General features: G+C 38.2%; 4 protein-coding genes, 2 long non-coding RNA genes and 1 pseudogene across 7 annotated transcripts; all 7 read left to right on the top strand.

The window, feature by feature from the left end:
- Nucleotides 1-5306: 5306 nt before the first annotated feature.
- Nucleotides 5307-7753, top strand: LOC126628389 (phenylacetaldehyde reductase-like). 2 transcript variants are annotated; one of them, XM_050298061.1, is made up of 5 exons: nt 5311-5515; nt 6316-6485; nt 6625-6816; nt 7037-7199; nt 7334-7753. In XM_050298061.1, exons 1-5 carry the CDS (start codon nt 5395-5397, stop codon nt 7651-7653), a joined length of 966 nt encoding a protein of 321 aa, XP_050154018.1. In that variant the 5' UTR covers nt 5311-5394; the 3' UTR covers nt 7654-7753. The 2 variants fall into 2 exon arrangements, with proteins under 2 accessions (XP_050154019.1, XP_050154018.1); XM_050298062.1 differs by lacking the exon at nt 6625-6816 and having other exon boundaries at nt 5307-5515.
- A 1-nt stretch (nt 7754) lies between these two features.
- On the top strand, nt 7755-34600 carry LOC126628891 (phenylacetaldehyde reductase-like; annotated as a pseudogene).
- On the top strand, nt 12006-15526 carry LOC126628399 (uncharacterized). Its single transcript, XR_007625410.1, has 3 exons — nt 12006-14420; nt 14498-14773; nt 14864-15526. It is a non-coding gene; the product is annotated as an uncharacterized LOC126628399 (long non-coding RNA).
- Nucleotides 24436-31015, top strand: LOC126628395 (serine/threonine-protein kinase BLUS1-like). The gene is made up of 2 exons (XM_050298067.1): nt 24436-24939; nt 30262-31015. The coding sequence occupies exons 1-2, from the start codon at nt 24472-24474 to the stop codon at nt 30784-30786; spliced, it is 993 nt and encodes a 330-aa protein (XP_050154024.1). The 5' UTR covers nt 24436-24471; the 3' UTR covers nt 30787-31015.
- Nucleotides 34601-34984: 384 nt separating the features above from the next.
- LOC126628383 (serine/threonine-protein kinase BLUS1-like) lies at nt 34985-36496 on the top strand. Its single transcript, XM_050298055.1, has one exon. The coding sequence runs from the start codon at nt 35305-35307 to the stop codon at nt 36352-36354; it is 1050 nt and encodes a 349-aa protein (XP_050154012.1). The 5' UTR covers nt 34985-35304; the 3' UTR covers nt 36355-36496.
- A 963-nt stretch (nt 36497-37459) lies between these two features.
- LOC126628401 (uncharacterized) lies at nt 37460-38608 on the top strand. Its single transcript, XR_007625412.1, has 4 exons — nt 37460-37645; nt 37822-37882; nt 37978-38159; nt 38461-38608. It is a non-coding gene; the product is annotated as an uncharacterized LOC126628401 (long non-coding RNA).
- A 1615-nt stretch (nt 38609-40223) lies between these two features.
- LOC126628386 (phenylacetaldehyde reductase-like) lies at nt 40224-42222 on the top strand. The gene is made up of 5 exons (XM_050298058.1): nt 40224-40480; nt 40798-40967; nt 41103-41294; nt 41408-41570; nt 41656-42222. The coding sequence occupies exons 1-5, from the start codon at nt 40360-40362 to the stop codon at nt 41973-41975; spliced, it is 966 nt and encodes a 321-aa protein (XP_050154015.1). The 5' UTR covers nt 40224-40359; the 3' UTR covers nt 41976-42222.
- Nucleotides 42223-60948: the final 18726 nt, after the last annotated feature.

The following is a 60948-nucleotide window of genomic DNA, read 5'->3' as shown; positions in this document are numbered from 1 at the left end:
TACTCTAAGTCTTTTCTTAGGGTCTCTTCCAAAGTTTTCCTAGGTCTTCCTCTACCCCTTCGGCCCTGAACATCTGTCCCGTAGTCACATCTTCAAACCGGAGCGTCAGTAGGCCTTCTTTGCACATGTCCAAACCACCGGAATCGATTTTCTCTCATCTTTCCTTCAATTTCGGCTACTCCTACTTTACCTCGGATATCCTCATTCCCAATCTTATCCTTTCTCGTGTGCCCACACATCCCACGAAGCATCCTCATCTCCGCTACACCCATTTTGTGTACGTGTTGATGCTTCACCGCCCAACATTTTGTGCCATACAACATCACTGGCCTTATTGCCGTCCTATAAAATTTTCCCTTGAGCTTCAGTGGCCTACGACGGTCACACAACACGCCGGATGCACTCTTACAGTTCAGGACCTTCAACCATCGCAAAAAATTGAACACTAGATCCAAACTAGGCAAATACACCTCTGGTTTACTCTTTTGATAATCTGTATAGTATGATTACCAGTTGACGCATTTTCCCAACTGAGTATCATCATTCTGGTGGAAAACCACACATCTTAACCCGTTACCCATATCTCTAGCTCGATATGACAGATTTCTTGTCTGAGATGCCTCTATCTTGCCTTTTGTCCTGTGTTCATTCACTTTTCACGTGTACGTATCTTCATATACAACATTTGTATTTGCTCATACTTACTTTTCAGTTGCTAAGTTTACACTTTTTTCTCGTGATTAATGGAATGATTAAAACCAGTTTTTATTCGTTCCCTTCTCTTGTCTTGGGCAAACATATTTCTAACAATCTCAAAAGGTACAGAGAGCTACCAATTTACTGATGCCCCAAAAGGAGGGGAGTCCCTTGTACTCAGAGGTTCCTGCCAAAGCCAATGGGAGGCCAGGAGAAGTTCCAAGTTGTGTTGTTGGAACTTGGAATGTTAGGTGTACCAAACAGAAAATATATGTAAACTTAAAATGAAACAAATTTAAACTGTTTGCACCAATCGTTATTGAACTTCTAATCAAGAAATGGTGCAATGAGTGGGGTACTAGGCTACTAGCTAAGTCTTGATTCTTTTCCATGCCTTCAACGCTAAGGACTTGGATATTTCTTAGTGAAAGTCAAGATTTTAAGTATTAATTGAATAAAAATTAGTTTTAATCAATTTATATTAAACTGCGCCTTGATTAGAGGCTTAAGAAACTAACAGATTGCTTACAAATGAAATAAAAAATACTTGGAGATTGCTTTCCTGTTACCTCAAATGAATGGTGGAGGATGAGAGCATGGATAGATTTTTCAATGCGTCTGGGACACAGGTGTTAAGAGTATAATCTCACACAGCAGCAATGCATCCCAACCTCCACCAGATTAGATTCTTTCACTAGGTTGTTATGCTTGGAATGTTTGTGATTAGTTATATACTTTATGCTGAGCTGACACATATATTGGGATAGGATATTTATGTATAAATACCATGTGTATTATTCAATTGATTAATGAGAATTACAATTACATTTTTCACTCTCTCTCTACATCTCTCTTTCTCTCTCTAAATGAATTTCCCTCTCTGAGTTCTTAACTTCAACATGGTATCATCACCATCGTCTAACCGACTCCGATCCGGCGCTTCCCTCTTCTAGCAATTTTCTTGCTGTTCTTGCATTTTCCGATCTTCCAAACAGATCCCTACTTCTCTGATCTCTTCTTTTTCCTTCTCAATTTAGCCCCTCTTGCTATGTCGGCGGCAGCATCCTCTTCGGATTCTCCTTCTCCACCTCCTGCAAACCCTAATTCTCCAGCAAATCTTCCTCAGAGTGCCCTCTCCAACCCTCCGATCATGACGCTTGGCACGCAGCAGCAATGCATCCCAACCTCCACCAGATTAGATTCTTTCACTAGGTTGTTATGCTTGGAATGTTTGTGATTAGTTATATACTTTATGCTGAGCTGGCACATATATTGGGATAGGATATTTATGTATAAATACCATGTGTATTATTCAATTGATTAATGAGAATTACAATTACATTTTTCACTCTCTCTCTACATCTCTCTTTCTCTCTCTAAATGAATTTCCCTCTCTGAGTTCTTAACTTCAACAACAGGCACATACGTCATATATTATTATACAAATGCAGGGACACTTGAAAAAGAAAAAAAAAAAATTCCCTGCACCTAACTTCTACTTGTATTGTTGTAAATTGAAAATAATAAGGAACGAAGTTACCTGAGAAAATGTAAAAGCCTTTGAGTGGTGAATAATTCTTGGGATGAGTCGCGGACTAAGTCGCTCTCTTTAAGACGTTTCGCGGCTCTGCCCAAAGTGTGCAAGAAGTTCACAAATATCACGTCGTCCCCAGGATAAAACAGCCCAGAACCTTTCTTCTGATAAAGTTCTTCCTTGCACACCGAAAGAACCTTCGAACTTACACATTTTCGATATGTTGCTTTTTAAATCAATATATTAAAAAAAATTCTTCATCTACTTTCTGCTTTACCATCGCCTAACATACATCACTATAATATATATATATGTATCTGTCAAGAGACGTACTAGACTTATATATATATATATATATATTATAAATAAAGAAACGTTGAGGGAGTAATTGGGTTTCAAAACCGTAGCAAATCAAAACGGCAAAACAGACAAAACTGTTTGAATATGCTTAATAACATGATCATCTTCTCTATATAGAAAAGGAATCTCACATTTTATATTTAAGAGGAGATAACTCCTTATCTAATTGATAAGGCCAAAATAAATTGGCTGTTTTAAATATATTTAAATATTTAAATAAAAACATATTTGTTCCAACAATCCCCCACTTGTTTTTATTTAAAAAACTATATATCAAGCAACATATCATAAAGCTATGCATAAGTAAAGGTGTTTCTCAACTTGAACCTGTACATAGTGTTAGTGATCCAGATTATACTAGAGTAACTTATAGTTTTGAACTCTATCTCTGACAACACCACACACATAACTTTATTAAGGTGAAGTTCAAAAAGCCAGCACATTACGGCCATGTGCTTGTATCCCAGTATAGTGAACGCTCTAGAAACTTGCCCAAGATTTCATAGGAAGCGGCCTCACTTCCACATTCACATAGGTAAGACTATCAAGGATATTCCTGTAGCTTGATATCTCACTCAACATAGAGTATAGACCTTATTAAGAGAAAAAATCTCAACCTAAAAACGCTTCAGGATGTCATGCTTCTTAGGGATGGACATGGAATAATATTCCAAATTAAAATTAGCAAGACTTCACTCATATCACTTGTGACTTGTTATTACCCTTTGAACCTATTTCTTGGGATCTCCAGTCTATAGGTTGGGTTGCTATCTCAAATGACTCAATTTTCTACAGGCTTTAGTCCCATCCCTTTCGAGGTTTTCCAAACTTTTTCTCATGTTAGTCCTTTCGTCAAAGGATTTTTCCAAACTTTTTCTCATGTTAGTCCTTTCGTGAAAGGATCAACTAAATTTTCTTCAGACCGTATACGACTGGAATCGTTTTCTCCCATAAAGGGGTATCTGACAGTAGGTTTTTCAACCATCTTGCTTCTTCTCCCATAAAGGGGTATCTCAACCATCCTGCTTCTTCTCCCATCAAGGGGTATCTGACAGTAGGTTCATAAATTTTAGAAGAATTAGAACCCCCACTATTTCGAAGATTAAAAGGAAATTTATTCTCATAAAAATCAGCATCAAGATTTTTACACACAAATGGAAATCAATTGAAAATTAAGATAATAGGTATCTAAAAAAAACTAATCTTTATATTCAATTCCAAGAATCAAATAAAGAATCAGAAAGAAAAACCTTGATCTTGAAGAGGGTTTGGGTACATCTATCCACTGAGGGTGGATAAAAAAAACACATAAAAGCACTTTCCCCAAACCAAAAAAAATAGCCCTCAACCAGAAATCAGAGCTAGAACCAAGCAAGATAAAAGAATGAATAAAAACTTGTACCAAAAAAAAAATAAAGAGGAAAGAGGAGAGAAAATAAAAATCTGATATTTATAACTTATTCCTTAACCATCCAAAAGCCATAATTGACCTGAGCATCACATCAAGTGACTCAATTATGACATTTTATCAACATTCAATTTAAACATTCCATTAGTAGCATATCCCCATGAATAAATATGATATGCCAGAAACAATTCGGTTAGTAGAAGGCATGATTTACAGATCAATTTCAAATAAAGCTCAGATCAACTCGGTTACCACAAATATCTGTTCATTCTAGAACCGAAAACAAATCGCCATTTTTCATGTTTTTTTTTTTTTTTTTTTTTTTTGAATTGTAAACATGAGAACTTTGACATATGATTACATCAAAGAATAAGCTTACAATGGTACACAAAACAGATTTAAACAAATCACAGCAGCCACCTAGTCATCTCCATCAAAAGACTACTGATAATATCAACACACATTGCAAAAAGATCACAAATAGATTCATTCACCATGTCAATTCACTCGTCCTACAGCGAATGCACCTAGGCAGCTCAAAAAGCATTCACAGTTGACATACTAGTAACTTGATATTAGATTATATAATCACAATGATTTGCCACATATCTAAAACAAAGTTCTTAAAGAGTAACCCTAACAGCAATACAAATATTTTTCAGATTCCATGGCAGATTGATTCGTCTTAAAATTGTTGTAAACTGAAAATAATAAGGAACGAAGTTACCTGAGAAAATGTAAAAGCCTTTGAGTGGTGAATGATTCTTGGGATGAGTCGCGGACTAAGTCGCTCTCTTTAAGACGTTTCGCGGCTCTGCCCAAAGTGTGCAAGCAGTTCACAAACACCACGTCGTCCCCAGGATAAAACAGCCCAGAACCTTTCTTCTGATAAAGTTCTTCCTTGCACACCGAAAGAACCTTCGAACTTACACATTTTCGATAGGTTGCTTTTTAAATCAATATATATTAAAAAAAATTCTTCATCTACTTTCTACTTTACCATCGCCTAACTTACATCACTATAATATATATATATATATTATAAATAAAGAAACGTTGAGGGAGTAATTGGGTTTCAAAACCGTAGCAAATCAAAACGGCAAAACGGACAAAACTGTTTGAATATGCTTAATAACATGATCATCTTCTCTATATAGAAAAGGAATCTCACGTTTTATATTTAAGAGGAGATAACTCCTTATCTAATTGATAAGGCCAAAATAAATTGGCTGTTTTAAATATATTTAAATATTTAAATAAAAACATATTTGTTCCAACATGTATAATGACATATGACGTACCGTATTCACTAAAAAATCTCGAGAGATGAGTCAGCCTCCACCAAAGCTTATTGTGAGCTCTTGAGATTGCCAGAGGCCCAGAGAGAGAGAGAGAGATGAGTACTGGACAAGGGAAGACTGTATGTGTAACAGGAGCGTCTGGTTACATAGCATCATGGCTGGTGAAGCTCTTACTGCAGAAGGGTTATACTGTCAAAGCCACTGTTCGTGATCCAAGTCAGTATTTTTTAACTTGCTGATATCATCTAAATCGTCAGTTTCAAACACTTCATTAAATATTGTTCGTTTTCGAATTCCGAGTTTTGTTTTCCGGAAGAAAATTTCAGGATCTAGGTTTGTCATATTATGATTCATCTTTCATCAAGTGTGGTTCTTGGAATCCAGTTAACGGCAAGGCTTTAGCTGTTTTTGTAAACATTTATCCAAAAAGACGAAATTACCTGTGGTTTTGTTTGAATTCCAGTTAGGTGCCGTTTGATAATCATTTCATTTCCGGTTCTCACTAATTCTAAAAGCTTAAAACTAAAATTAGTTACCGAACAAGTGTTCAGTATTAAAAAAAGTGAAAATTGAAAAATAAAAACTGAAATGGTTATTATTATTAAACGTACTCTTAGCATTTCTTAAAAAAATAATCCTAACTAGAAAGAAAACTAACCATTTTTGTCCTAACTAGTTTGAATTAAGGCATGAACTGAGTGGAAATTATGATATATTGCTGGTGCTGTTGGGCTAGCGATCGCCACAGTAAGTTATACTAGTACCATGCAACATTGCAGAAGTAGTATCTCATGCTGTTCATATTTCGCCTCACGATTAAACTAGTTGATTACTAATTTGGGAGGTTTTCTTGAAATGGTAGTACCGGTACCAAAGGACATATTAATCTATGTTTTGGCAACTTAATTGCCCATTTCAGCCTCAGCCAGAGCAGTCAATCCTTTATCATATGTCCCAATAATGTCTGCTTATTGTATGCTTAAATTTAATCAGTTCTGTTTTGTATATGCATGCAGATGATCCAAAGAAAACAGAACACTTGCGCTCACTAGACGGGGCAAAAGAAAGACTTCATTTGTTCAAAGCAGACTTATTAGAAGAAGGAGCTTTCGATGCTGCCGTCGATGGATGCCAAGGTGTTTTTCATACAGCATCCCCTGTACTGATTTCAGTTACTGACCCTCAGGTTTGGCCATTTACTTCATGATTTGCAGAGTCCAGAAAATTAGATTCATTCTGCGGGATCATTGTATGTATAGAAAGTCAACATACTTTCAAGACTTTTGATGTCAAAAGTCCGGAATGATACATTCTTCATATTTCAGGCCGAATTAATTGACCCTGCAGTGAAGGGAACACTTAATGTTCTACAATCCTGCGCAAAATTTCGCAGTGTCATGAGAGTGGTTTTAACATCTTCAATTGCTACAGTCATGATGAGTGGAACACCTCTGACTTCTGATGTGGTTTTGGATGAAACATGGTATTCGGATAAACTTTTTTGTGAGGAGCACAAGGCATGTATTAATGTTCCCGTATTAACTTTCTCCAAGTCTCACATTTTGTTAGCTGTTAATTTGTTATATTTTAATGTCAGTTGGAACAAAATCTAATCTTGTTAGGTTAGATAGGTATCAGGTTGCAATTCTATAATAAATATATAATTCTATAAGAAGAACATCTTGGAATCATGAACAGCAACCTCATATATATGGAATTCCTTGTTCATTTTTTCAGATATGGTATGTGCTCTCAAAAATATTAGCCGAGGAGGCTGGCTGGAAATTTGCTGAAGGAAATGGAATCGATATGGTGTCAATGAATCCTGGGTTGTGTATTGGTCCACTCTTAAATCCAACTCTTATGACCTCCGTTGAGCAGCTTCTGAATGTCATGAGTGGTATATTTCAGCAACTTAATTACTGTTGGGTTGATAGCCAGTAGAACATCTTCAACCGGCCCCTCTGTGTTTAAACAGTTGTCCTTGACTTGTGATGCAAGCAATTGATTGCGATGTTTCTCCTTTGTGCTCAGGTACCCCAACACCGTTTCTAAATTACCCATTTGTAGACGTTAGAGATGTTGCCTCTGCTCATATTCAAGCATTTGAAGTTCCTTCAGCTAGTGGCAGATATTGTTTAGTTGGCCACGTTGTTGACGGATTCGATACCCTAAAGATTTTACGACAACTCTACCCTACTTTGACCCTTGCTGAGGCTGTCAATCCGTCAGACTCAAAGTATCAAGTGTCCCAGGAGAAAGCAAAAGGTTTGGGAATCACTTTCCTTCCTCTGGAAACAAGTCTTAGGGACACTATTGAAAGCCTCAAGGAGAAGGGCTTCATCAAGATTTGACTGCCTCAATCTTCCTGCTACATGTTAGTCATATGTAATTTGTAAATTTTAAAATCGCACTAAATAAAAAATTACAATCTTTATATAAAGATTGAACACATATGCAACCTCTAGTGATGCTTGCAAGTATGAGCAACAGAACGTAACGTAGTCTTTAGTTTGGCGACAATTTAAACTCGTTAGTTTTATTATGAAAAGTATGTTAAACCAATGAATTGGTGTCTTGAAGAGCCTTCTCGACTTTGACTCTCGCACTCCAGTTGCTTTTCTTCTTGTTACTAGGTCTCTAAATATTTTGGTCGTGTTTAATCTTTTTCGCTTATAATAAATGCAGGTGACTAGAACTCTAGTCATGTTTCACGGGCTTTCTAAACACAAATAGAATGTATGTTAACGCAGTAAATAAATTAAAGTACTATAGTCGCGAGAAATGACTGCAAATAGCACAGGACTAACACACTCATCGGTTACGAGGGAGCTGTAGTCAAATGCATTTGCTGCAAATTATGAGCACTCCACAAGCGACAATCAAACCTCATTTGCTCGAAACTATTTGGTTAACATCGCCATCATAATATTTGACTGCAGAAATTTCTCCCTTTTGATCTTTGGACTGCACCTAAGTGTTTGACGAAAGACCAATTCAGAATTTTCTTCTTTTTTCTCCCTTTGAAATTTACATGGACTTGTTTTCCAAAATATATTAATAAAGACATAAAATTTAGTTGAACATTCATAGCACACAGTAAATATCCATAACATAATTATTCAGAGCTGAAGAAGAATGAAGTTGCCTTCATTGACCCTTACGTCCAGATGAGTTTTCACCATAAAAAACACAAACTGAACCAAACCAAAGCTTATTAATTCTGAGCTTTTGGGGGCGAGAGAGAGAGAGAGAGAGAGAGAGAGCGAATAAGTAGTGGAGAAACAAAGATTCTGTAACAGGAGCATCTGGTTACATAGCATCATGGCTCGTGAAGCTCTTAATTACTGCAGAAGGGATATACTGTCAAAGGCACTGTTCGTGAACCAAGTCAGTATTTTCAACTTTGCTTATATCATATAATATAAAACTGCCATCCTATTTACATTGCACTCCCTGCTCTTTTTCTAAACATTAGGGGAAGTGCAGGACGACTATTTGGAGTGCAAATAACAGCTCCTTTGCATCCAATTATTATTGTTATTTTAGGTGCTACGCTCGGCCTAGCTGAACTGCCAATTGAAACCTCCTCAATAATTCTGTTTCTGCAGAACACAGATGATCGAAAGAAAACAGAAGACTTACACTCACTAGATGGAGCAAAAGAAAGGCTTTATTTGTTGAAAGTGGATTTGTTAGAAGGAGCTTTCGATACTGTAGATGATGGATGTGTAGGTGTTTTTCATACAGCATTGTCTGCACAATTCTCAGCCACTGACCCACAGGTTTGTCCCTTCACTTCATACTTTAAATATTTTATCATGTCACTTGTGCACGCCTAGAAAACCAACACAGTTCTCTCCATATTGCAGGCAGAAATAGTTGAGCCTGCAGTGAAAGGAACACTCAATGTTCTTAAATCGTGTGCAAAGTTCCCCTCTGTCAAGAGAGTGGTTTTAACATCATCTATTGCTTCAGTAATGGGGACTGGAACCCCTCTGGCATCTGATGTGGTTTTGGATGAAACTTGGTACTCGGATCCACTTTTTTGTTAGAAGAACAAGGCATGTATATTCCCAACTTCCCATACTACTGAAAAATATTGGACATAGCGGTAAGCTTAACACAATACGAAGCAGTACATGATGATGAACTACAAACTCATATGCACTTCCTTCTTCATTTGTTCAGCGATGGTATCCTCACTCAAAAACTTTAGCTGAGGAGGCTGCCTGAAAATTTGCTGAAGGAAATGGGATTGACTTGGCGTCAATGAATCCAGGGATTGCGATTGGTCCACTCTTATAGCCAACTGAACTCTTAATCTCCCTGTCGAGCTTCTTCGTAATCTCATAAGTGGTACACTTCACCCCTTTGTGTTTAAATAATATTCCTTGGGATGCAAGCAGTTGATTTTGTTTCTGCATTGTGGTCAGGGATCCAACATCTTTTGTAATTACTTTCCTTGTAGAGCTAAGTCTTGTACCTATATATTGTAAACCCTAGAGGATGAATAAAGTAACGAAATATTCAAGATATTTCTTCTAAAAGTTTGAAGGAGAAGAACTTCAAACCATGGAACTCGCAGTCGTTCGGCTAGTCAGCAAAATCGTCGACATTCATGAGATATCTACTTGTATATTCTCTCATGCCAATCTGCTCATAAGTGAACATCATGGGGTGATTTGAATAATACTTCAGAGCTTGTGAAATAAAATGCAAAGTAGTCTTTGGTCTTGAGGACGTGCTAGCCATTGTTATTCAGGAAACACTAAAACTCATCTTAATGTGAAAATTATGTTAAGCCAATTAATTGGTGACTTGAAGAGCCGTCTTTTCAGCTCAGACCTCTCCCATTTCAGTTGTCGCTTTTCTTTTTGTTCCTAGCATTCCTTTGACACTTCCCCGAGGAGGTCTCCAAATATTTTGCTCGTGTTCTTTGCTTGTACCAACACTGACTTCCCACTGTTTTACAAAACATTTTTGTCAATAATGGAGAAATGCTCATATGCGACTAAGATTTAATCTTGATAGCATCACCATCCAATAAATGCAATAAAGAGTCATGTGTTTAAAAAGTGCACTACTCGTCTAATAGATGATTGACAGGTGATGGATTAGTGATACGAGAAAATCTCTCCCAATAATGACATTTGACAAAAGCACGGGCCCTGTTTGCTTTTTACACACAAATAGGGAGGGTGCACGTTGGAGTAAATACCTCTCTTGTTCTTTTGAAATTCTGAATGCACCTGAAGTGTTTGGTAAAAGGCCAATTCAACAAATTACTTCTTTTTCTCCCTTTGAACAATTTAGTCAGACTTTTCCAAAAAAATAAAAATAAAAAAATAAAAAAATAAAGAATAAATTTTCTGTCAAGACTTTCTTAGTTTCATAGATTGATATGCAGACAGCCACAACAATATGTCTTCATAAACTTTCTAGTTCCTTCAGCGAGCGGAAGATATTGTTTAGTTGGTCAAGTTGCTGACCGTCTCTGTTCGCGTTAGGAATTTCCGTCAGGGATGTTTCCTGGCCGACGAGCGCACAGCTCCCTGGGAGGTTGGCGCCGGTTGAGGGCTGTTGTCGGGCTTCTGCTTCACTGTCGGGCTTTGTCGGGCAAGACTTATCGGGCAAGACTCGTCGGGCAAGGCTGGAAGAGAAGGACAACGTTAACTTTGAGAGGTGCCTTTGTGGGGCCTTAGGTGTAGGCCTTGAGGCTCACAATCAAGATTAACTTCTAAGTACTCAGGCGTGCCACTGCCATCTTTAGCATGGCAGATGTAAAATGGATGTCGAGTTTTAGTTGTATACATATATATGCCCGAGAAACCGTGTTAGTTATGACAGGTGCCTTTGTGGGGCCTTAGGTGTAGGCCTTGAGGCTTCCCATCAATAACTCAACCAGTGCTCGAACACATAATATTTGTTCTATTGATTGCAGGAGTCTTACAACTATTATACTTCTGATTACCCGAATCCGAGATATAGAACGAACCCAAATAAGTGTCTTTGTAGGGCCTTAGGTGTAGGCCTTGAGGCTTCCCATCAGAATTCGTTCTTTATACTCAAACGTTCTAGACCGCGGAACGGAATGAATCCAAATAGGTGCCTTTGTGGGGCCTTAGGTGTAGGCCTTGAGGCTTCTTATCAGAATCCATTCCATGCTTAAGCGTTCTATGATAATCATAATATAATAGAAATAAAACTAAGGGGGTAGGTCGATTACTTGCGCCCCAAGGGTCTGAGAGCTTTAGAGAGAGGTAAGGAGAGAAGTTTACAAGGAGAAATCGATACTACAGCAAGGTTGAACAGGGTAGCAGAGCTATTACAAAGGTTTGAGTGAAGGCTTGTCCCGAGAGGGATGAAGGCTTGGGCTGACTACAGCTTCGTTTTGAAGGCAAATATGGCTTTGAGCAGAGTTTGTGCTTGCATTTGTTTGTTTGATTGAGTGTCTTTATTCCTGATTTTTCTTTCTTATTTTATAGACAATCTTGGCCTCTTGTAGCAGCAGCCTTGCCCGAATGCAACTTGAGGGGCAGTGACTCATCAGCTATTTTACTTGTTCTGCCATTATAAAGTACTTTATGGGTTGTATAGCTGGTCAGTCTATACCATTTGGCCTTTGGGTAGGTGAGCAAGTGGTCTTCATGAGCTGCACCAAGTCAGAAAAGCCCATTTTCTGCTTGCTGGGTTTTTGCTGGGCTTCGGCCGGCTCTTCCTTTAGGCATCCTTTTGGGCCAGCCCCTTTCCTGAGCCCAAAGTTCAAGTTTTGATCCAAACAGTGCCCCCTTCAATTGATATTTAGCCTGGAATTCCAGGCGCCAATATTGATTGAAAAGCTCCTTATTAAAACCCACGAATCCCTTGCATTCGAACCCTCCAATCCCCTGTGTTCACGGCAAGAAATCCCTCCGTAATTTGAAAATTTCCTAATTCTCCCAGCTATTTCTCTTCTCTTAAATCTTTCAGATTCTCTTTCACTTTTTTGCTCGATATCTTTCACCCTCGTCATCTTCTTTGGTATCCCCCTTTCAAACTTCATCAAATGGCTTCGAGATTTAGCCAAACCCAACCATCCTACGAGTCTGGCGAAGGAATCGCCACTCTGCGACGTCTACTCAACGCTGCATCGCCCTCGGGCAGGTTTGCATTCCGAGCTCTTCTTTGAGGTGCATGGGGCACAATCATTGGGTCCCGCATGGATCTCCCGGGTCCCTTCAGTGGTAGAAAGCAACATGCCCAGGGATAATTGGTTTTCCCCAAATCCCTTTTTGGCTAGGTCGGGCATCTCTTCAACCAAATGGTCGTTATACCGTCGAGGCTTTCCTCTGATGAACGATCCTGCTTGGGCTCAGTGGAATGATGAATTAGAGCCCACCTTTAAGAAGAAATGGATGAGTAATGGTATTTATGAATTAATCATGCTCTCGAAAATTTCCATTACTCCCAAGCCCGAATTGCTTGCTTCTGCCCTTATTTTCTGGAATTCGGGCACGAATACTTTCGACTTCCGCATGGGCCCCATGTCTCCAACCATTCTTGACATGGCCCAGGTCTTCGGGTTAAGGCCATCGGGCAGGATAGTGGACGTCACTCAAGACTGGGTTCATTCCACTACCATTGGGAGCTCAGGTTCATCCACTACTTTCCTTTCTTTGAACTATAACTCTGCAACTTTCAAGAGCTATGAGACCTCCTTCAAAGGCTTCATTTTTTTCGTAAAGGCGAATTTTGGGGCAAGCTCTTCTCGGGTTGATAAAGATCAAGAGCACATGTATTTCCTCTTATACTGGCTCAACAAACATATCTTCCCCAACAAGTCTAAAGGGGTGAGGGTTGAATGGATCCCCTTAGTATAAGTTCTTCATAATTTCAATGATGTAGCTACAAGCCCATTCTTCCTTTCTCATCTTTATCATCTTCTCTTCGAAATGACTCAAGGCGAGCCATTTAAGACCAACCTGAATGGGCTTATCTGGATGATACAAACCTGGCTTCAATGGTACTTCCCAGAGTTTCGGGCTGCCAATTTGGAGTTCCCGGAGGGTGTGGCCCCTGCCCGAATCCTGGTTGAAGCTGCCCCTATAGATCACTCCACCTTTGCCTGCTTCTACTTCTTCAGAGTTTGTAAGACTCGATCAGATTTAGAATGGGGTGCGTCGATCTTGAGGAGATACCCTTGGTTTTCTGACCAAGTCTTTCAAGATGCTCCTAGTGAAGATGCTACCCCCTATTGTAGGGAGAAATTCATTAGCTGCATTCAACCGAGAGACCTGGCCTGGGGAGTTCGGGGTAATAGATATGACCGAGGTTTGGAGGTGTACCATCCTAACTTTTGCAGCAGGCAGTTAGGATTCAGGCAGGCCATTCCCGTCCTGTTCTTCGATTCTATCTATTGTGGCACTTCATTTCGATTACCAACTCCCTCTGAGGTGATCTTCCGAGCTGCCCGACGCAGTCTTGACGTAATGAGTCAGGTTGCCTGAAAGTCCATCATCATCAACTTTGAATGTACTTCGCTCTTCTCTTCTTGGTGGGAAGACAGATGGACCAAGAAGTATGGAGGAGATTTGAAAGAGACTCATGATCGTCTTTTCAGTTAACTTTCTCTTAAGTCATACCCTAACTCGGGCGAGCTTGAAAATTGGAAGAAGATGATCCAAGAGAAGAATTGGTCACTTCTGATAGGTACTTCTCTTTTTAACCTGATTCTGCTTCCCTTCTGAAGTCCTTCTAACCTTACTCTTGCTTGACCCTGCAGCCCTAGTGGATGTTGAATCAGAAGCCATTGAGTCCGAGGATGACTCAGCTGATGCTGCAGTTCTCCATGGAGCTGCAGCAGAGGATGAAAGACGAGAAGCTGGGGAAGGTGTGGATGTTTCGGAATCCTTTCGAGATTCAGGAGCTGAAGAAACACCCGAGGCAATTATTAAAGCACCCAAGCGAAAGAAAACGGTTGTGATCGAGGCTTCAGATCCTGATCCTACACTTCTACCCAAAACCCCACGACCAACTCTTACTAGAAAGAGTAAGAGAGCAAGAACTGTCGCTCCTCCTAAGTCATCAGCCCCATCTGCTCCAGTCCCCGAGGCAGGCAGAAAGAAGCAACAATCTTCAAGTAAGTTTCTGTTCTTCTTTACCAAACTGCTACCTTTCTCCTATATCTAATTGCTTCTTGTTTTCCTCGAAAAACAGGACCTCAAGCATCTAAGAGACTAATCATTGCTTCTAAGGAGGAACCATTAAGAGCTGCCATGCACAAAAAGGCTGAAGAATTGCAAAATACCGCCATCACAGAACTCGAGGTATGATTTATATTTTTTATCTGTACACCCCTTCTTGCTTTCACATAACTATAAATCTGATTATTTGAATCATGCCGCAAGAGAGGAAAAGCTTCTTCCGCCCAAGGCCTCCCCACCACTTGCCCGAGAAACCAGCCTTTCTCCTCCCCAGGTTAACCCTTCGGAGGTACCTTTCCTTCCTTTTTCAACCCTTAGGTAACTCTATAGTTTCTGGACTTAATGCCTGAATCTTTCTTCTTCTTCTATCTGTACTTAGGCTGGGGCATCTGCCTCCTTGCCTAGTCATGGCCCTCCTCTGAAGTTTGTGATTTCTTCTCCTGCCCTGGATGCAACTCCTTCCTCTCAGTTTGACCCTTCTACAGGAGTTATGTTGCACTTCGTGGATGAGGGCAGTAACTTGATGAGCCATTATTCCCAAATTGAATTCTGGTACATTGCTTCCAAATTAACTCATACTCACGTTTTCTGCAGCCTTCTCCGGTATATGAGCCACCCCCTCTATCGGTGGTATCAGATAATGAACCCATAGTCTCTGAGATTCCTGTAACCTCAGAGGTAATAATCTCATGGGTGCCTGCTTGCCCGACAGTTGATATTGATGAACCTCCTTCTTCTCCTCAAGATCAAACTCAGGTATGGGAGTATTTTCTTCTTGTTTTTTTTTCTTACAATCTGTTTACTAACAATTGCTGCTACCTCGGGATATCTTTAGGGCACTGGTGCAGGCTTAAGTGTAGCTCATTCTTCTCTTGCTGGTGGTGGAAAGTCTTCCCCTCAACGAGGATTTAGTACTCTTCCTGGTGAAACCCCAGGGCTAAGTCAGGTACATTTCTTCTCTCCAAAGCCTTTTTTTGCCTCAAACTGTATTCTTGTTTTGACCTGGTCTTTTTGGCTTTTCGCAGCAAGTCTTGAAAGAGACTTCCCCCCTCGTTTGGTCCGTAATTCAAAGTGCTCCCGTCCTCATTTATCTTCTGGAGGTACTAAGATTCCCCCTTCTGGAATTGAGAAGAGCAGGCAGACAGAGATTGCCCCCCAGTGGGCATTGCTCCATTAGAGGGAGTTGCAGTGCAGGATCCTCCTCCTTTTCCATCCTCAAACCCTGCTAAGTTGCCCAAACTTTTTGAAGCACTCGGGCGGCTTAAGACGAGGTTGAAATCTTCAAGACATTCTTCAGCAACCTCCAGTTCTTCAGAGCAACAACAAGTCTTCCAAGAATGGGCAATGAAGGACTTCACTACTTCATTCAGCCCCAAGGCTCTTTGTGACTTAGAAAAGGTCACAATTGAGTCTTTCAAAACTGGTCGGCTATCAAAACCCCAGCACGATTCCTTTCTCTCTTTCTTTAAGAATTTAAGGGCTCTTAGGGAGTAATACCAGAGAGCTGACAGACAAGCTAATCAGGCAAAATGCTTTATGGAGAAAGAGTCAAGCACCTCCGCTCAAGTTGATCGGTTGATGGATGAAAGCTTGCAGACAAAAAAAAGGGTTAGAGTTGTTACTTCTGAAATCCAAAAGCTGGAGGAACAACTGGTTGTTCTTAAAGCTGAACAAGCAACTCTTCTGGATACCCTTGAAAACCAAATTGAGGGGGTAGAGAAGTCAAACTCAGAGTTAGAGCATATTAGGTCCCAACTTGTAAATAGCCATACTGTTTTGGCCGAACCTAGTAGGATAATTGCCATTATGCAGACATATCATTCTCGAATAGTTACCCTGAGTGAAGATGTTAGATTTTTAGAATAGGATGATTTGTAACCCTTTTCTTATTGGAATGAACATGTGGTTTGTCCCATGCTCTGCTCTTGGTACTGTTTGACTTGACTTCGGGCAACTCTTTGCCCCCTTATTTACTTTCTTCTTTCTTCTACTTCCCTCGTCAGCACCAATCTTAGGGCCTGATCTTGATTCCTTGGTCCCCTTCATGGTACTTTTATTCATGCAGGGGTGTTGGGACAACCCGGGATCTTTTCTTTCCTCTGCTGTACCAACTGGTGACCCTGGCTCTTCTTTTTAAATGAGGTTGATCATATGGATAGGAGCCTCCGGGAAAGGGTTTGTATCCACCATCATACTGGCTTGGGGCTTGTCAAGTAATAGTTTTCCCTTCACTATCAGGTCTTGTATCCAATCTCTAAACTGGACACAATTGACTATGGAGTGGTTGAAGGTATAGTGTAGCTTACAATACTTCTTCCTTCTGAGTTCTTCTGGTTTGGGCATCTTTTTGGTACCGTCGGGAAAAATTACTCTTGCCCGCACCAGTTCTTCATAGATCTCAGGTGCATTGGTCAGATCGAACGAATAACTCTGGTACTTGAGTGGTTTCATGGGGACGAAACCACCATCGTTCATTACGATCTTCTGATTTTTGACACGTTGGACTAGCCCTTTTAACGTCAGTGGTTTGAAAGGTGTGGTCATTTCAGCGGCACACACGTCAATGCCATCTTCGTCATGGCCACCCTCATGTTCTGGCCTGGTTTCTCCTACTTCCACACGATGAATTGCAACTTTGTTTTTGTAGAAGGGAGGAACATTGGAAGTGTGTTTCACTTGTTGCTCTTCTTGCAACAGCCTCTCATACTTAGTGGCAGCAATTACCAATTCTTGCAGCTCGTTGAATTGTGTATCATAAAATCTCTTCCTCAAAGGTAATTTCAGAGCCCTTTGAGCAATTGATATGAGCTGCGCTTGGTTGACGGGGAATTGGCATCTCATCCTTGTTTTCCTGAACCTCATCATGAAGTCCTCAGTAGATTCATGATCGTATTGTTTGACTTCAACAAGGTCATTGATAGTCAATTCCGGCTCTATTCTGTAAAATTGTTTGTGGAAAGCCATCTCCATTTGCCCCCAGTTGGCAATAGAGTTATGGGGTAATAGAGAGTACCACTGAGATGCTAAACCGGCCAATGAATTCCCAAACAACCTCAATTTGTAATTTGGGTTGTCCTCATATGCCACACAATGATTGGAGAATTTGAAAATGTGGTCTCTGGAGGACACGCTACTGTCTTCACCTGTGAACGTTGGGAATGCAGGCATCTTGAAGTTGAGAGGGAATGGATTTAGCTCGTCAATATATTCAGGATAAGGCTTTTGGTAAGTGACCCTGAACACTGGGCGAGCCCGCGGTTGAGCATTTTGAGCCACTGTCTTTCTTAGCTCAGCCAATTCTTCCCTCAGCTGCTGAGTAGTTGAATTATCATTATGACCGATGAGAGCAGATTCAATCTTTGGGCTCCGGTCGTTGCCCGCACCTGCTTCTCTCCTTGGTTTGGGCTTCCTCCAGTTAGGACCTCCTCCCTTATTAGCCAACGGGGGTGGCCTGTAAGGTGGAGGTTTATCTGAAGTAATGGTGCCTTCCATTCCGCTAGTCTCCCCCATCATTACAGGCATTCCGTACTTTGTTCTCTCTTGCTCGCTTTGCCTCCTATTATTAAATGATAATAATGGGAAGCTGGGAAGCTCTTTCTCCAGGACTGGCTCAATCACAGGTTGACTCCCTTTAGGAACTACCTTATTCTTTCCCTTATCCTTTTCTTCTTCTAATAGTGGGAATAAGGGAATGATTGGTTCACTTCTCATGGTAACTTGGCTCATCCCACTTCCCTGAGCCCCTTTTGGAGTAGAAAACTCCAGATCAAGTCTTCTCTGTAGATTCCCTGTTAATGTACAGAGTCTACTCACTTCTCCCTTGGTTTCCAAGGAGATTCTTTCCATGCTTTTGAGTACTTGGATCATAGTAGCTTGTAGTTCTTCACTAGTTCCCTTTCTTTTCGATCTCTCAGATGAAATTGGGCTTTCTAGGACCACTCGTCCTGATGGGGAAGAAGGATTTCCTGATTGATCTGCCATTTGTAGAAGAAAAGGTTGAGAGAAACCCTTATTCGGATTCTTTTTTCCAATTTTGTGGCTTTTCTTTTTGGACAAGTAAGATCAAAAGGTATATGATCCCACCGGGCGTACCAAAACTATGTTCGCGTCAGGAATTTCCGTCGGGGATGTTTCCTAGCCGACGAGCGCACAGCTCCCCGGGAGGTTGACGCCGGTTGAGGGCTGCTGTCGGGCTTCTGCTTCACTGTCGGGCTTCGTCGGGCAAGGCTCGTCGGCAAGACTTATCGGGCAAGACTCGTCGGGCAAGGCTTATCGGGCAAGACTCGTCGGGCAAGGCTTGTCCGGCAAGGCTGGAAGAGAAGGACAAAGTTAACTTTGAGAGGTGCCTTTGTGGGGCCTTAGGTGTAGGTCTTGAGGCTCACAATCAAGATTAACTTCTAAGTACTCAGGCGTGCCACTGCCAGCTTTAGCATGACAGATGTAAAATGGATGTCGAGTTTAAGTTGTATACATATATATGCCCGAGAAACCGTGTTAGTTATGACATGTGACTTTGTGGGGCCTTAGGTGTAGGCCTTGAGGCTTCCCATCAATAACTAAACCAGTGCTCGAACATATAATATTTGTTCCATTGATTGCAGGAGTCTTACAACTATTATACTTCTGATTACCCGAATCCGAGAGATAGAACGAACCCAAATATGTACCTTTGTGGGGCCTTAGGTGTAGGCCTTGAGGCTTCCCATCAGAATTTGTTCTTTATACTCAAACGTTCTAGACCGCGGAACGGAATAAATCCAAATAGGTGCATTTGTGGGGCCTTAGGTGTAGGCCTTGAGGCTTCCTATCAGAATCCATTCCATGCTTAAGCGTTCTATGATAATCATAATATAATAGAAATAAAACTAAGGGGGCAGGTCGATTACTTGCGCCCCAAGTAACTTCGGACTTCTTGTTTATCAAGGACTATTGTGGATGGGTTAAGTCCACATAAGGTTCTTTTTTATGCCTTGAGGCCAAGGACTTTCAACTGATCAAATTTATATGCCCGAGGGCTTAGAACTTAGATCTGGTTTGAACAATGAAGATATATTCAAATCGGATCCAAGTACTGAGAGATTCTTTTAATAGTCATCTTACTAGAAATAACTTGAATACAACTAGAAGTATACAACATATTGCTAGGCTAATGAATGAAAAGACAAAAACAAAGAAGGTTGGGCAAGCCTGATCGTTTTGCAGGTCCCTATCTTTGTGGCTTATCAAGGGTCTGAGAGCTTTAGAGAGAGGTAAGGAGAGGAGTTTACAAGGAGAAATCGATACTACAACAAGGTTGAACAGGGTAGCAGAGCTATTACAAAGGTTTGAGTGAAGGCTTGTCCCGAGAATGATGAAGGCTTGGGCTGACTACAGCTTCGTTTTGAAGGTAAATCTGGCTTTGAGCAGAGTTTGTGCTTGCATTTGTTTGTTTGATTGAGTGTCTTTATTCCTGATTTTTCTTTCTTATTTTATAGACAACTCAGCTTGGCCTATTGTAGCAGCAGCCTTGCCCGAATGCAACTTGAAGGGCAGTGACTCATCAACTATTTTACTTGTTCTGCCATTATAAAGTACTTTATGGGCTGTATAGCTGGTCAGTCTATACCACTTGGCCTTTGGGTAGGTGAGCAAGTGGTCTTCATGAGCTGCACCAAGTCAGAAAAGCCCATTTTCTGCTTGCCGGGTTTTGGCTGGGCTTCGGCCGACTCTTCCTTTAGGCATCCTTTTGGGCCAGCCCCTTTCCTGAGCCCAAAGTTCAAGTTTTGATCCAAACAGTCTCGATACTCTGAAGATTTTACAAGAGCTTTACCCCACATTGAGCCTTCCTGAGCTTGGCAATCTTTCTGACTCAAAGTTTCAAGTGTCCAGGGAGAGAGCAAAAGGTTTGGGAATCACTTTCTTTCCTCTGGAAACGAGTCTCAAGGACACTGTTGAAACGCTCAAGGAGAAGGGCTTCCTCAAGTTTTGAATTCTGCAACCTGCAGCAATTTGTTAATTTAGTGCACGAGGTGATCGAATAATTGGGAAATTAAGTTTGTGTTGGAAAATATAAAGAAAATTATTTTAGGGTTTGATTTAATTAGTGATTTTATATGATTTAATTAGGATTTTGATATTATTTGATTTGGTCTAGGTTTCCTTGTCTTGTTGACAAATGATTGTTTTGATTATTTCCTAATATTGCTCTTTTTTAATCCTATAAATGCCTCCTTATGGCGAAGAATAAAGTATTGAAGTAGTATTTGATAATTGTGACATTGTAGAGAATTCTTATATTTGTCATAAACCCTTTTTTTTCAACTTGGTATCAGAGCAGAGTTCGATTCTTGGTTAAACTTTGTTGTTAGCGCCTTCATGTGGGCGCATAAAGCTAATTTTTTTGGTGCACCCACACGCTATGAACCTAAGGGTGAACATTGTCTACATTTGTTACAAGAAGATAAATTCCGCTGCCATGAAGAAAAAAGAAGAAAGAAAAAGGTTGTGGTTTTCGCTGCCTTGGAGAAGAGATTAGAAGAAGAAAATAGTTTTATCAAGGTAGGATTATTTTCCTATCATGAAGGTTGTTGGGTTTTGTTTTATTTTTATTTTTAATTTAGTTTGATTTTGAGTTTGAAGAAGAGAAAAAAAGGAGGATCAAAAAAAAAAAGATAAGGAAAAAATATATAAAAAAAAGAGGAGGGGTTTGGTGGTTGGGGCTTCCAAATAAAGACGTTAATTTCAGTTGAGCCTTCAAATAGATTAGCATTTGTTTCAACTGGATTTTCGAAAAGAGACGTTGGCTCCAACATATCAAGAGATTATTTATTGGGCTTTCGGAAAAGACGTTAGTTCCAATTAGGCTTTCGAAAAGAGACGTTAGTTTCGATGATTATGATTTGTTAGTCAGGCTTTTGAAAAGAGGCGTTTGTTATAATCCGGCTTCTGAAAAGATTGGCGCTAGTTTCAACTGAACATTCGAAAAAAAAGTATTAGTTCTGACGGATTGTGATTTTCTAAGCATTTGAAAAGATTAGCATTAGTTATAGCATATCAATGAATATTTCCTTCTTAGAAAATTCATGATATGGAGCAAATGAAGGACACGTGGCAAAGTTCACTACTTTGACTTCCAGCTCATTTTCCCGTGCCTCCTCCTTAAATCGGGTCCAGAGGGAGTTCCGATCCGAGTTATGCCGTCCTGGATCTCCTGGAATTGGCTCTGAAGCACATTCGAACGGAACCCATCTTCTCCAAAAGACCCTTCAATTGCAGCAGGGAACCATCAAACTGATTCATCTCCGATTGTTTGAAACCAGAAACCATCTTCGCCATTGTTGATCAAGTTTGCCTCTCTTTTAAAGATTAAAAATTAAATTAAATTAAAAAATGGGAACTTTAACGAAAAGCACCCGGTACTGTTCACTTTAACGAAAAACCACATTTTTACACTAAAAAGTCAATCCTGGTACTATTCACTTTACCCTTTATTTTGTCTTTATCATTAAAACTCAAAGTTTTCAAGCCCTTTTCATTAGTTTTCCTTTAAAAAATAGCCCAAAAATTAAGGATCCAAATGTTACGAACGCGATTCCGTGAAACATGGACACAAAAGTGTGCCTAGCGTGTTCAGTGATCAAAGAAGGTGCATTTTTCAATTTCTGAAAAAACAAAACCCTAAAAACAGAGGACGTGAGATTACTGAAAGAGAACGAAAGTCCGCCATTGCTGATGAAATGAAAAATCGCACACCTTTGAGCTTGACGCTTTAGCTGCCTGTTCTTGTGGAAGCCAAAGATGTTAAATTTGCCACGTGTCATGCATTTATTGGTGGGTACTATCAGCTGTATGTGCCACGTGATGGTACTGCACCATCAAATAATTTATCCACACAAAGAGTGTGAAGGAGGGTATTGGAAAATAAAAAGGAACGTAATTTAGGATTTGCATTAGTTACAGCATATCAAATAAGATTTCTTTCTCGCAAACTCATGATTTTACGTCATGAGTTTGAGGGAGGGTGTTGAAAAATAAAAAGAAAAGTATTTTAGGATTTGATTTAATTAGTGATTTTATATGATTTAATTAGGATTTTGATATTATTTGATTTGGTTTAGGTTTCCTTATCTTGTTGACAAATGATTGTTTTGATATATCTTGCAAATTAAGATTTCTTTCCCCGATATCGTAGTTCTTCAATGTGTCCGCGGCTGCAAACGTCAGGTGACAAGTGCCTATGCGACATGCCTTCGTACGAACGCAGAGTCAATTCTTATGAATTTCCGGCAATGGCACAGAGCTGGTCCTAGCTAAATGTTCAAATTGCCCTTAGTCACTCCCTAGAACGAAGGACACAGCAGATCTCTTTGACTATATAAGCTAGATGTAGTTCAGGACCTTCAACTCTCGCAAAAATTAAGTGAATTTTCAATCGAATTCATTTTTCTCAGAGCTTAAGAACACTAGGTCCAAACTAGGCAAATACACCTCTAGTTTTCTCTTTTGATACACTGTAGTATGATTACCAGTTGATGCATCTTCCCAACTGATCATCGTTCTCGCGGAAAACCACACATCTTAACCTGTATTTTTAGCTCGATATGACGGAAACTTTGAGATTGGGCCCTTCTAAGAAAATTGAGATTGGCCCCTTCTAAGAAAATTACCTTTGAAAGGACGGAAACTTTGTGTAGAGTGCAGCTTCACTAGGACTTTTGTTGAATCCACTATTGCTGAGTAAGAGTCAATCTCACTGTACCAAACTCGGGGGCTTGCTTGAGTCCTTACAGTGCTTTGTTTAATTTATACACCTTCTCTTCTTCATTTGGGGAACAATCAATTATCTGGAAAGTTGATGGAATGGTTGGGCCAGCTTATGAATCTTGTTGCACTGAGTTTGTATATTCTCTCATGCAGAGCTGTCGACCGTCAAGGTTGTCTGTCTGGCGCGGTGCCGACGTCGAAGAGGAATGCTACTTGGTTGATCATGCCAGTAGTCATATGCTTGTCTCAAAGATTAAGCCATGCATGTGTAAATATGAACAAATTCAGACAGTGAAACTACGAATGGCTCATTAAATCAGTTATAATTTGTTTGATGGTAACTGCTACTCGGATAACCGTAGTAATTCTAGAGCTAATACGTGCAACAAACCCCGACTTCTAGAAGGGATGCATTTATTAGATAAAAGGTCAACATGGGCTTTGCCCGTTGCTCTAATGATTCATGATAACTCGACGGATTGCACATCCATCGTGTTGGCGACGCATCATTCAAATATATGGCCTATCAACTTTTGATGGTAGGATACTGCTCATGATCATAAGTGAGCTTGTGGAATAAAATGTCGTCTTTGGTCCAAGGGAAGTTCTAGTATTTTGGTTTATTTTGTTCAATTATCAACAATTACGTCATATTGTTTACAAATTTGGTCTAGTTAATATTAGCAAAATTTTTTTTTAAGGCTTACTTGACTTTTAATTTACATCTTGAAGAATGATTTCATAGATCAGTAGGTCGGTCTTGTTCGTGAATTTACGGGTCTCAAGTATGTATTTTGTTCGTGTGCTTATGTTCCTTTCGAAATATTTATACGAGGTACTCACAACAGGACTAACAATGCCTTGCCTCCCAAGAAATTGCTGAGATGGCAAATAACAGAAAACGAACTAACTGTACTTTATCTTAATCAACCTCACCCAATCCTAATTACCAAAACCGCCTCACAACAGAATGTTGATGATTCTGCTAATTAACAAAATCTAGGGGCAAAAATTAAAACTTATCTATAATTTTATCCCCCATTCGGAATAGAAAATCCCCAAAAAACCCTCATCTTCTTACTATTTTTTATTATATAAGCAAGTACAAGCAGAGCAGTACACACTCGCACATTCTCATGCATCGTCGTCTTCCTCCCAAAGCATCAACCTTTCACTAGAATTAGTACTGCAGAATCCCTACATTCATCTTCTCCATTCTTCAAGATTTCATCTCTGTTGTCTCCAATGGCGACTTCTTCGTCTTCCTCCTCCCACCATGATAACCCACAAAAGGTTCAATTCCCGTTGGACTCCGCCGCGTACAAAAACCTCGAAAAAATTGGCTTCGGCGGCAAGGCCGTCGTCTACAAGGCCATCTGCGTTCCCAGGAACTCTGCAATCGTCGCAATCAAATCCGTCGACCTCAATCAATCCACGGCCGATTTCCAGAGCAAGCTACGCGGCACCAAGACTTTTTCTCTTTCCCACCCCAACATTCTCAGCCACCATTGCTCCTTCACCACCGCTGACCGCCGTCTCTGGGTGGTCATGCCGTTCATGGCCTTCGGTTCTCTGGAGTCCATAATCTCCTCCTCTGCTTTCCTGCAAGGATTACCAGAGCCCTGCATTGCTGTCGTCCTGAAAGAGACGCTAAACGCCATGTCGTATCTCCATGGCCAGGGACACGTCCACGGCGACATCAAGCCCGGAAACATCTGTTGTGCGGAAGCGGCATTCGACTGTAAGTGAATAGTAAAACAGAACAGAAACAAAACCAACATCAACAAGAACACCAAGATTTATACTGGTTCGGCAATGCCTACATCCAGTTTGGAGACGACGGAGTATTCCACTATAATCAATGAGAACATACAATAGTGTTTATCACTCAATTTCCCAAAGACCCAAATAACCCCAAGCTCTCACACTTACAATAGGAAGAGAAAACCAAAAATACAAAGCAAGACAATTTGAGAAAATTCTTCTCTATGCCAAATGGCTTCTTGCTATTTTTCTCTCTTCCTTGTTCTTCTCTACTTCTCCATGCTTATGGGTTGCACCTTGCTCTCCTTTTATAGCCAAAGAAAAGCTTCTCAAAGACATCAATGGCCAAAGGCCTAACATCAAGTCAAAAAGAATTAGGCATAAGTGCATCCAATTTTGGTTTCCCACATGTAGCATGCCATCCAACAATTTTGACCACAAAAGTAGCCCAAAGATTTGGACTTTGACTACATGTTTGAGTCAATAATCAACAATCTCCACCTTGACTCAAACCCTCTAAGTAGAACTCCAAATAGTCGTCTCCCAATCCCTCATGGGGCAATCAACAAATTTTACAAATGCCAATCAAGTCTAAGCAGTGCTTAAACTTGTGCAACGAAACTGGCTTTGTTAACATATCAGCAGGATTGTCAGCGGTCCCAATCTTCTGAAGAAGAATATCTCCCTCGTCAATAATCTTACGAACAAAATGGAACCTCACATCAATGTGTTTCGTACGTGCATGATGAACTTGATTCTTTGCTAAATGAATAGCACTCTGACTGTCGCAATGAACATCCACATGGTCTTGTTGAACCCCTAAGTCATCAAGCAACCCTTGAAGCCAGATGGCTTCCTTTATAGCTTCTGTTACAGCCATGTATTCTGCCTCAGTAGTCGACAAAGCAACTGTAGATTGCAGAATCGACCTCCAACTTACTGGACCTCCAGCAATAGAGAATACAAAACCAGTAGTGGACCTACGCTTGTCCAAATCACCTGCGTAATCAGAATCCACATATCCAACAACACATTTACTAGTAACTTTATCCTGCTGGAACAATAAACCAACATCCACAGTACCCAGAATATACCGTAGAATCCATTTCACAGCTTGCCAATGCCCTTTTCCTGGATTATGCATATATCTACTGACAATGCTAACAGCTTGTGAAATATCAGGCCTAGTACACACCATAGCATACATCAAACTACCAACAACATTTGCATAAGGAATTTGAGCCATGTACTGACTCTCTTCAACAGTTTTAGGAGACATAGAAGCGCTAAGTTTGAAATGAGAGGCAAGAGGTGTACTAACCGGTTTTGAATTTTCATTCATCCTGAAACGTTGTAGTACCTTCTTCAAATACTGCTTCTGACACAGACTAATCTTGCCCTTCGCTCTATCTCTTTCAATTTCCATACCTAGTATCTTCCGAGCTTCTCCCAAGTCCTTCATCTCAAATTCATTACTTAGTTGAGTCTTCAACCTTGTAATCTCCACTTTGCTCTTACATGCTATAAGCATATCATCAACATATAAAAGCAGATAAATGAAGGTTCCATCTTGTAGTTTGCGAAAGTATACACAATGGTCATAGTGACTTCTTGTGTACTTCTGCCCGATCATAAATCTATCAAATCGCTTGTACCATTGTCTTGGAGACTGCTTCAAGCCATACAATGATTTTTCCAATTTGCAAACCCAATTTTCCTTTCCAGCAACCTTAAAACCTTCTGGCTGAGACATATAAATCTCATTCTCTAAATCACCATGTAAGAATGCAGTCTTGACATCAAGTTGGGCCAACTCAAGGTCAAACTGCACAACCAAAGCCAACAAAATACGAATAGAAGAATGTTTTACTACAGGAGAAAATACCTCATTGTAGTCAATACCTTCCTTCTGAGCGTAGCCTTTAGCTACCAATCTGGCTTTGAATCTTACATTGTCTTTTCCCAAAGATTCCATCTTTTTGGCATACACCCATTTACAACCAATTGCTTTCTTCCCCTTTGGTAACTGAACCAGCTTCCAAGTCTCATTTTTATGAAGAGATTTCATCTCCTCATCCATAGATTTCTTCCACAACTCGCAGTCTGAACTCATGACAGCTTCTTTGTAGGCAGATGGAATATCATCTTCAATAACAGGAAGTGCATATGCCACAATATCAGTAAATCGAGCAGGCTTTCGAATTTCCCTTCTCGATCTTCTGGTTGCAATATAGTCTTGTTGCTGTGGAGGCTCTTGGGTAGGTGCCTCCTCTTCATCATCCTCGTCCTCATCATCAGAATTAACTGTAGGACTAGTGTTTGAAACATCAGACCTTACTGGAACAACTGGAGTCTTCAGTAACTCCACCTGCTTTGAGCTACTCATGGTCTCGGTCGCTTCAGTTTCACCTTCATGCTTGTTCTGATTAACCATAGCAGCCTCATCAAAAGTCACATCTCTGCTTACAACAAATTTCTTCTCATCTGGACACCAGAGTCGGTATCCCTTCACGCCAGTACTAAAGCCCATAAATAGAGCTTTCTTTGCTCTTGGATCCAACTTGCTTTCTCTGACATAATAGTAAGCAGAACAACCAAATATGTGTAAAAACTTGTAATCAGTACAAGGTTTACCAGACCATACCTCCATGGGCGTTTTGCCCTCGTTCGCAGCAGCTGGCAATCGATTAATGAGGTGGCTTGCATAAGTAATTGCCTCAGCCCAAAATGCCTTGCCTAATCCAGCATTAGACAACATACACCGAACTTTCTCAAGCAAAGTACGGTTCATGCGCTCCGCCACCCCATTCTGTTGCGGTGTCTCCCTAACCGTGAAGTGCCTCACAATACCCTCATCTTGACAAACTTTCAAGAAAGGATCAGACTTATATTCACCCTCATTGTCTGATCTAAGAGTCTTGATCTTTCGACCGCTTTGCGTTTCAATCATCTTTTTCCACTTAAGGAATATCTTCAAGACTTCATCTTTACGCTTCATGGTGTACACCCATATTCTTCTAGAGAAGTCATCAACAAAGGAGACAAAATAATGGCTACCTCCCCAAGATGCATTCTTGGAAGGTCCCCAAACATCAGTGTGAACATAATCAAGAATGCCTTTAGTGTGGTGAATAGCAGTGCCAAATTTTACTCTAGTTTGCTTACCCAACACACAATGCTCACAGAATTCCAATTTGCATGCCTTTGCACCTTTCAATAAGCCTTGCTTCACCAATCCTTGCAACGCTTTTTCACCAGCATGCCCAAGACGCATATGCCATAACCTCGTGGTGTCTGTGCTATCTGCGTCAGCAGCTTCGGTGACAGCTGCTCCACCAATAACTGTACTCCCCTGCAAGAAATACAAGTTATTTCGTCTTGTACCTTTCATCACCACCAGTGCCCCGTACACAGCTTTAAGAACTCCACCCTCCATGGTGATCTTGAGACCCTTGGATTCCAATGCACCCAGTGAAATGAGATTTTTCTTCATATCCGGTACATACCGAACATCACTTAATTCTCTGATTGTTCCATCATGCATCTTCAAACAGATTTTGCCTATCCCTTGTGTTTTGCAGGCATTATTATTACCCATCAAAACAACTTCACCATCCAGCTCCTCGAGATTAGAAAACCATTCCCGAATGGGACACATATGATAGGTGCAACCTGAATCCAAAATCCACTCATTTGAGTGACCATCAGCATATGAACTAGCCAAAGCAAACTCAAAATCATCATCTCCAGATTTTGCAATATTTGCTTCAGAACCCGCTTTCTCCTTCTCTTTGTTCTTCAATTTGGGGCAGTCTTTCTTCCAATGACCCTTTTGGCGACAAAAAGCACATTCATCTTTAGCAGGAAACTTCCCTCGTGACTTTGAACGAGATTTTCCCCGCTTCCCAGATTTTCTTTCCTCTGTTCGACCCCTTGCAACAAATGCCTCGGTTTGTGAATTGTGAGTCTTCAGCTCCTTCTTACGACACTCATGATTCACCAATGCCGCAGACACCTCATCAAGTTTCACCTCGGATTTTCCATACAACAGAGTAGTTGTCAAATGATCATAATCATCAGGCAATGAATTTAACAAACATAGTGCCTTGTCCTCGTCAGGAATTTTCACATCAAGGTTTGCTAAATCAGCAAGTATTTTATTATAATCATTGAGGTGTTCGTGCATAGAGATACCTGGACGATACTGAAATCGGAAGAGTCGCTTCTTCAAGAAGAGACGATTTTCTGCACTCTTGGTCATATACTTCTCCTCCAATTTCGTCCATAACTCCTTAGCAGAAGTTTCCTTCATATACGGGTATTTCAACTCCTTATCAAGGAATGATCGAATAGCAGCACAAGCATGAAGATTAATTCGCGTCCACTACTTGTCATCAATATCTTCTAGTTTATCTTCCAGAACCATATCCAACTCTTGTTGATACAACACATCCATAACTTCACATTGCCACATACCAAAATTATTAGAGCCATTGAATTTATCAACCTCTAACCTTGTAGTAGTGGTTGGATGTCTATTGGATGTAGACGAAGACGATGCTGACTCATTCCTTACAGATTCATCTTTATCTCCAGCCATCTACTCGGTACTGTTCACAAATACGGCACTGTTCACAGGTACAATACTGTTCACAGATACTGTAGCAGTTCACTGTTCACGGAACTGTAGCGCCAACACTATTCACGGAACTGGGCTCTGATACCACTTGTTGTGCGGAAGCAGCATTCGACTGTAAGTGAATAGTAAAACAGAACAGAAACAAAACCAACATCAACAAGAACACCAAGATTTATACTGGTTCGGCAATGCCTACATCCAGTTTGGAGACGACGGAGTATTCCACTATAATCAATGAGAACATACAATAGTGTTTATCACTCAATTTCCCAAAGACCCAAATAACCCCAAGCTCTCACACTTACAATAGGAAGAGAAAACCAAAAATACAAAGCAAGACAATTTGAGAAAATTCTTCTCTATGCCAAATGGCTTCTTGCTATTTTTCTCTCTTCCTTGTTCTTCTCTACTTCTCCATGCTTATGGGTTGCACCTTGCTCTCCTTTTATAGCCAAAGAAAAACTTCTCAAAGACATCAATGGCCAAAGGCCTAACATCAAGTCAAAAAGAATTAGGCATAAGTGCATCCAATTTTGGTTTCCCACATGTAGCATGCCATCCAACAATTTTGACCACAAAAGTAGCCCAAAGATTTGGACTTTGACTACATGTTTGAGTCAATAATCAACAACATCTTGGTCGACTCTGATGGGTCCGTTAAGCTCGCCAATTTCGGGGTCTCTGCTTCTTTCTACGGTGCCGATCATTCAACTGGGACAAACTACACTTCGGCAACGCCTTATGGGGTGGCGCCCAATGGAGGTGGATGCAAGGCGGATATCTTGGCATTTGGGAAGACGGCTATCGATTTGGCTGACGGTGGCTCTCCTATGTCTCGCCTGCCGCTGTTTTTGGAGTCTGAGATTCTGAAGGTCAAGAAGAGGTACCAGTTTTCAGATTGCGAAAACATCATCAAAGATTTCAAGACCAAGAAGTACTCTGTGGCTTTCCTGGACTTGATGGGTTCTTGCCTTGATCAGGACCCTACGAAGAGGCCGGCAGCAGAGACGCTGCTGAAGCACTCGTTTTTCCACAACTGCAGGGGCAAGGATTTTCTGGCGGAGACTATGCTTCGGCGTTTGGAGAGCGTTGAGGAGAGGTTGAAGAAAAGAAATTGGGGTTTGGGTGACTTGTTGGACCCTAATGAAAGTGATTAGTAGGATTTTTCCATGAAATTGCATTTGCAGAGAGTTTGCTTTTTGAAAAAATTGGTAAACTTTTTGGATGTTCTTTTCATGGTTTAGGAAAGAGAGAGAATTGAGTTTTACAGCATTAACTTTCATGTATGAGATGTGCTACAAAGTGTTTAGACTCTGATTACATCATTTGGAATTTGTCATTTGTAATGAAACAAAGAATTAAAGATCATTTGATGTTGGATTGATAGTTCTGTGTTTTGTATATCGTTTCGTTCAGCGAAAGAAAATTTTAGGATCTTTCGGTGTAGGTCTTCATCTGGAGTTCAAGTGTAGTTCTTGAAGTCCAGTTAAGGCAAGGCCTTGAACTGTTTTTGACATTCTTTCCGGCTTTTAGCGATCAAGCTTATTAGCCACAACTTTATGCATAAATGATAGAGTTGAAACAGTTCGTGTCAAATTTGTATTCTCTTTTTTGGACACTTCTTGGCTCTTTCCCCGGAAGAAGTCATCCCTTGGTCCTATAGATCATAGTTTGACACGTATGCAGAAATAACTCATTACAAAAACAAAAAGAACAATTTCTGCATACTAAGGTTGGCCTAGCTAAATTGCCAATTGAACCCTCGGCAATTCCGTCTTGCATATAATTTGTAGTATTCGTGCCTGAGGATATTTGGGTTACAACTGGCATGCCTGAGATCCTATTAATATAGAACAACATCTTTATCAAGCCTATATCGTTCTAGCCTTTGTGAAACTTAAGTATTTCATAAAGAATCCCTGCCCGTTCGGCGTATTCTTTTCCGTTTTCAGTATTTTTGTTTTGGTCTGAGGTACCGTGAGTGATGTACAAACTGCAAGTGAAATGGTCCGTACAGTGAGTGATTTGCATATTCTTCGTAGTTGCTAATTTGTGTGACAGATAATTTGGACTTCAGATTTGAGAGTTTAACGTCTGTGTGTTCTTCACAGATGTGCAGATGACAAATGATTCACACCAACTTACCAGGGATACCGTGGAAACTTTGAAGGAGAAAAACTTCTTCTTGCCATGGATCACGTGGGACTTACCATTGTAACGTCAAGTCCCATTTTATCAACCATGTAAAAATTTGTTACAGAAAATAATTGGTGTTTCACAAAACTCTTGCATGAGACCTCTTTCTGTGAAGTTTAATTGTACTTTGGAATTGCGTTTTAAATACTGTGAAATATGAAGTTTGAACTTCGTATTGGATCGTGAACATTCTGAAATCCCGAGTCGAAAATGTTTAAGTAGAATCCCAACTCAACCACTCTTAACTTTATTGGAAGACAATAAAGGCACATGAAGCAATCCAATTACGCCCAACGTTTGGCCTGGGCTGACCTCGACTCTTAACTTATTTGCACATCAACAATCGTTGGTGAAAAAAATTAACATGTTTGACAAACTCTAATGTAACAGGACTGTTGGGAAATTAATTTAAATTTGGAACTTTCCCACATAAACTAGTAGTCCATTTATAAATATATGCAGAAACAAACACTCCCGGACACATTTTTTGTTTCCATTTATTGCATTAGATTTTGTATAAGCTGGTGTCCAAGGTTGTCATTTGATGGCACTTTGAACTTTCTTTGTGGCCGGTGTGGTGGCATTGACTTGGTGTCTAAGGTTGTCTGCTCCTTGGCTCAAGTAGTCCGAATATGCTTATGTATAAACTGGAACTGAATTTAATGTTTTAAAACTGCAAATTGTGCAAAAATGGAAATTAGTTTCGTATGTTCCCATTACTTAATAGCAAATTGCTCTCTGTGCTTTAGTGAACTGCCAAGTTTGAAGTTCTTAAATCTTTCTGGAAAACAAAATCTAATAGCAAATTGCTCTCTGTGCTTTTCAGAGAGAGATGGCAAAAGTTGGAAGTTATTGATCTAGCTTCTAATAGAATACAGTACTGCTTCCTTTGGCAACATGACAGCTCTTACCTATTTTAATCTTTTGTTCAAAAATGTCGAGGGTGGGATTCCGAGCTCCATAGGGGTACTTTGCAACTTGAAGTTTTTCCGTGTATCAGCAAATAACCTAATAGGAACTCCACCTGAAGTTTTAAGTACACAAACTGCATTTCTAGGATTCCACTGGTTCTAACATCCTCCATTGTATCAATTGTATTTACTGGGAAACCTCTTTCTGCTGATGCAGTAGTTGATGAATCTTGGTTTTCAGATCCAGCTTTCTGTGAAAAATCAAAGGTTTGTACACAATACGCTAATTCTCTTTCATTATTCAGGAATGCTTCACTTGAAGATCTAGGTTTATGTAATGGAAAATCAGATGGAACTTGGCCTTATATATTTATATGCATCCAGGTTCATACAATAATATGTAATTTCTGCTTTACCATCTTACTATGTTTTCTTTCTCTGTTCTTAATGGTTTGATTGTTTACTGCATACACTGCAGAAGTCACTTCTTATTTTGCTTTATCTAATACGCCTCGGTTTTCTTAGTGAGTTTAGTTCTGAGTAACTTTTAGGCTATTACGACTCTTTAAAAATGCCTTGCCAGGTAGTGAATCTGAACTGAAAGACGTAGTTTCTTACTAAATATACTGGAACAATCGGTGCTCGTATGTTTATTCATCTTGGTCTGGTTGCATTGCATAGCATTCCTCTTGTAATAAAAACATCACTGGAGAAGATTTAAATCTTATTTCTTTCATGATATAAAAATATGTTCATTGTGCTCATTGAGACTTTGTTTTTATCAGCTTTGGTATCCACTTTCAAAAACCTTAGCTGAGGAAGCTGCTTGGAAGTTTGCAGAGGAGAATGGAATCAATTTGGTTGCAGTAAATCCAGGAATGGTTGTGTCCAGATCCATACGTCTTTGGTAAGTGTAAGAATCTGAGATGCTAATACTTCCTTCATCTCTTTTAGCTGTCGCCAAGTCGATGTTTCTCCACCAGAACTTTTGCATTTTGTACAGAAGAGAGGACTTACATTTAAATCCTTGCCTCGAAAGCTATTAGTAACTAACATATCTCACTTCTATACCAATACAACTCATGCATCCAAGGTTCATTTTACTGGTTTCATGCACATCTTTTATAATTGTTTGGGACTTTCTCGAGTATTATTTGCGGTTTCTTCTATATTCAAATTCAATTATAATTTCTTTTCCCTTCCCTTCTGTTATCATCAGTACGCAACTCTTGCTACCAGTAGGCAGTAGTAGTAATATCACATGTGCTGTCTTCATTACCTCTGTGTCTGTGATAACTTACAATCTATGAAAATATTAATTGTTCCGGATGTACAATTTATGCATGAACCGAAAAAGTATCCAAATGTAACTCATAGATGGGTTGATGTTAGAGATGTTGCTAATGGCATATTCTAGCCTTGGAGAATCCTTCAGCTAGTGGGAGGTATTCTATAGTTGGAAGGGTAGCACACTGTTCTGTGGCTGTCAAAACTTTCCGTGATCTCTTCCCTGCTCTCAAACTTCCCGAAAAGTAAGTTGCTAAACATAACCAAATTGTTGCGTCTTAGTCCTACATTGAACTGCTTCCAAGGATAGTACAGGTTTGCTTATGCACTAAGGTACTGTTCGGTTGCTGTTTCTTTTGAGTGGATTTGGTAAAGTCATCTAGAGACGTAGTTTTGCTAAAGGGATCCATGACATTGATGTGACTCTATTTTGGGTAGACGTAAAGATGATCGACCTTTCACGCCAACTTACCAGATATCCAAGGAAAGAGCTCAGACTTTGGGTGTTGAGTTTACTCCTCTGGAGGTGTCTTTGAAGGACGCCGTTGAAGGTTTGAAGGAGAAGAACTTCTTCTGATCATGGAACTCCTCGTTGTTCGGCTAGTCAGCAAAATCGTCGACAATTCATGACATATCTACTTGGATATTCTCTCATGCCATTCTGCTCATAAGTGAGCATGTGAAATAAAATGTCGTATTGTTTACAAAATTTGTTTAAAACTTTGGTCTCTCTAGTCTCGTTGTTCGGTTAGTATGTCAGTTTTATTCTTGGAATTGGGTCTCAAATACGTATTTTGTTTGTATGCTCCTTTCGAAATATTTATACGAGGTACTCACAACAGGACTAACAATGCCTTGCCTCCCAAGACATTGCTGAGATGGCAAATAACAGAAAACGAACCAACTGTATTTTATCTTAACCAACGTCACCCAATCCTAATCACCAAAACCGCCTCACAACAGAATGTTGATGATTCTGCTAATTAAAAAAATCTAGGGGCAAAAAGTAAAACTAAACTATAAATTCAACCCCCAATTGGAATAGAAAATGCCCAAAATACCCTCATCCTCTTACCATTTCTTACTATATAAGCAAGTACAAGCAGAGCAGTACACAGTCACACACATTCCCATACATCGTCGTCTTCCTCCCAAAGCATCAACCTTTCACTAGAATTAGTACTGCAGAAACCCTACATTCATCTTCTCCACCAAAACCCATTTCCCAGAAATCAAAACAACCCACTTCCATTCTTCAAGATTTCATCTTTGTTGTCTCCAATGGCGACTTCTTCGTCTTCTTCCTCCCACCAAGATAATCCACAAAAGGTCCAATTCCCGTTGGACTCCGCCGCGTATGAAAACCTCCAACAAATTGGCTCTGGCAACAAGGCTGTCGTCTACAAGGCCGTCTGCATCCCCATGAACTCTGCAATCGTCGCAATAAAGTCCGTCGACCTCGACCAATCCACGGCCGATTTCGAGAGCAAGCTCCACGACACCAAGACTCTGTCTCTTTCCCACCCCAACATTCTCAGCAACCATTGCTCCTTCACCACCGCCGAGCGCCGGCTCTGGGTGGTAATGCCGTTCATGGCCTTCGGCTCTCTGCAGTCCATAATAATCTCCTCCCCTGCTTTCCCGCAAGGATTACCAGAGCCCTGCATTGCTGTCTTCCTGAAAGAGACGCTAAACGCCATGTCGTATCTCCATGGCCAGGGACACGCCCACGGCGACATCAAGCCCGGAAACATCTTGGTTGACTCTGATGGGTCCGTTAAGCTGGCCGATTTTGGGGTCTCTGCTTCTTTCTACGGCGCCGATCATTCAACTGGAACAAACGACACTTCGGCAACGCCAACTGGGACAAACGACACTTTGGCAATGCCGGATAGGGTGGTGCCCTACGGAGATGGATGCAAGGTGGATATCTGGGCATTTGGGATCATGGCACTGGAATTGGCTCGCGGCTGTCCTCCCCTGTCTGGCCTGCCACCGTTATTGGAATCTCAGATTCTAAAGGTCAAGAACAGGTACCAGTTTTCTGACTACGAAAACATCATCAAAGATTTCAAGAACAAGGAGTACTCTGTGGCTTTCAAGGACTTGGTGGGTTCTTGCCTTGATCAAGACCCAGCGAAGAGGCCGGCGTCAGAGACGCTGCTGAAGCACTCGTTTTTCGATAACTGCAGGGGCAAGGATTTTCTGGTGGAGACTGTGCTTCGGCGTTTGGAGAGCGTTGAGGAGAGGTTCAATAAAAGAAATAGGGGTTTGGGTGACTTGTTGGGCAAGGCAGAATATGGAGGTGATCAAGCTAAAGTTGGACCCTAATGAAAGTGATCAGTAGGATTTTTTTCGGGAAATTGCATTTGCAGAGAGTTTGCTTTTTGAAAAAATTGGTGAACTTTTTGGATGCTCTTTTCATGGTTTAGGAGAGAGAGTTGAGTTTTAGAGCATTAACTTTCATGTTTGAGATGTGCTATAAAGTGTTTAGACTTCGATTACATCATTTGGAATTTGTCATTTGTAAAGAAGAAAGAATTAATGATCATTTGATGTTGGATTGATAGTTCCGTGTTTTGTATATTGGTTCGTTCAGCAAGAGAAAATCCTAAAATTTTTGGTGTAGGTCTTCATCTGGAGTTCAAGTCTATTTCTTGAAGTCCAGTTAATGCAAGGCCTTGAACTGGTTTTGATATTCTTGCTAGCTGTTAGTGATCAAGCTTATGCATTAATGATAGAGTTAAAACAATTCGTATCAAATCTGTATTCTGTTTTGGACACTTCTTGGCTCTTTCCCTGGAACAAGTCGTCTCTCTGTTCCATAAATCATTGTTTGACAAGTATGCAGAAATAACTCGTTACAAACACAAAAAAACCAATTTCTGCACCCATGAAATTGTGATTGGCAAGTAAATAAGACTCTGTTTGCAATTGGAGGAACCAAGTATTTTCCTTCTTTGTTTTTGGTTATGGATACTATGGTCGGCGACTCGGCGTAGCTCAATTGCCAATTGAACCCTCGGCAATGACTATAGTCAATGTTTGCTACTTTGCCTTGTACACATATATCCCTATCTAATGTGGTTGTAGTATTCTTGGTTCAACTCATAGTTCTGTTCATGTATGCTACAGATGATCCAAAGAAAACAGAATACTTGCTCTCACTAGATGGAGCAAAAGACAGGCTGCATTTGTTCAAAGCAGATTTATTGGAAGAAGGATCTTTCGATGCTGCAGTTGATGGATGTGAAGGCGTTTTTCACACAGCATCGCCTGTACTATTCTCGGCTACTGACCCACAGGTTTGTCCCTTCACTTTATGCTTCAACTACTCTATCATGTGTTCCTGCGTGCATGTGTAGAATGAATAATTTCAAGACAAATGATGTGGAAACCAGCATGATATTTCTGTCCATATGTCAGGCAGAACTAGTTAACACAGCCGTGAATGGAACGCTTGATGTTCTAAAACCATGTGTGAAATTTCCAACTGTCAAGAGAGGGGTTATGACATCGTCTTGGGCTACGGTAATGGTGAGCGAGCGGAAAACCTCTGACCTCTGATGTAGTTTTGGATGAAACATGGTATTCAGATCCACTTGTTTGCAAGAAGTACAAGGTATGTATGAATTTCCGATTCTTATCATCTTTTTTCATTGTTAATTTGTTATATTTCTGTGTTGTGCCGAAACAAAATCTAATCTAATCTAATCACCAAACAAGGTGTCTGGGTGCAATTATAAAAGAGATGGATAATGCTTAGTATTATCTGCCCTTTTTCTTTTTGTTCCGCAGAAAAGGCTGCCAGGGAATTTGCTAAAGGAAATGAGATTGACTTAGTTACAATACATCCGAGGTTCGTGATTGGTCCACTCTTACAGCTTCCATTTTTCTTTTCCACTAATTTTTTGATTGAAGCAGTTGATTGGCTTATGTTTCACTATTGTGCAGGTACCCAACCGACTGTTTCAAACTGCAGATTCATTGATGTTATAGATGTTGCCTCTGCTCACATTCAGGCATTTGAAGTTCCTTCAGCAAGTTGAAGATATTGTTTAGTTGGACATGTTGCAGACATTTTCGAGGTTCTGAAGATTTTACGCGAACTTTACCCCCACTTTGCTTCTTGGAAAGTAAGTTTCATATGCAAAATACCTCAAAGTTGTGCCTGTTTACTTTACCACACATAATGTCATATCTTTCTGTAGAATTAAACATGGTCAAATATGTTTGAAGGTAAGTTCCTTCAGAGAGTGAAATAAACATAAGATTTGGACTTGGAAACGAAATCTGTACCAGTTAGGAATTTCTTCCAATAATTACAGATGCTTGTACAAAATAACTCAATTGTGTACACCGAAAGCTCGACATTTCTATTACAAGAATTATTTCTAAGGGATTTATTATTCTATTGTTTTTGGTAATTGTTGGCAGATTTGAGATTGGCAATACTTCAGACCCAAGATATCACGTATCCTCAGAGAAAGCAAAAGGTTTGGGACTTAGTTTCCACCTATTGGAAATCACCTCTGAGGGACACTGTTGAAAGCATGAAGGAGAAGGGCTTCCTGCAGATTTGATTTATCCACATAGGTGACTAGACCTCAGTGTCCAAATTCACAACTTTAAAAGAATCTTTGTTAAAGCACCCCTAATTAAGGAGTGTCTAAGGACGTTTCTTCACGTGTTGGGGTTTTATCTTGTCAAATCGATGTGCACTCTAGTTAATTTGTTGCTTCCCCTTACTGTCCTAGTACATGATTGACATCTGTTTGCGGTAATGTTCTTGTGATTTAACAGAATACAGGAGTGTAACATGTTTCGTGGAGATAACGGCGGAGGTGACTGATTTTTGGCTGCTGGAGATTAGGATTTTTATTGTTTTTTGTTGTTGTTGTCTACGGGCCTAAATCTGTATGGGCCTCCCTCTGTGGCTGGGGTTGTAGCTCTCCTTTTTTAGCTTGTCTTCTATTTTATGTATTGCTTTGTTGTGTAGGGTTTTGTGTTTTGTTTAGGTTTAGGCCTTTCTAGCATTAATTGTAAGTTTTATTCTTGACCAAAAAATAAAAAAAATATGGACAATTTTCCAAAATAAATAAATAAATGAGCTTAGAAAAGGCATGAAAAAACTGGTTTGTTGAATCATTTCTGATTAGGTGTTGAAATGTTTGCAAAGTGTTTGAATTTGAAATATCCTGCCAATACTAATATTTCTTCTTCCTTCATAATATTTTTCTATTTTGTTTTGTCAACATTCATAATAAACTATAATTTTCCATAACATAGGTTTTAGTGAGAGATTCTCTCTCATAGCCATTTCATGTCCCAGTGGCGTGTATTACTGTATAAAATATTGAAGAAAAAAGGGAGATGGTGAAATAAATAAGAGTCCTATATACATGGTTCCTAGTCCGTATCCTGTTTTTGCTAGAATAAAACGAGATTCCTACTAAGAAGTTGTTGCTTCACTTCACTACTTTTAAAGAAATATTAGTTAAAGGACTCTTAGGGCCGGTTTGGTATCTCATTTGAAATTTTTTATCATTTCTCAAAACATTTCTTAAGAACATTTCTTGAAAACAATTTTCTTTGAGATTCAAAAACTTGATTGGTTTGTAATTTAAAAATTTTAAATCTTACGACTTAAACTATACAAAGAGATCTAAAAAGAGGGGGTCGCAGGAGAGGGAGAAAAATGAGAGAGGAGGAAAGTAAGTAAGAGATGATTGAAAGAAAAAAAAAAAAGAGAGGAAGAAGAGTGAAAGAAAGAAATGAGAGAATGAAGAGAGCGGATTAGAGAAAAGCGAAAAAGGTAAAAAGAAAGTGGAGAGAGAAAGAAGAAAAGAGAGAGAGAAAGATAGATTTGGAGTGAGAGGGAAGGAGGGAGAAAAAAGAGATGAGTGAGTTTAAGTTTAAAAACTCTAAAAACTCACTTTTTATGTTTTTAGATAATAAATTATATTTTTGAGTTAGTCTTGAGTTCAGTTTTTGAAAATAGCCCTACCAAACAAGTTTTTAAGGACTAAAACTTGAAAATTATTTTTAAGTTAAAAAAATTGGATTCAAGTAGAGTACCAAATAGAGCCTTAATATTTCTTGCAACCATTTGGAACAAGTGCTACCCCTAACTTAAGATTAGTTCCTGCCCAACACGTGTTTAGTCAACATTCAAAATAAACAATGGCTTGCCATTACAAAAAGTATTCAGAGCTGAAGAAGACAAGTTGGCAACATTGACCTTTAATTTCCATGTGACCTTTCACCATGAAAAACACAATTCCGAACCAAATTAAGCTTATTATTTCTTAGCTAGAGAGAGAGAGAGAGAGAGTGATGAGTACCGGAGAATCAAAGACTGTATGTGTAACAGGAGCTTCTGGTTACATAGCATCATGGCTGGTGAAGCTCTTACTGCAAAAGGGTTATACCGTCAAAGCCACTGTTCGCAATCCAAGTCAGTATCTCTATACTTACTCTATATATTGTTCAACTTCAAACAATTCATTCAATAATTTCAGATTCTGGGTTTTGCATATTGATTTGTTTACCAAAAGAAAAGTTGGGTATCCAAAATAATCATCCTGCACACCTCGCCTTCTTACTTCCATTTTTTTTACCAACGACATCTACCGTGCATCCAATTATTTTCTTTTTATTATTCTTGTTCATGTTTTTTTCGGTGCCAATTGAAACCTCATAGCGAGTTAGTCGTTGTTTGCCACTCTTCCTGCATCGTGTATTCTTAGTTGAACTCACTAGTTCTGTTTACAGATGATGCAAAGAAAACAGAACACTTGCTCTCATTAGATGGAGCAAAGGACAGGCTTCATTTGTTCAAAGCGGATTTATTAGAAGAAGGATCATTTGACGCCGTAATTGATGGATGTGTAGGTGTTTTTCATACAGCATCGCCCGCACAATATTCAGCCACTGACCCACAGGTCTGTCCCTTCACTTCATGCATACATCAAATAGTGTATCGTGTGTGTGCGCTCACGAATGCATGGAAAATCGATACACCTTCAAGAGAAATGATGTTGAAACTAGAATGATATTATTTCTTTTCTATATTTCAGGTAGAATTAATTGAGCCTGCAGTGAAAGGAACGCTTAATGTTCTAAAATCATGCGCAAAATTCCCCACTGTCAAGAGAGTCGTTTTAACATCTTCTCTGGCTTCAGTAAGGTTGAGTGGAAAACCTCTGACCTCTGATGTGGTTATGGATGAAACATGGTATTCGGATCCACATTTTTGCGAGACGATCAAGGTATGTGCGTTTCCACACTATTGAATAATTTGGACAGAGGTAAGCTTAACACAATACAAAGCAGTCCATGATGGACTACAAACTCATAAGAACTTCCTTCTTCATTTGTTCAGCAATGGTATCCTCTCTCAAAAACTTTAGCTGAGGAGGCCGCCTGGAAATTTGCCAAAGAAAATGGGATTGACTTGGTAACAATACATCCAGGGATTGTGATTGGTCCACTCTTACAGCCAACTCTTAATCTCTCCGTTGAGTATCTTCTGAATTTAATGAGTGGTACAATTCACCCCCTTTATGTTAAAACACTATTCCTTGTGATACATCCAGGGTTTATTGTGTTTTTTTTCTCTTTTGTGCTCAGGTATCGAAACACCTTTTATAAACTATGCATTTGTGGATGTTAGAGATGTTGCCTTTGCTCATATTCAAGCATTTGAAGTTCCTTCAGCTAATGGCAGATATTGTTTAGTTGCACAAGTTGCTGATGGTCCCGATACTCTAAAGATTTTACGAGAGCTTTATCCCACATTGAGCCTTTGTGAGCCTGGCAATCCTTCTGGCTCCAAGTTTCAAGTGTCCAGGGAGAAAGCAAAATGTTTGGGAATCACTTTCCTTCCTCTGGAAATGAGTCTCAAGGACACTGTTGAAAGCGTCATGGAGAAGGGCTTCCTCAAGTTTTGAATTCTGCAACCTGCAGCAATTTGTTAATTTAGTGCACGAGGCGATCGAATAACTGGGAAATTAAGTTTGTTATATGCTTAAGTATTCCAAAGAGATGATGGACATTATATTTTTCCAGTTAAATCTTTTAATGTAATCTGCAGAGAGCCTCAGAAGTTGCCTTTGGATCTTTCATAGATGGCTCATGTGTAATATGTAATGTTTCAAAATAACCCTAAATAAAAAAGTTCAAGTAGAAATTGTTTTACTTTACTGTCTTCAAAGAAATCTTAATTTGCAATTTCATCGTTCTTTAACAGGTGCCTATGCGACATGCATTCGTACGAATGCCTGTCAATTCTTATGAACTTCGGGCGATGGCACAGAGCTGGTCCAAGCTCAATGTTCAAGCTGTCTTTACTCACTCTCTAGAATGAAGGACGCAGCAGATTCCTCTGACTATATAAAGCTAGATGTAGTTCAAGACCTTCAACTCTCGCAAAAATTGATAAGTGAATTTTCAGTTGAATTCATTTTTCTCAACGCTTAAGAATGTACACTAGATCCAAACTAGGCAAATACGCCCCTAGTTTACTCTTTTGATGCGCTTAGTATGTTTACCAGTTGACGCATCTTCCAACTGTTCATCGTTCTAGCAGAAAACCACACACCTTAAAAGGTACAGATAGCTACAACTTTATTAGTGCCCCAATTGGAGGGGAGTCCGTTGTACTTAGAAGCTGCTGCCAAAGCCAATGGGAGGCCAGAAGAAGTTCGAAGTTGTGTAGTTGGAATCATGGCCAGCCCTGGCTAAATAGGGGCCAACGGGCGAAATGAAATGAGGCCCTTCGATCATCCGCTGATAGCGAATTCTCGTGCCACCAGCTACCATACCTCTTCCTCCTCCATTATGTATCCTAACTCCCTCCCTCATATAACTAATGTAACATCCCACTGTTGGATTTATCCAATATAAATCAACCTTTAAGTGGTCTACTACATGTAATAGGAATGTAATATTGGAGAATAATGTTAATTGTGATTTGATCTCTTAAAGATATCAGTCCTATATAAGGTGTCTTATATTGGAAATAGGATTGATGGAATCCTTAATTGAATATGATTATGATACTTGACTTGGAGGCTAATAAAGTAAGTTTAGGTTTCCTTTATGGATGGAAACCCTAGCTTTTAGCCTATATAAAAACACCGGTCCCTATAAGCCCTAGAACACACAACATAATGCTTCCCATAAAGTAGTTGTATTCGGCTAGGAGTTTATAGAAGATCATGGTGTTGCCGTGCTCTGCTACTTTTGTGCTCAACTTCCATGGCCGCCATTGGAATTAGGTTAGTCACTCTTTCGTTTGTGTTTTAATTGTATAACCTTATAAGGCTAACAATTGGTATCAGAGCCACTGGTTATATGATTAAAACCTATTAGGTTTGAAGTTTGATTATATAATATCTTTTCTTTTGGACTGCGGTTTTTTAAATCCAAATTGTGATTGCATTCGGCAACATCACCATGTTGGACCTGCTTGAAAACTGCATAGTACGGTTCTGCATATAATTGTATATACTTGGCATATTAGTATGATATGCACGGCACATATTTTACATCAATTCCTATTTGATCTTAGAGACCGAAATTATCAGTTAAATTAAACAATTACATAATTGGATAATCTGTTTTTGCGAGTGGTGCCAGTTGAGTTCAAGTTTTCTTCCACTGCCACCACCCTTCAATTCCAAATGTGGGCTTTTCTAATTGAAGCACTAAATGATGATATTGAATTAACTATAAAAAAGGAAGATTAAAATAGTTGGTTCATTATTTCATGGAATTGTATAATTGGAATTACCATGGTGCTTAACGTTTTCTATTTCAATGTTCATATTAATGTTTTGGTTCAATTGAAATAGTCATTTTGTTCTAACCATGCACCGGAGAATTTGAGTTGATCAGCAAAGCCAAATAAGGAGGTTCATATATGCATCGCATATGAGATCCTGATGGAGGTCGGTTCTAACCTTGCACTGGAGAATTTTGAGATATATCACTCATAAATTGGTAAACTAATAATTGTTGAATGGTAGGTTTTCAAGCACTTCAAGCTTCCTTTCTTGTATTCAGTTCTCATAAAGAAAGATTGGAACAGTTTGCTTTGCTCATCTTTACTGAATTAATTATGACTGGAAGAAGATGGCATGCTTTAAGCTTTCTTTCGATATTCATGCCAATGTTTTGGTTGAATTGATTTAGTGGTAGATACAACTTTTTGGCTAACGTTGTTGTCAATTTTGTAAGCATATAGAAATATGTACTTCTGTACTAATCTTGCCAAGGAAGACTATGAAGCATCTCAAGTCAACAAGCTCGGTAAAGTCTCCTATCAAAGCAAACAATATTGATCATTATATGTGTCAATTGCGAATTAATTAGTTGATCATGCATATGGTTAGTTTTGACTATTAAGTTTTAAACTTGGTTATCAAAACAAAGAGAAAATATATGTTTTGAACATGATTAATTCTGCATATAAGTGGCATACAGAACGAGGGAAAAGTAGATTTTTTAAGATATGCCAAGATGCATGCATATAAAAGTGCATATATATCTTGCTTGTTCGTGGCTTTTCGTTAGTAATATGCATGAGTGAGCCTATTGGCTGGTCCCAGCAGCTCCAGTCACTGCTTCCAGGGTGGAAAGGCAACAAGGGGACACTAAGCACCCCTCAAAATATAATTACATACCTTATAAGGTTTTTGGAATTACTTCTTAAACTCCAAATCTTTATTGCCTTTGTTATCCATTTGAATAAGGACTAATATTGTTTGCCATGAATTGCAATTGCATAAGTGCCAGCAATTGTTTGATCAAGCTAAGTATACGTAATTTTCTAAAGCCAATTATGTATCTAGAAGTTCACATTGCATGTGTAAAATTATCATAACACCAGTATCTAAATGGTATGTATATGGTAAACATGCGGAGAAGCATATGTAAAAATGCATAAATTATTTTATTGTTTGAGACTATATTTTGTACAAATAGTCTGGGTGTTTCGGCATTAGTACAAGAGTAAGTCTATTGCTCTGTTTTTCATGGGTAATAACTAAAATGGACATATGGCATGTTTTATTAAAGGGATTGGGTTGTCCTAACACAAATGTGTTGATTAGTAATGCAATATACTAAGCATGATGGGGGATTAATTCAAGTACGGTTTATAATGATATTAACTCCATGCGGAATTTGCATGACTAATCAAATTAGTTTTGTCTACAATTTTGCTTTCCTATCTCAGTATAGTCATTTAATTGTACATGACTAATGCATAACTTATGGATTGACTGAGAATGACAGAAAGCATCCAATGACAAGAATAAGGGTATAATACAAGTGAATAAGGTTTGTAGTAATTATGTGACAATTCTCATTTGTATTTTAGCTATTTATTTGAGAATTGTGGTTGGTCATGTGATTATAAATATGTTTATAAAGAAGTGGTGAACATATGAAGGCATAAGGTATGTATTTCATTCAGAGCATGTGACTAAATTGATAAGCATAAGTCTTCAAACTTGTATATAGTTTATTAGTTTTTCCCATGCCTAAAGAATTTAAACAATGCTTTAATCAATCAATTTTTATGTGCCATAAGGGGAGAAGAAAAGAAATTAATCAAGGCTAATGTATGGCATGTATTGGAGATGTTTCTTTTGGAAGAAAAGAATTTTGGTAGTTCCTTTATTTAATTTGGTATTTACAAGGCTAATGCACGATTTTGATGCTAATGTTTTAGGAGCCTTGTATTACGGAAAGAAAGGTACAAAAGAAAAGGAACCCGTTTGACTTAAGAAAACATTTGAGCAATTTAGTTTTTAAATTAAAGGAATGTATTGTTCTTTTGCATTACATAAAGTATTTCTATTTCAAACAATTGACTCCATAATGATAAGTATTGACATTCTTTTGGTGGAATAAAATTTGTTCTATATGTGATTAATCTCTTTCAAGTATGTTGTTAGGTTTCTTGAGATTAATTTAATGTCAAAGAGAGTCATGAAGGAATTAGTGCCATTTGTTGGCAAGACTCAAAACTCGAATCAGGTTATCATAATTTTGTCACTTACAGTTAATTAATCCATGTGACTTCTTGTATCGTTTCAGGGCGGAGTTGATCAATGCCCTTTCAACTAAGCAAGCCGCAACGGCTTAGTTGACGATGAAACTGTGTTTTTGAGTTACTTCGGTCAATTTTGCATCTTAATTAGAATAAAAGGGATAATCTTCTTGCCTACAGGTGTGGATTACTTCTTTTAGTTTAATTGAGATGGCATAGTATGAGTTTTATTTCACAGAAGTTGTGAAAACCTTCATCTTGCCTACAGGTGTTGAAGTTTTTCATGAAGGAACTTTTGTGACATAAAATCTAGTACTAGAAACTAGTTAATTTTCTTGCCCACAAGTGTAAATTAATTTAGTTTCATGAAGTTAATTGGGATAAAGTTCCATGCCATTAGGGACAAATATTTCCACAATGAGCCCCATAAAAGGTTGTTGTTTGAAGGCATGGAAATCGGTTGCATCATGATGTATTTTGTATCTCTTTACGAGACTAGTTGATGCAAAGTATTGGACCCATGAGGGTTAATCAAGGATTGCTAAGGTACGCATTGTTTAAGTCTTATGCTTGTAAATCTTTTCAATTTGAACTATGATGTCTGTTTAGAGGATGAAATTTGACTACTAAAGTTTCCTTTGGACATTGAAATTGAAATGATATGAAATTGAATTTGTTATGGATGCATAAATTCACGATAGATGCACATAATTGTTTCTGGCAGATTGCGTGTCTTGATTTAAATCGGATGAATGACATGTCTAATGGTCACCAAATGACCTGAATTTTGGATATGTTCAACAGATAAATGTCTACTATGTGTCTGCGAATTTTCGTAATTTTCTGCCATGTATGTTAATTATGGTGAATTTACTAGTAACCCATGATCGTATAGACAGTTTTACTGGCAGATTGTGTTGGTCTTTTTGAGACGTGACTTTAGACTACTATTTTGACCCAAAACGGCTCTATAATTTTATTTTATGAAGATTAGTATGTCTATTTTGATTAGTATAAATTTGGTAGCAATCAAGCTTATAAATTAATTATGATTAATTCTAAAGTAAGTGTAACTCGTTGCTGAAATTCTGTTTGACAACTTTATGTTGGTTGAGATGTCTATTTTATTATGTCTAAAATATAGAGCAATTTTCTTTAGGAACATCTTTGAAAGAATATATTAACGAGTGTTTGCCCAAGTGGGAGAATTAGTGAACGAAAATTGGGCTTCACACTCATTAACTTATTTGCAAGTATAAACTCTGAAAACTTAGTGGGAGTTGTTCTAAAATTTTGAGCACTAAGTGGACTTGCATGAATCTATTAAAGCATTATTCTATCTTCCATGAATTTGTGTTACTTGAATGTCTATAATATGTTTAAGTTGCACGAATGGATACTTGGTATATGCGTACATTTTCTATTACTTGCAATCATTTGGATTTCTTGGTTGATCATTTATTTTGGGGCTCATAAGGACTTAGCATAAATGTGGACTTATTAATACATATAAGATGGTTGTTGGATACATGTTTTGTGTAACAGCAGTGAATGCTTTCAAGCTTAGTTGTACCTTTCATTGAGGTAATATGCATTCATTGACTAAGTAAGGCTACTCCCAAAGGCATATTTTCAAAAGTATGATTTAAGTATTGATTTGCAAATTAAGTAACGATGTTGCAGATCAGTGGGAGTTTGAGTTTCGTGTTAGTAATGCCTTACAGTTGCAGATGACCTATAAGGTATGTATAGAATCCATATATTCATTTTAATCTCCAGTTGGATTCATTAAGTCACATTTTTTCGTGTGCTAGTCAATCATCTGATAAAATATATATAAGATATCAAATTGTTATCAAATTGCATATTAAATGGCATGACATGGTTTATGTACTACCTCAGTTGTGAGGATTTCCATCTTGCCCGCAGGTGTTGGAAATCACTATGAAAGTAACTGGTATGGTGCATAGATCAGTGTCAGAAACATATTAATTCATCTTGCTCACAAGTGTTGAATTAATTTGTTTTATGAAGTTTTTGGGATATTTTAGTTGGACATGTGCCTATTTGGTATTTTCAGTTGTGTTCGTTGGCTACAAACATTGTTTGTATTATTACTGATCTAATGAAAGTGATGCATGATTGTTTTGGAGATGTATTCAGACCTGCAGGTTATGGTGGTTTCATTAGATGAAGGATATCTGCATTGGCAGATTTAAGGCTTCGAAGAAGCATAAAGTGTAACTTGTGAGTTACAATAAAATGGACCTGAGATGATATAAAGTAAGACATTTTGGTTAATTTAAAGTTTATTTAAAATTTCATCTCTTGATCATAATTTGTGTTTCATCTGAATGAGGATCTTAGCATGTGTGATTATGAAGGTTCTGGGTTGTGTCAACCCTACAACCTTGTTAGTTCCATGTTAAGAAATGCATTTGACAGAAATTGCATTAAGGACGAGATGTAATCACTCTTACATGGCCACTAAAGTGACATTAGTCTCCAATCTCAAGTATAAACGTGAATATTACATTTTGTAGACCAAGTGGGAGAATGTTGGATTTATCCAATATAAATCAACCTTTAAGTGGTCTACTACATGTAATAGGAATGTAATATTGGAGAATAATGTTAATTGTGATTTGATCTCTTAAAGATATCAGTCCTATATAAGGTGTCTTATATTGGAAATAGGATTGATGGAATCCTTAATTGAATATGATTATGATACTTGACTTGGAGGCTAATAAAGTAAGTTTAGGTTTCCTTTATGGATGGAAACCCTAGCTTTTAGCCTATATAAAAACACCGGTCCCTATAAGCCCTAGAACACACAACATAATGCTTCCCATAAAGTAGTTGTATTCGGCTAGGAGTTTATAGAAGATCATGGTGTTGCCGTGCTCTGCTACTTTTGTGCTCAACTTCCATGGCCGCCATTGGAATTAGGTTAGTCACTCTTTCGTTTGTGTTTTAATTGTATAACCTTATAAGGCTAACAATTCCCACATCGTCCAGGGGAGTGATCCTTAACTGTATATTCTCATCCCTACCTAGCACGAAGCCTTTTGGGAGCTCACTGGCTTCGGGTTCCGTCGGAACTCCGAAGTTAAGCGAGAAGGGAGCTAGAGCACTCCCATGATGGGTGACCCATTGGGAAGTTGCTCGTGAGTTCCCAGAAACAAAACCGTGAGGGCGTGGTCGGGACCCAAAGCGAACAATATCGTGCTACGGTGGTGGAGCGGGCCCGGGAAGTGGTCCGCCCAGGGCGGGGATGTGACAATTTGGTATCAGAGCCTAACCCTGGCCGTGGTGTGCCGACGAGGACGTCGGGCCCCTAAGGGGGGTGGATTGTAACATCCCACATCGCCCAGGGGAGTGATCCTTAACTGTATATTCTCATCCCTACCTAGCACGAGGCCTTTTGGAAGCTCACTGGCTTCGGGTTCCGTCGGAACTCCGATGTTAAGCGAGAAAGGGGCTAGGTCACTCCCATGATGGGTGACCCACTGGGAAGTTGCTCGTGAGTTCCCAGAAACAAAACCGTGAGGGCGTGGTCGGGGCCCAAAGCGGACAATATCGTGCTACGGTGGTGGAACGGGCCTGGGAAGTGGTCCGCCCAGGGCGGGGATGTGACAATTTGGTATCAGAGCCTAACCCTGGCCGTGGTGTGTCGACGAGGACGTCGGGCCCCTAAGGGGGGTGGATTGTAACATCCCACATCGCCCAGGGGAGTGATCCTTAACTGTATATTCCCATCCCTACCTAGCACGAGGCCTTTTGGAAGCTCACTGGTTCGGGTTCCGTCGGAACTCCGATGTTAAGCGAGAAAGGGGCTAGGTCACTCCCATGATGGGTGACCCACTGGGAAGTTGCTCGTGAGTTCCCAGAAACAAAACCGTGAGGGCGTGGTCAGGGCCCAAAGCGAACAATATCGTGCTACGGTGGTGGAGCGGGCCCGGGAAATGATCCGCCCGGGCCGGGATGTGACAACTAACATGAAGAAAGTTGTTAAAATTGTTTGACAAATCTAAGTTCGTGGGACCGCAAGCAAGAAGGACTAGTTTTACACAACTCCAACAAGCCTTCATCTCCCACTTTATATCTCTTCGAGTCAAATTTTACACAATTTCACGCCCTCTGAGATTCAACCCCTCTTTTGCTTGCAGGAAGGCAATTTACGTAAATTTAAAAAAAAAAAAAGCCCATTGAGATTCAAACCAGCTCATGAAGGTTTTTTTGGATCCAGTTCCAAAAACATAGGTTGGTTTTGGGACAATTTACATGGTTTTTTTATGCCAATTTTGTCTTTTTAGATAAAAACTAGAAAATGTGCCCGCGCTTCGCTGTGGGGATTGAATGTATTAGTTGGAATATGCAAGAATAGTTTCTACACGAAGTAACTAAAATGAAAGTATAGTACCTTAGAACCAATGAAGTGATAGTAAGCTTGTGAAAAAATTGCTAAACCGTCTTACAAATTCAATCGCCAAACATTATATTGTAACCTAAGACAAAGATAAAGCATATAGTTTGTTTACAAATCAAAATGAAGTGCTGCCATAATGTGCGACGGAAAAAATGCTTTTTAATGCGGTCTTGCAAGAAATGAATGCAATTCAAAAACAACCCAGAAAACACCCTACAAATCTTTACCACCACAATCTTACTACATAGAAGCATAAATGGATAGGATCCCTCCCTATTTTTGTAACATAAATTCTAACAAAAAAATATTAGGCTCCAAAGGTCTCGACTTATCTTTGGCATAAATATGTACATGGCAAGTTTAGTTCGAACGAAACAAATACGCATGTAAAGTAAAAGACATCAACACTACATGCACTGCTTTACAACCATCTCAAGTTGCCGACACAACGCTTAAAATATTTGAGACTCAAATTTTCATACAAACATAACACCTCACCTAAACAATAACCGAAGTTGTGGCATCTGAATTAAGCAGGCAGTGTAAGTTGTGAGTGTCAAAGAACATGTGCTTACTGTTTCTTGACATACAGTAACTTGGTCAATCCGAGTTAATGGTTGAGAAAATTATGGAGCCTTATTTGGTTAGGTTTATGAGTCCTTATTTAATGCAATTAATTATGAAAACCTTATTTAGTTGACAAAGAGTTCGTTACTATTTAGGACTATAATGAAATCCTAATTGATATGGAATATCCCTTTAATCAGTTAATAGGCCAGATTAAAGGGATGAGCGTCTATATATTAGGAGGTCCCTGCACTCACAGCATTATCCTATTCTAGTGCAAAACCCTATTTTTGTGCACAAGGAATCTCGGCTGCTAGAGTGTAGAAGTTCCTCCTTGAAACCCTAGCAGTCATGGCTTCTTCTTCTTCCTCCACTTCGGAAGATAAGTTTATTTCCCTTTTAATTGTTTGATTGGTTTATTGTAGTTATATTTGTTTTATCTGTGATTCTAGTAACTTGTTGATTTTCAGATTACATCTTACATGTGGTATCAGAGCCTCTCAACTCGCCTAGAATTCAGAATTTCGATCATGGTTGGTTTTGAATATATTGATACAAATCTGCTAGGGAATTTGCAAAGCTTGGGGGTTCGGATTATTGGTAATCTGTTTGAACAAATTCTTAACAAATTAAAGGCATAATTATTTGTTGTTTTGTTTAAATGTCTTTTACTTGTGGATCCTGAGGCTTCCGCTTAATCTTAGAATATTTTTGTAATTGCTTTTCTAACTACAGTCTTGCGGCATGAATCACAAAGATTCATGGCAAAATTTATATTGTGAATGACTGTTGACCAACATGTTCAATTAACTTTATGATTTAGATGTCAAGTTACATCATACGACATATTTATACATAAGATGTATGGTGGGTGAAAGATACATTATTCCAAAGATTTTGTAGTTTTTAGTATTCCTTTTCTATCACATGATATCTCCGATGGAGTAAATTTGTTTGGTTGAAGGATCAGAGAGCTATGCTGCCATGGTTCATTACCCATGCACTAGGGTTTATGCATCGAGCTTGAACCCCATTATGAAAAGCTTGCTGCCAAGTCTTGCATAATGAATTATTTGCCATGCTTTATTATGGGTTGAGCTTTACGAGATTTGCATATCTTGCTTTAATTTGATTGGTAGTGTTAGTGTTGGGTTTCCTAGGGCTCGCCCAAAACCCTAGTGAGCATATCCCGTTCAAAGGTGAGAATAAATTTTGACCCAACGGAAGTAAAATTAGTAAGTTTGCTCATATTTTTTGTTGTTGTCTAAAGCAACCTTTTGAAATTATTTTGAGTTGATGGATTGAATTAACCTTATGGATACTGACTTCGTGGGTGAGCCATTGTATAGGATTTTCATGATTTAAAATTCTGAATTTGGATACCATGACACTAACATGTTTTATGCAGGCACACATGTTCATTCATAGCTTAGATGAATGTGTGAACTCATTCTGCAGGAATTAGAAAGGTTTGAGATCCCTTTCAATTCTCAAATCTTGCGTCGTAAGGAGCTTGATCTATATACACATATTAATGCCGTGGCCATTTTGGTGTCACTTTTAAATTGTTTTCTATCTTAAAAGGAGATTTTGATATATCACAATGGACATGCTAAATGTTGTTTTAAAAGAAAAATGAAATTTTAGTAAAGTTATGAAAACAAGACTAGCTATGTTCATGCAGTTTAGCATACCTTGCAATTTGTTCTATTTTAGTCTCTGATTTTGATAGATTTTTCATAACTCCAAATTTTATGAAATTTGATCATGTCATAATATCAAATGGATTGTAGACGTTGGTATTTTTTTCACGTTTCTAGACAAGAAATGGATTTATGGTAAATTTTTAAGTTTGATACCATATTGCTGGAATTCTGCAGATTTCCGCAGAATAGTCTGCTTGTGATATTATTTTGACATATCTATGTGACTCATAAATTCATGAAATTTTAGTATGATATACATTGAGATATTTATTTCAAATCTGGAAATTTTGAAGAGCATTGGTTTGAAAAAGAATTATTGGTGAATTTTTAATCTCGGGACTGTCCTGCAGAATGTATGCGGTTTCTGCAGCAAATTCCATTTCGATTTTTTTTTAACCCACTTTTAAAATCGAAAAAATCATGGAATTTTGGGTAACAATAAATTTACATGTCTACTTTATTTCTGAAAATTTTCATACACATTGGAGGAAGATTGAAGTTTTGGTGAATTATTTAGACTCGGGTATGTTTTGCAGAATTTCTGTTGTTTCAGCAGCACAACTTATTTCAAATTTGTTTTTAGTACACTTGTTAAATCTCAAAAATTATGAAATTTTGGGAAATAACAGATTTTTATGTTTAATTTATGTCTGAAAATTCTGATCCAAATCAGTTGAACAATGAATATTTGGTGAATTTGTAATCTCAGGTATGTACTGAACATTTTCTGCTGTTTCTGCAGCACCTCTCTTTTCGAATTCATTTTTGGCTCACTTATAAGATTTAAAAAATCATGAAATTTTGCAAAATAGTAGTCATATATGTCTAGTTCATACCTAAAAATTTTCATGACAATCTAAAGAGAATTGAGTGTTTGGTGAATTTGCAAACTAAAATAGTACTGCTGAATTTTTTAGTACTTCAAAACTAGTTTTGTTATGTGATATTGTTTCACTGATTTGTGCACATCTATTGGCACCGGTTATTATACAAGTTTATGGTTCCAATATGTCCTTATTTTATGCAAATTATCAACACTAATGAATTTTATAGACAACACTGATTAAATTTTGATTTAAAGATGTATTGGTTTGTTTTGCTTAAACCAATGTTTTGTTTGATCATTAATTCTGATTATGATGATAATTGTCTTTTGAGAGAAAATTGGAAAGTGGCATCAGTTTACTAATTGATCATTTTGGTCTGTATCGAACAACTGAATAACCATGTTTCCTCTTTCGAGAACTCTATTGTTCAATGTCAACAACGACATACTTTTGTGTCTGATTGAATCTTTTGAGAATCATTGAATATCCAACAAAACGGTTATTTAATACTATTCTAAAGGATTATTCTGAAAAATCAGAATTCTAATTTATATGGTGAATACTTTGTCCCAATGGGAATTTCAGGAAATCACTCACCAATTATAAATTAGTATTATAGCAAATCATAAAGTACTTCTAACATATTTTCATCTGGCCAAAGTTGTTGAAGCTATATGTATTTTGTGTATTTTATGTTTTGGCTAGCTTTGCAGGTATTTTCTTTGCATGATTAGTTTCTGCCCAAAGGTGTAACAATCATGCAATTTGGAGTTGGTTCGATCCTCCACAACTCACTACTTCCATGATGAATCTTGCAGAATCAAGAATGAGTAGGTAAATTTGCCAATCATTTTCCTTAATTTTCTGTGAGTTCTAAATTGGATTAAAATTATTATTAAAAAAAAATTGATGTTGTTGAGTTATCTATGTGTTTACTTTAATCGACTTTGTTTTAGAATTAAAACATAAATTTTGAGTTTGGATTCTCTTATTAGGTTTCATTTTAATTTATGATCTTATATTTAACACATATGTGGGTCTTCTCTCATACACTAAAATAAATTTTGTAGCCATTGGTTTATCTAATCACTTGTCACTTTTAGATCGATTAATAATGTTGAGATATTGTTCCTTATATAAGCCTAATTTTGATACATATAGATTGGTTTATTATGTCCAAACCAACTATTTTGTGACTCAACAAATTTATTTAAGAAATTTTTTTTTTTGTGTTTTGAGCATATTAAAGATTGTAAATTGGTTTTATTTAAATTATGATTAAATTTGAAATTGTGGTAGAGCTTGGGAAATACTGCTGCAATTTTGCATACCTTGCAACGTGTCCTATTTGATTACCATTTTGATAGATTTTCTAACTCCAAACTTTGTAAAAATTTGTCATCTTATATTATATAATGGATCGTGTATACTATCTTTATTTATTCAACTAGCCTATATTTTGTTATATGAAAACCACTTTCTCTAGTGTTTAATCTTGCAATTTTGAGTGTTTGCCCAAGTGAGAGAAATAATGTATTATGGGCTTCACACTCATCAATTTTGCATGCTTTTAATAATCATAGTTTTGGTAGATAAAACGTACATTATCATACTTGTTTATATTTTATTTGTTACATATGCAACTAATCTTGTAGGAAATTCAAGAAGGGTTAATGAGTATATTCTGCTCAAAAGTGTTTTACTTATTAATTCTTATATGTTGTTCAAGAAATTGGACTTGTGATTTATATGTTATTGATGAATAATTAATCTGCTCAAAAATGTTTTCTTATTCAGTACAAATATAAATCAATGTATAGTGAAACATGAAATTGACAAGATTGCATATACTTCATCTGCTCAAAAGTGTTGAAGTTATATATGTTTGCCCTTGTATTTTGTGTTTTAGCTATGCAAACCTAATATAATTAGTTTCTGTCCAAAGATGATTATGGAATTATATGCTTTTGATGCAATCAGAAAACGTTCCGTTAAAGTTTTCTATTTCTGTCAAATGTTAGATGAACAAAACGGACCAAATGATTTTGTATAGTTTTTCAGTCACAATAGTCACTTCCCTACAGATATTTGGAATAAAGATGTTGAGCTCACAAATTTTATCTTTTAGATCCCATGACTAATGTCTTGCTAATGGGAGTATTGGAAAGGTATATGTTTCATTTTGTAGACATTTACAAAGTTTTTTTTTTACTCTCTTAATCAGTGGGAGTAATAATAATTTATATAATTTTGTCTCTTTTAATCAGTGGGAGTAAGAGATTACCTTTTGTGTTTAAAATTTGAAGTGTTAGTGGCTGATATTTTAAGAGTTTTTGTTTAAGTTTTGTTCATAAGTTTAATAAGAGGTCCTAATTTTGTAAATAGTATGTTATATTTTACTTGTCCTCTTATCATATTATAAATTGACAGAAAATATGAGCCATGCTTGCATGAGGCTCAGTTTAGGAGTTGATCTTTTGCTTATCAACCTGAATTTAACGAATGATGTCAAGCAACATTGTGCTCGTAATTTGATATTCGTGGTAATAGAGTAAACATGTAGAAGCAATTACATGTTATTTTCTATAATCCAATATTTAAACTACTAGTGACAAGTTGTTAAGGGTATAGTTGCAAATTTTGTGGGACTCAGTGATCACCTACCACTTAGCCAAATAAGGATCATGTTCTTGGACACTCAAGTGGGAGAATGTAAGTTGTGAGTGTCAAAGAACATGTGCTTACTGTTTCTTGACATACAGTAACTTGGTCAATCCGAGTTAATGGTTGAGAAAATTATGGAGCCTTATTTGGTTAGGTTTATGAGTCCTTATTTAACGCAATTAATTATGAAAACCTTATTTAGTTGACAAAGAGTTCGTTACTATTTAGGACTATAATGAAATCCTAATTGATATGGAATATCCCTTTAATCAGTTAATAGGCCAGATTAAAGGGATGAGCGTCTATATATTAGGAGGTCCCTGCACTCACAGCATTATCCTATTCTAGTGCAAAACCCTATTTTTGTGCACAAGGAATCTCGGCTGCTAGAGTGTAGAAGTTCCTCCTTGAAACCCTAGCAGTCATGGCTTCTTCTTCTTCCTCCACTTCGGAAGATAAGTTTATTTCCCTTTTAATTGTTTGATTGGTTTATTGTAGTTATATTTGTTTTATCTGTGATTCTAGTAACTTGTTGATTTTCAGATTACATCTTACAGGCAGACGCTCTGCATGGCTTTCTTCAATATCATCTCATATTCGCTTTTCATCTTTCCTATATGATATAATAAACCGTTTAAATTCAGACGTATATAAGAGAATCTACCACACTGTACTTTTACAGTTGCTAGTCTTGAACAATAATGCAAATGTAACTGCTCCTAATGGAGAACTTCATCAAATAAACAATAATAAAATCTAAAATCTAATGTAATATGTCAAAAACCAAAAAAAAAAAAAGAAAAAAAAAAGCAAGCGATCATTTGAAGGCACTGTAATGCCTTCACCATCGTACACTTGCAGTAAGTAATTGATGCATCTGTTGTTCAATGAAATCATTTGCTTGGCTAAAAAAGTTACAGTACAATAAATACAATGACATCCATTTTATGAGAAATCATGTAGAAGCAAATGTAAATGATAATGGAATCATGAGTGCGAATGAGAAACACAAACTTGCCAAAAAGATTATAGCGTGCAAAGATACTCGCATCGTATTTTTTTATTGCATCATCCATTTCACAACACATTAAAAAAATTGTTTGGAAAAGCTTTGCTATGATGATTAGGTTTTGTGAGAAATAATACAAAAAAATAAATAAATAAAGAGACAATTACTGAAGCCACAGAATGATGGCCTAGTAATGGCAAAATAAACTCCTCAACAATGCACACAAATACGTGAGTTGAAATTTTGAAACATTTGACAACAAAAAGAAAGAAGCAAAATTAGAAGAAAAGAAAGAGATGCTCACTCAAAAAGAAAGAAGAAATAGGCTTCTTCTCTTCGACATCCAAAATTTCATCGCTGACTCCTTCAACCTAAATACAAAACAGAAAAAAGCCTAGAAGAAATCATCACATAGAATTAAAACATCCAAATAAAATTAGACCATGGACACAAAAGGAAATGAAGGCAGTTTAATCTGACTTAATTAGTGACTTACTGAATAAACTTGGAATCGGTTCCATGCATGCGTTCGACTTCAACCCTCATCCTCGTTACCCCTCTAATTTGTAGACATAAAGAAAAGAAATCGACTTCAAGTTATCAATCGAATCATTTGCTTAGCTAAAAAAGTTAAAATACAATGAATATGTTCACATCCAATTTATGAGATATCGTTCAAAAGCAAATGTAAATGATTACAGAATCATGAATGCGAATAAGAAACACAAACTTGCCAAAAAGAAAACTCATTATAGTGGTCAAGATACCCGCAACATTTTTTTTATGCCATTATCCATTTTGCAATACATTAAAAAAAAATTCGTTTGAAAAAGCTTTGCTATGATTATTAGGCTTGGAAAAAATAATTCCAAAAAAAAAAATTAGAAAACAATTACTAAAAAAGCGTGGAACGAAGTAAATGTATGGTTCCATAGATGCAAACAAAATAACACTACGGCATGATATTTGATTAAGACCCCTCTCTACCAGTTTGATGGCCAAAACACACACCTCTCTCATGCAGGAATGAACCTAACCATTTAACGAAAAAGACAAAAATCGATACGGTAGCCAAACAAACACAGCATATAGTGTAAACATGGGCCCACAGAACTTAAATCGACTTAATCGCTATAAAAAGCTAAACATAAAATTTATTGTGAAGCAAGAGGAAGAAATAAATAATTAAGAAAAGGCAAGGTGGCACAAAACAGAAGATGCCAATCACACAATTCAGAAAAAGGAAAAAAAATGCACCAAACCCGATGATAACATGGCGTGAAACACCTATGAAGCAATTTGGCAACAATCAGCAGCGGGCAACACCAACGTAGGTGAAAGAAAAAAAGAGAAAACACAAATCGGACATGCAACCCATCTACATCCATCTTTAACCTTAAAAGACCATCTTTATCTTGGCTAGACATATTGCATCACCAATGGCATGCTTCGCATTCACAAAAATGAGCAGTGCCCATTGACATATGGGCAGAGCTCAACAGTACCAATCGAATCACGACAATCCTCCAAAGGAAAACAAACAACGAAATGACTTCAAGTAAAATCTCTGTCACGCAAGTTGGAAAAGAGTAAAATTTAAATTGAAAAACAACAATTTAATAGAGACAATGTCACACCTCGATTCCGAGATACGTCCGGAATTGACGCGTGACGGAGGGACAATAGCGGTACAATGTAAAATACATAGTCACCGAGACTCAGACATATAATATACATCAAAGCTCAATGGAAATAACTTACAACAAATGGTGTCAATCCTACTCTCGAGTGCACTGCCCACACAGCTACACCACATGCAATCTTCTTCACTAACTGCTACCCGTTACTCTTCAAAATAACCCTACGCCGTAGGAATGGCGCATCGGGCAAAGCAAAACTCAGATAAGCTGCAAAGCTCGTGTGAGTGATCATAATACAACATATGTGAAGTTAAATAGCATCAAATGATTAAATGTCAAAGTAGTGCTACGTCCACACATGACATTTCTTCTGTATATCGTATCAATCGTCAATATGATCACTCTCAATATTATTCCATCATTCTCTTCATATTGTGACTCACCACTCACCTTTCATCATTTTCGAGTAATCACAAGGGTCCAATTACCACACATTTCATAATTTAACCACCATACGCCTCATTATTACGTATAGTAATGTTTATTCAATTCTGAATCTCACCACACATCTATCAAGATAACATTCAGTCATCACACAACTCGAAGTTGTGTAGGAATGACACACCATCATAAATACATTCACGTGTAGGAATGAGATTGGTATCTTTTTCATAATTTCATCTATTCGTTACGAGTAGGAATGAATCACATCCAAAACCATTCTCTAATAGGCAACACCATCATGTAAACTATTTGATCCAATCATCATTTCCTAGATTGAGCCACACAGGCTTTCAATCTCATTTTTCATATATGTAATAGGCAATAGTCTAGGGCTATTGAGAGACACAGTTTGGCAGAAGTCTACAATTGGCAACCGATCAGGATGTGGTCCCCCATTGTGGATTAACCAACTATAACCACTCCTGAGAGCATCATGTAGGTAGTGACCCCCCATAGCAGATTAACCAAGCAAAGTCACTCCTACGAATACTATAGGTAGTGATCACCCATCGCGGATTAACCAAGCATGATCACCCCTAAATATGTATGTACGGCCATACTTAAGTAATAAGGATCGCCCATCACGGATTAACCAAGCACGATCCCAAAGTATGGTCCCCTATTACGGATTAACCAAGCATGACCATCCATGTACCACTGCTACATGGTGCAGATTCTGATTATATCCCACAGTACCTCATGTATTGGGTTAGCGGTCCTCTACTAGCCCTCACATATTACAATCATTTCAAGAATAGCATAGCATATATATATATATATATATATATATATATATATATATTTCCGATAGCATCATCAAGTAAACATAGCATAGTAGCACACATTTCCATATAATCATTTGGAAATTCATGTCATATCCACATAGTATATAACAAGGAATTTCATGGGTAATTACTATATCACATAATATTAATGTCACTCACCTGGATTATTTGTACTTCTAGATTCACCAACTCTGCTCCAAGGGACCTAATACTGTGAAATCCCGTTTCCTGATTTCACTGTTATAATCTACGTATTTGCATTATTGAGATTTTATATTATTTTTCGAAAATTTATATTAATTTATTGAATTTAGATTTCAATTAAATCAGTTACCAAGACTGAAGTTTAGAAAATAATTATTTAAAATCCGTTAACCTTTCAAGGTCACAAGTAGCGTTTTCGAATAGATCTTGAAATCACGAACGCATAGGCGAAAGCCGTTTGTGAGTTCGGATTATAACGGTATAGTTATGGACATTTGAAATCATTTACTAAACTATAGTTTTTAATTAATTAAAATCCCACTTTGTGGGAAATAGGCCCAATCATGTAAGATTTAAGGTGGACCAATTAGAAAAGAAAAGAAAAGGGGGGAAGAAGAAAAGAAAAGAAGAGGGGGGAAGAAGAAAAGAAAAGGGGCGGAAGAAGAAAAAAAAAGGGAAGAGAGAAGGAAAAAGGGAGTTGCGAGAGAGAAGGAAAAAGGGAGTTACGAAAGAGAAGGGGGAAAAG

Source organism: Malus sylvestris, chromosome 7 (genome assembly GCF_916048215.2).
Source record: "Malus sylvestris chromosome 7, drMalSylv7.2, whole genome shotgun sequence".
NCBI lineage: Eukaryota > Viridiplantae > Streptophyta > Magnoliopsida > Rosales > Rosaceae > Malus > Malus sylvestris.
This window is presented reverse-complemented; position numbering and strand designations above follow the sequence as displayed.

Bases quoted from the DNA above. Each gene is read 5' to 3' on its own strand.
- LOC126628383 (XM_050298055.1), top strand. From the start codon at position 35,305: ATGGCGACTTCTTCGTCTTCTTCCTCCCACCAAGATAATCCACAAAAG.
- LOC126628395 (XM_050298067.1), top strand. From the start codon at position 24,472: ATGGCGACTTCTTCGTCTTCCTCCTCCCACCATGATAACCCACAAAAG. The intron at 24,940-30,261 runs ATCTGTTGTGCG...ATAATCAACAAC, and splicing joins GCGACATCAAGCCCGGAAAC to ATCTTGGTCGACTCTGATGG.
- LOC126628386 (XM_050298058.1), top strand. From the start codon at position 40,360: ATGAGTACCGGAGAATCAAAGACTGTATGTGTAACAGGAGCTTCTGGT. The intron at 40,481-40,797 runs GTCAGTATCTCT...TTCTGTTTACAG, and splicing joins AGCCACTGTTCGCAATCCAA to ATGATGCAAAGAAAACAGAA. The intron at 40,968-41,102 runs GTCTGTCCCTTC...TCTATATTTCAG, and splicing joins ATTCAGCCACTGACCCACAG to GTAGAATTAATTGAGCCTGC.
- LOC126628389 (XM_050298061.1), top strand. From the start codon at position 5,395: ATGAGTACTGGACAAGGGAAGACTGTATGTGTAACAGGAGCGTCTGGT. The intron at 5,516-6,315 runs GTCAGTATTTTT...ATATGCATGCAG, and splicing joins AGCCACTGTTCGTGATCCAA to ATGATCCAAAGAAAACAGAA. The intron at 6,486-6,624 runs GTTTGGCCATTT...TTCATATTTCAG, and splicing joins TTTCAGTTACTGACCCTCAG to GCCGAATTAATTGACCCTGC.